This window comes from Peromyscus leucopus, chromosome 16_21 (genome assembly GCF_004664715.2).
Source record: "Peromyscus leucopus breed LL Stock chromosome 16_21, UCI_PerLeu_2.1, whole genome shotgun sequence".
Classification (NCBI taxonomy): Eukaryota; Metazoa; Chordata; class Mammalia; order Rodentia; family Cricetidae; genus Peromyscus; species Peromyscus leucopus.
Window position 1 is genome coordinate 4,530,020 of NC_051084.1, and position 66,869 is coordinate 4,596,888.

At 50.0% G+C, this 66,869-nt stretch overlaps 1 protein-coding gene across 1 annotated transcript; it reads left to right on the plus strand.

Moving 5' to 3' along the window:
• The first annotated feature begins 10,389 nt into the window (after positions 1 to 10,389).
• Positions 10,390 to 18,648, plus strand: Ncr2 (natural cytotoxicity triggering receptor 2). The gene is made up of 4 exons (XM_037199836.1): positions 10,390 to 10,722; positions 16,135 to 16,246; positions 16,344 to 16,442; positions 17,801 to 18,648. The coding sequence occupies exons 1-4, from the start codon at positions 10,494 to 10,496 to the stop codon at positions 17,931 to 17,933; spliced, it is 573 nt and encodes a 190-aa protein (XP_037055731.1). The 5' UTR covers positions 10,390 to 10,493; the 3' UTR covers positions 17,934 to 18,648.
• The last annotated feature ends 48,221 nt before the right edge of the window (positions 18,649 to 66,869 follow it).

Consider the following 66,869-nt stretch of genomic DNA (forward strand, 5'->3'; position numbering starts at 1 on the left):
TGCCTCCATTATCATTATTCTGTTTTCATCTCGCTGAGAAGAATGAATCCGCATTTATTTTAATAATTTCCATCTTGAATATATCTTATTAACATTGCTAAGCTGTGTTTCTTCTGGGGGAGATTCCCTTTTCTGGGAGAGATTCTCCTATTTCTACTGAAATGTTTATTCTATTGAATTGCCTAAAAGACTTGTTTTTACATGAAGCCTAATAACCTTTAGTCTTCCAAATAGGAAAGAAACGTTTAATCGTAAATGTGATGCTTTTAAAATGGATGCATTCTATTTTTGGTGATGTTCAACTTTTAATCCGTCTAAAGCCTGAGCTGTCACGTCTACCTGTATGCTTGTCGGCCCTATAATTAGGAAGTTGTAGGGCACGGTGATAGCTGTTTAGTAGACCACCAGCTTGGCCTCCTGTCCAGGAGTGACAGCACCCACAATGGGCCATCCCACACCAATTATTAATCAAGAAAACGCCCCACAGACTTGTCCACGGGCCACTCCAGTGGAGACAACTCCTCAGTTGCGATGCCTACTCCCAGATATGCCGAGGTGTATGTCTCCATCATGATTTTACATTTAATATCAACATCTCATATCATTATTGAGCACCGAACTTTTACGTACAGTGTCTCACAAATCCTCACGATGACTTTGCAAAGGAGGTGCTGTCTCCGCACGCGGTTTTGCAGATTGTCGGAGTGAGGCTCGGCAGGCCTGATTGCTCACGGGTGGGCTCCTCGTGGCTCTCACCATATCGGCCTGTGTGAACTGGCTGGAAACGACTTGAGCCAAACTGGGGTGGCGCCTTGGGTTTGGCGTCCTGTTTTTGTCTTGGTTTGCTTCCCTGTTGCTATGGCAAAAGACGCTAACAAAAGCGATTTAAGGAAAGAAGGGTTTCTTTGGGCTTATAGTTCTAGAAGGGTACAATCCTCTTAGCGGGGAGACACGCTGGCAGGAGAGGAGGCTGGCTGGTCACACTGCATCTGCACTCAGGAAGCAGGGAAGGAACACGAAGTGCGAGCCAACTATAAGACCTCTAAGCCTGACCCTCATGACCCAATTTCTCTGAAGAAACTCCAACTCATAAAGGTTCCACGTTCCCAAATGTGGGTCCCCGCACCATTGGCCTTTGTGCACCGGCTGTCCCAGGATGCCGAGGGAGGAGCTGGGGAGCACGGTCTCAGGCGGCAGTGTGAGTCCAGCGGGTATGAAGGACCCGGGAGACTGTTTCTGAGGACAGGTCTGAAATGGGAGTCACTGGAGAGGAGGGGGAGGTAGGAGACAAGGTCACAGAGGAAGGGCTGCCCTGGAGGTGGGGGGGGGAGGGCTCTCCAAGTGATTAGCAGACTGTCGGTCACGTGATTTCTGAAAAGCTGGGTGGGGGGGTGAGGAGAGAGACCTTGACTGACTTTATCGTGATGTGGCCTTTGTCTCTATGGAGTTGGGTAGGCCCAAGCCTGATTTAGGTGGGGAGCGGCCCCACTCTTACCGTGCTCTCTGAGTGATGTCCAGGGTAGGGGCAACACTCTACCGTCCTCATCGGGCTTGGGAACCCACACCCAAACAGCACCGCAGGCTGGGGACCAAGTGTGCAAGCTTGCTGGAAAGGGAATGTGTCACATAAAAACCACAATGCATGCTTGCCCTGGGGTCCTCAAGATGGCTGGCTGGAGGGTCCTAGAAACAACATTAACGGGGTGCCGGTATTTGAAAACGTGGGACACGGCTGAAACCTGCTAGGCCGGCTCAGGCTGACGTCAGGGGCCCTCGGCCTCCAGGCTGAGCCTGGCTGGGCTCTTTCTGCTCCCCTGCCGAAGCCTGTCAGTTGCCTCGTCTGCAGGCCCAGTGACCCCTCAACAGTCCCTTTTCCAGATTCCCTACAGGGTACCCGCAGCTCCGGTCCCAACCTCATGGCCTGGGTCGAGTGTGTTCAAATCTCCCCTGCAGCCATCGCTTCCTCAGCTTTCGCCCTCACCATCTTTCAGAGAAGTCTGTCACCTCTTCAGAGCGCAGGAAGGCCACACTCTACATCCTGCCCCGTGGCTGCCACACCCACACATCCTCCAGGCCTTAAAGGTCCACTTTTGGACCAGTTTTTTTTCTCCCTCTACCTCCTTGACCATTTAAAGCATTGACATAATATAACATATTGGTTTTCCGAGACAGGGTTTCTCTGTGTAGCTTTGCGCCTTTCCTGCCTTTCCTGGAAATCACTTGGTAGCCCAGGCTGGCCTCGAACTCACAGAGATCTGCCTGGCTCTGCCTCCCAAGTGCTGGAATTAAAGGCGTGCACCACCACCGCCCAGCAATATATTCTAATACTATATTTATTACACAAGTAATTCCTAGGTATATGCACATCAATACTTCAAACAAACATTTCAGAAGTTGTTTCGTTTAGACAGATGGATATGGTCAGGTGGCTCTCGATACTACTGTAACCCTAGCTCTGACAATCTGACGCCCTCTTCTGGCCTCTATAGGCACCTACAGTCACATGCACATACCCACACACAGCCACACACATACATACATATAAATGAGTAGTAAAAATAAATCTTAAAAAGATATCCCTAACCAATCCAGAAATAATTGACATTAATTCTAAATCCAAGTGCTCTAATTGCCCCTGGCTCTAAAAGCCTAGTCCTGATTTCCCACAGGGCTCCCAGAACACCCCACCCGATGTCCTTGTTATGACCTCCTTCTGTCCATCCCCTTGCCCTTTCTCGGTCACCTCTGCTGCAAGGAGGGGGCACCACAGTGAACTTAGAGGCGAGTGCCTCTCACCCTGTCCAGTTACCAGCTCAGGCTCCCAAACAGATAGACTGGCAGTGCCCCTTGTGGCTTAACCAGGACTTACACACAGCCTCGCCACCCATTTTTTTTTTTTTTGGGGGGGGGTAAATTCTTTTTTTTTTTTTTGTGATATATATTTTTTATTTTACAATACCATTCAATTCTACATATCAGCCATGGGTTCCCCTATTCTCCCCCCTCCCACGCCCTCCCCTTACCCCCAGCCCACCCTCCATTCCCACCTCCTCCAGGACAAGTCCTCCCCCGAGGACTGTGATCAACTTGGTAGACTCAGTCCAGGGAGGTCCAGTCCCTTCCTCCCAGACTAAGCCAAGTGTCCCTGCATAAGTTCCTGGTTTCAAACAGCCAATTCATGCATTGAGCACAGGACTTGGTCCCACTGCCTAGATGCCTCCCAAACTGATCAAGCCAATCAACTGTCTCACCTATTCAGAGGGCCTGATCCAGCTGGGAGCCCCTCAGCCTTTGGTTCATAGTTCATGTGTTTCTATTCATTTGGCTATTTTTTTTCAATAATTGAGTAAAACTGAAATTTATTATAAGCCACAGTCGTCCTAGGGACCTCCATGCTATATATATATATATATAGCCTTTATGGTTCTATGGGTTGTGGTCTGATTGTTCATTTTATATCTAGAATCCACCAATGAGTGAGTACATACCATAACTGTCTTTCTGGGTTTGGGTTACCTCACTCAGGATGATTTTTTCTAGTTCCATCCATTTGCCTGCAAATTTCATGCTTTCATTGTTTTTCTCTGCTGAGTAGTACTCCATTGTGTATATGTACCACATTTTTTTCATCCATTCTTCCGTTGATGGGCATCTAGGCTGTTTCCAGGTTCTGGCTATTACAAATAGTGCTGCTATGAACATAGATGAGCATGTATCTTTATGGTATGTATCAGCATTCTTTGGGTATATGCCCAAGAGTGGTATGGCTGGGTCTTGAGGTAGTTCGATTCCTAATTTTCTGAGAAACCGCCATACTGATTTCCACAGTGGTTGTACAAGTTTACATTCCCACCAACAGTGGAGGAGTGTTCCCTTTGCTCCACATCCTCTCCAACATTGGTTGTCATTGGTGTTTTTGATCTTAGCCATTCTAACAGGTGTAAGGTGGTATCTCAGAGTCGTTTTGATTTGCATTTCTCTGATGATTAAGGATGTTGAGCATTTCTTTAAATGTCTTTCAGCCATTTGTAGTTCTTGTTTTGTGAATTCTCTGTTTAGCTCTTTAGCCCATTTTTTAATTGGACTGTTCAGTGCTTTGATGTCTAGTTTCTTGAGTTCTTTATATATTGTGGAGATCAATCCTCTGTCAGATGTGGGATTGGTGAAGATCTTTTCCCAATCTGTTGGCTGTCTTTTTGTCTTATTGACTGTGTCTTTTGCCCTGCAAAAGCTTCTCAGTTTTGAGAGGTCCCATTTATTAATGGTTGTGCTCAGGGTCTGTGCTGTCGGTGTTTTATTTAGGAAATGGTCTCCAGTGCCAATGCGTTCAAGAGTGCTTCCTATTTTCTTTTCTATTAAGTTTAGTGTAACTGGATTTATGTTTAGGTCTTTGATCCACTTGGACTTGAGTTTTGTGCATGGTGACAGATATGGATCTATTTGTAATCTTTTACATATTGACATCCAGTTATGCCAGCACCATTTGTTGAAGATACTTTCTTTGTTCCATTGTATAGTTTTGGCTCCTTTGTCAAAAACCAGGTGTTCATATGTGCATGGATTAATGTCAGGGTCTTCAATTCGATTCCATTGGTCCGTATGTCTGTTTTTATACCAGTACCAAGCTGTTTTTATTACTATGGCTCTATAGTAGAGTTTGAGGTCCGGGATGGTGATGCCTCCAAGGGTTGCTTTATCATATAGGATTCTTTTAGCTATCCTGGGTCTTTTGTTTTTCCATATAAAGTTGAGTATTTTTCTTTCCAAGTCTGTGAAGAATTGTGTTGGGATTTTGATGGGGATTGCATTGAATCTGTAGATTGCTTTTGGTAAGATTGCCATTTTTACTATGTTAATCCTACCTACCCATGAGCATGGGAGATCCTTCCATTTTCTAATATCTTCTTCAATTTCTTTCTTTAGAGATTTAAAGTTCTTATCAAAAAGATCTTTCACTTGTTTAGTTAGTGTTATCCAAGGTATTTTATATTATTTGTGGCTATTGTAAAGGGTGATGTTTCTCTGACTTCTTTCTCAGCCCTTTTATCATTTGTGTATAGGAGGGCTACTGATTTTTTTGAGTTGATCTTGTATCCTGCCACTTTACTGAAGGAGTTTATCAGCTGTAGAAGTTCCCTGGTAGAGTTTTTGGGGTCACTTATGTATACTATCATATCATCTGCAAATAGTGAAAGTTTGACTTCTTCCTTGCCAATTTGTATCCCTTTGATCTCCTTTTCTTGTCTTATTGCTCTAGCTAGAACTTCTAGTACTATATTGAATAAATATGGGGAGAGTGGACAGCCTTGTCTTGTTCCTGAATTTAGTGGTATCGCTTTGAGTTTCTCTCCATTTAATTTGATGTTTGCTGTTGGCTTGCTATAAATTGCTTTTATTATGTTTAGAAATGTTCCTTGTATTCCTATTCTTTCTAAGACCTTTATCATGAAGGGGTGTTGGATTTTGTCAAAGGCTTTTTCAGCATCTAGGGAGATGATCATGTGGTTTTTTTCTTTCAGTTTGTTTATATGGTGTATTACATTGACTGATTTCCGTATGTTGAACCATCCTTGCATCCCTGGGATGAATCCTACTTGGTCGTGATGGATGATTGTTTTGATGTATTCTTGGATTCGGTTTGCCAATATTTTGTTGAGTATTTTTGCATCAATGTTCATGAGGGAGATTGGTCTGTAGTTCTCTTTCTTTGTTGCATCTTTGTGTGGTTTGGGTATCAGGGTAATTGTAGCCTCATAAAAAGAGTTTGGTAGTGTTCCTTCTGTTTCTATTGTGTGGAACACTTTGAAGAGGATTGGTATTAGTTCTACTTTGAAAGTCTGGTAGAATTCTGCACTGAAACCATCTGGTCCTGGGCTTTTTTTTAGTTGGGAGACTTTTGATGACTGTTTCTATTTCTTTAGGGGTTATTGGTCTATTTAAATGGTTTATCTGGTCTTGATTTAATTTTGGTATTTGGTATTTATCCAGAAAATTGTCCATTTCTTCCTGGTTTTCCATTTTTGTGGAGTACAGGTTTTTGAAGTATGATCTGATGATTCTCTGGATTTCCTCATTGTCTGTTGTTATGTCTCCCTTTTCATTTCTGATTTTGTGAATTTGGGTGCTCTCTCTTTGCCTTTTGGTTAATTTGGCTAGTGGTTTGTCTATCTTGTTGATTTTTTCAAAGAACCAACTCTTTGTTTCATTGATTTTTTGTATTGTTCTCTTGTTTTCTATTTCGTTGATTTCAGCCCTCAATTTGATTATTTCCTGGCGTCTATTTCTCCTGGGTGAGTTTGTTTCTTTTTGTTCTAGAGCTTTCAGTTGTGCTGTTAATTCCTTGGTATGGGATTGCTCCATCTTCTTTATGTGTGCATTTAGAGCTATGAATTTTCCTCTTAGCACTGCTTTCATAGTGTCCATAAGTTGGGTATGTTGTACTTTCATTTTCATTGAATTCTAGGAACTCTTTAATTTCTGTCTTTATTTCTTCCTTGACCCATTGATGTTTCAGGTGGGCATTATTCAGTTTCCATGAGTTTGTGGGTTTTCTATAATTTTTGTTGTTATTGAGTTCTAATTTTAAGGCATGGTGGTCTGATAAGATACAGGAGGTTATTCCAATTTTTTTTTATCTGTTGAGATTTGTTTTGTGTCCAAGCATGTGGTCAATTTTTGAGAAGGTTCCATGGGGTGCTGAGAAGAAGGTATATTCTTTTGTGTTAGGATGGAATATTCTGTAGATATCTATTAGGTCCATTTGAGTCATAACATCTGTTAGGTCCTTTATTCCTTTGTTAAGTTTCAGTCTGGTAGATCTGTCTTTTGGTGAGAGTGGTGTGTTAAAATCTCCCACTACTGATGTGTGGGGTTTGATGTGCGTTTTAAGCTTTAGCAGTGTTTCTTTTATGAATGTGGGTGCTTTTGTATTTGGGGCATAAATGTTTAAAATCGAGACTTCATCTTGGTGGATTTTTCCCGTGATGAATATGTAATGTCCATCCTGGTCTCTTTTGATTGATTTTAGTTTGAAGTCTATTTTATTAGATATTAGGATAGCTACACCAGCTTGTTTCTTAGGTCCATTTGCTTGGAAAACCTTTTCCCAGCCCTTTACTCGGAGGTAGTGTCTGTCTTTGGAGTTAAGGTGTGTTTCTTGTATGCAGCATATGGATGGGTCCTGTTTTCTTATCCATTCTGTTAGCCTGTGTCTTTTTATAGGTGAGTTGAGACCATTGATATTGATGGATATTAATGACCAGTGATTGTTAATTCCTGTTATTTTTTTGGTTATGTTGTGTTGTCCTTCTGTGGTGTATGTTGGTGTAGGATTATCTATTGCTTGATTTTTCATGGATGTGTTTAGCTTCTTTGGGTTGAATTTTCCCTTCTAGTGCTTTCTGTAGGGCTGGGTTTGTGGACAGGTATTGATTAAATCTGGTTTTATCCTGGAATATTTTGTTTACTCCGCCTATGGTGATTGAGAGTTTTGCTGGGTATAATAGTCTGGGTTGGCATCCGTGGTCTCTTAGTGTCTGCATGAGGTTTGTCCATGATCTTCTAGCTTTCATAGTCTCTATTGAGTAGTCTGGTGTTATTCTGATGGTTTGCCTTTATATGTTACTTGGTCCTTTTCCTTTGCAGCTCTTAATATTTTTTCTTTATTCTGTGTGTTTAGTGTTTTGATTATTATGTGGCGAGGGGACTTTTTTTTTGGATCCAGCCTATTTGGTGTTCTGTAAGCTTCTTGTATCTTCATAGGTATTTCTTTCTTTAGGTTAGGAAAGTTTTCTTCTATGATTTTGTTGAATATATTTTCTGTGCCTTTGAGTTGGTATTCTTCTCCTTCTTCTATCCCTATTATTCTTAGGTTTGGTCTTTTCATGGTGTCCCAAATTTCCTGGACGTTTTGTGTTATGACTTTTTTGTCTTTATTGTTTTCTTTGACTGACGAATCTATTTTCTCTATCATGTCTTCAGCGTCAGAGATTCTCTGTTCCATTTCTTGCAATCGGTTGGTTATGCTTGTTTCTGTAGTTCCTGTTCGTTTTGTCAGGGTTTCTATTTCCAGCATTCCCTCAGCATGTGTTTTCTTTATTGTCTCAAATTCATTTTTCAGATCTTGGAATGTTTCTTTCATCTGTTTAATTGCTTTTTCTTGGCTTGATTTGATTTCTTCCCATTTTTTGTTCGTTTTTTCTTCCATTTCTTTAAGGGAGTTTTTTATTTCCTCTTTAATGGAGTTTTTCATTTCCTCTTTAAGGGAAGTTTTTATTTCCTCTTTAAGGGAGTTTTTTATTTCCTCTTTAAGGAAAGTTTTTATTTCCTCTTTAAGGTAGTTTTTCAATTCCTCTTTAAGGAAAGTTTTTATTTCCTCATTGAGGGAATGTTTTATTTCTTCTTTAAGGGCCTCTATCATCTTCTTAATGTCATTTTTAGGGTTGATTTCTTCTGTTTCTTCTGTCATGGTATGTTTAGGTCTTGCAGGTGTAGAATCACTAGGTTCTGATGTTGCCATATAGGTCTTTATGTTGTTGCCTGTATTTTTGCACTGGCGTCTACTCATCTCTTCCTCTGTGAGGTGCAGGTGGTGTCTGTGTCTGAGAGTGCCTCTCTTGTTCTAATTTTTAGTCTTGGTTTAGTAGTGGTTCTTGGTTAAATTGGTGCTATTGGGCTATTTCTTCAGGGGCAGCTGATTTCGATCGGTGAATTATATACTTATGATTCTGGTGATCTGGTTTGGTGTCTGGGTAGCGCCTTCTTCTGTGTTCCCAGGTCACGTTTTGTTCATTTGTCAACTCCTCAGCTGATCTTGATTCCTCAGACTTTAAACTGTAGGCATCTGAATCCTCTCCCAGATGGGTTTCAGCTGAGCAGGGTAGTCTCACCAACACCTCCAAATTGTTGGGTTTCACAGGATCAGCAGCTGGGCCCTGGGTTGTTCTCAGACGGAGTGTTCAGATTCGTTCTGGTTCTGACCCACCGAGATAGCTTCTTCCCCAGATGTTGGGGTTAGGGGCGTCCCTGTTCCAAGCTGCGTCTGCTTGTCTCCGTCCCTGGGCCTGTTTACCTCTGCAGTCCGCCACTGGGCCTGTATGTCCCTGTCAACTGCCGCTGGGCCTGTCTGCCTCTGGAGGCCGCCACCGGGCCTGAATGTCTCTGCAGGCTGCAGCCGGGACTGAATGTCCCTGTCGGCCGCTGCAGCCGGGACTGAATGTCCCTGTCGGCCGCTGCCGCCGGGCCCGTTTACCTCAGCGGGCCGCTGCTGGGCCCGTCTACCTCCACAAGCCGCCGCCACAGGCCTACCTGCATCTGCTTGTCTCTGCCGCTGGGCCTGTCTACCCCTGTGGGCCGCCGCTGGGCCTGAATGTTTCTGCCGGCTGCCGCCAGGCCTGAATGTCCCTGTCGGCCGCTGCCGCCGGGTCCGTTTACCTCAGCAGGCCGCCGCTGGGCCCGTCTACCTCTGTGGGCTGCCGCTGGGCCTGAATCTCGCCACCCATTTTAAAGCTTTGGTTTTTGTCATGGTTGTTTTTTGTTTTGTGTTGTGTTTTGATGTTGTTCTGATACAGATTCTCATGTAGTCCATGCTGGTCTCAAACTAGTTGTGTATCCAAGGCTGCTCTTTCTGCCTCCACCTCCCCAGTGCTGAGATTATAAACCTGCACCGACCGCCTTGCCAGATTAAACCCACAGCCTCACGCATGCTAGGCAGGCACTTCACGCCCCGCACCTCCCCCACTTCTGTGAATCGTATCCTTTTTTAAAATGAAATTGTTAATGAAAAAGACTCAGTCTTTCTTCCACTTAGATTTATGTCTCTAGTGTGCGCATGTGCCTTAGTCAAGCATGTGAGGATGAGCCCAACCCGGGTTCCTGGGTCCCCTAGCCCTACCCTCTGCCCCATCCTACCACTGTCTCATCTGAGAACCACCCCCCACCTCAGGGCTCTCCCCATATGCCCTCACCTTTTCCAGGAGCCCTGCCTACACATCTCTGCTGAGATTGAATCTCGATGCCCCCTCTCCTCTCACTCCCCAACACTCACCAGCTTCCCAGGATGGAAGCATGATGTTAACCCACCAGACAGCCTGGCCATGGCATCTCTGGCCACCCCTGGGATCACTGACCCACCAGACAGTCTGGCCTTGGAGCCTCTGATCACCCCAAGAACCAATGAGCCTTGGGGTCTGTGATTAGACCTCAAAGTGCCTGCATGCTCAAATTTCAAATCTTATTTCCTTGGTTCAAGAGGCAGGCAGGCTGGGGCCTGCAAAAAAAGGGGGGGCAGCATGCAGAAGTGAGAGAGGACATGAGAAAGGCCAGGTGCTTGACCACAGTTTCCTCTGACTAGACGCTCCTCCCCTAGGGGAATCCAGCGCAGAGGGTAGCTGGGCACAAGGGAGAGCAAGCCTGTTCTACAGAGGCCTGGGACCTGGGCTACAGCACAGGAGGAGTCCTCCTGGACAGATCCACACCCACAGCTGGAGGCTCCCATGGCCCTTGGCCCATTGAATCTGCCCTCCACGATCCCTCCCTTCCCCACCCCAGGCCTGGACCTTTCTCATTTATTCTTATTGCTGAGGTGCTGGAAGAGGCACCCAGAAGCAAGCCTCTCCACCTTCAATTCTGTCCCCCGTGCCCCTCCCAGAAGCGGTAGGAAAGGCCTTATGGCCAGGAGGTCCTCACTGCCACCTCTGCTGCTGTTTCTGCTGCTGTTCCAAGGTAAGGAGGGGGAAAGGGACCTGGTATGGGGGGCGGGTACTGCTGCCAGAGGCCTGGTGCAAGGCAAATTCTATGCATACCCTTGACCTTGTTCTCCAGGTTCATGGACACACTCAAAGGTGCTGGTAGTTCACATGGTGGTAAGGCAGACATTCTCTGTGAACTACCAGTGCCCACCCACAAGCAGGGCCCATGGTAGGAAAAGCTGGTGCCAGGAGAGATCAGCTTTTACACGCATCCAGTTAATCAGCAGCTCCAGCCCCCAGATGCTGGCACCCCGATTCTCAATCTGGGATGACCCCTGTGCTGGCTTCTTCATTGTAACCAGGGATGGTGTCCAAGAGGACTCCATATAACATGATTCCTGCAGCTCTAGAATCCTGACCTCCAAATGTGACCTGGTGGTGTCTCCAGGAGGGCCTCTATCCCTACCCTCCAGGGAAGGGCCTTCGCTTCCTTTTGGATGCTTTCTAGCCGTGGCATCCTGGGAAGGCTGCTGGGAACAAGACTCGGGGACTCACATAGTTGTGCACACTCAGCCGCCTCAACTGTCCATGACTCACCAGCCTGCAGCCAGTGGCTTTTCACAGATGCTCAGACAGACCAGCTCACTGCGCTGAGCAGTCCGAGCCCCGTGGAGCCCAGGCCTCCTCAGTGCATCCCACAGAGTGGATCTTCCATAAATGTGTGTTCACAGGTTGCCGAGAAACTCTCGCCTGGAACATTCCATGGCAGTGTTGGCTTATTGGTAGGAGGGTGGGGTCCGTCCACTCCTCCTGGTCCAGATGATGGTCAGCAAGCTCGAGTCCCCAAAGTCAGGAGGGTCTTCTAATTGGAAAAAAATCAAAGGAAAAGTAATATTTTATCACATTTATCGGTGTGTGTGTGTGCGCGCGCACACATGCATGTTTAGAAGTACATGTCATGGCACATTTGTAGAGGTCAGAGAACAGCTTGCAAAAGTCGGTTCTCCCCTTCCAACATGCAGCACTCGGGTCATCAGGCTTGGCAACACCGCATATACCAGCTAAAACATCTTGTTGGCCTGGGGCAAGGAGGTAGATTTTGTTTTGTTTTGTTTTGTTTTGTTTTGTTTTGTTTTGTTTTGTTTTGTTTTGTTGTTTTGAGACAGGGTCTCACTCAGTGTGGCCCTAGTTGTCCTGGGACTCCCTTTGTAGGCCATGCTGGTCTTGACTTCACAGAGATCTGCCTGCCTCTGCCTCTCACACTCTGGGATTAAAAGTATGTGCCGCCACAGCTGGAATGAAATAATTCTTTGTGATGTGAAAATTGTAGGAAATTCACATTTCAATGTCTACTGGCTAAATTTTAGTGGCTCACAACTATGCTTACTCATCCTCACATTGTGGTTCAGTTCACACACACACACACACACACACACACACACACACACACACACACTCATAGGGGGGAGAAATAGCAGAGACCAGGTGTGATAACACATGCCTGTAATGCTAGCACTCAGAAAGTGGAGGCAGAAGGATAAGGGTTCAAGGCCAGCCTGGGCTACATGAAACCCTGTCTCAAAACAAACAAACAAAAAAAAAATGAATTCGCAAATGCATAATATATCCGTATTTGAATGTCTTAGTCTTACATGTCAATTTACCTAATATAAGAACTATTAATAACATCACAGCTCTTAGGAGATAATATACCAAGAAAACGTATTGATTTTTTAAAGTAGTGCTCACGGTAGAAAACTGGTCTCGGGACAAGTGGGCTGGCCCAGTGCTGAAGCCGTTTGCCACCAAGCCTGACAAACTAAGTTTAACCCCTGGGATCCGTGAGGTGTAAGGAGAGAACTGACTCCCGCAAGTTGTCCTCTGACCTCCACAAATACTTTGTGGGGTAAGCGCATGCAACACACACACACACACACACACACACACACACACACACAATTAAAGATAAACACAATATAATATAATTTAAATTTTTAAAGGAAATTGGTTTCATATAAGTATGCTGATAGAAACAGGAACTTTTTTTTTTGTTGTTTTTTTGTTTTTCGAGACAGAGTTTCTCTGTGTAGATTTGTGCCTTTCCTGGGACTCACTTGGTAGCCCAGGCTGGCCTCGAACTCACAGAGATCTGCCTGGCTCTGCCTCCTGAGTGCTGGGATTAAAGGCGTGCACCACCACCGCCCGGCCTGAAACAGGAACTTTTAAACAATTTCAAAAGCTTAACACTTTAAATTTTTACTGAAAAACAGAAATGTTTGGTACACCTTCAAAATGAACCTTTGATTATCAGTAGCAACTTTTAAATTTTTTATCTTTTAGCCAGCTATGGTGCTGTGGATCTATAATCTCAGTGCTCAGGAATGGAAGACAGCAGGATTTTGAATTCTACACCTGAATAGGCTCCATAGTGAAGGCAGGGCTAGCCTGAGCTCTACAAGATCTTATTTCATAAAAACGGTGGCTGGAAATGCACCGCAGCGCCGGGTGTCTCTGGAAATGCACCGCAGCGCTGGGTGTCTCTGGAAATGCACCCCAGCACCGGGTGTCTCTGGAAATGCACCCCAGCACCGGGTGTCTCTGGAAATGCACCCCAGAGCCGGGTGTCTGCCTAGCACGCACAAGGCCCTGTGTCTCTCACCACTTAAAACAGAAAGTGTGAGCTTTTAAATTGTGCGTTTTTTCTCAGCTCGGCAGCCTCTCCCACTCTCTAGAGTGTCTTTCTTTCCTAATAAACTGCCTACTTCTCTCCCCTTAAGAAAATGAAATTAAGCCAGGTGGCGGTGGCGCACACCTTTAATCCCAGCACTCAAGAGGCAGAGCCAGGCGGATCTCTGAGTTCGAGGCCAGCCTGGTCTACAGAGTGAGATCCAGGACAGCCACCAAAACTACACAGAGAAACCCTGGCTTGAAAAGAAAGAAAGAAGACAATGAAGTTAGGGACCGAAGGGATGGCTCAGCAGTTAAGAGCACTGGCTGCACTGCAGAGGACCTGGTCTGCTCCCAGCACCCACACCCCAGCCTGAAACACTCTGTAACTTCAGTGCCAGAGCATCTGCCCCATCTTCAGCTTTTGTGGGCATGGCATACATGGGTACATTATACCCATGCACACAGAATAGAAAAAAGTACATCTTTAAAAAAGAAAAATTATAAAGTTGTAGCTAAACTTAAATTATTTTTCATAGAAAAAATATATTCTGGGTCCATGGATTTACAATTATCATAGTTTGTCCTACCAAATTATGAATGAGTGTGGCAGTGACTTCTGCACAAACACAGCATCCAGACTGGCACACACTCGGCTGAGATCGTCAGTAATCAAGACCACATCATGACAGTGAAACTGTTCTGAGCTTTTCACATTCATAACTTGGATTTGATTCAGCATGGAAAGCATGCCTCACCCTTCTGGGGTGGTTTCAAAGAAAATGGCTCCCAAGGAGAGTGGCACTATTAGAGTGTATGGCTTTGTTGGAGAAGGTGTGTCACGGTGGGGGCAGGCTTTGAGGCTTCCTGTGCTCAGAATGGCACCCAGTGTGACTATCAGCTGACATCCTGCTGTCCTCTGGTCAAGATGCAGCCAGCACCACGTCTGCCTGCACGCTGCTGTGCCCCCGCACCCCCCCCCCATCATGATCTGAACCTCGGAAACTGTAAGCCAGCCCCCTCAATTAAATGTTTTCCTTACAAGAGTTGCCAAGGTCATGGTGTCTCTTCACAGCAGTAGTAAACCCTGACTAAGACACCTTTCTTGCATCAAAACATTAATGGAGCCCAGCCTGGCACTCGAATCAGAGGAAGGTGGATCTCTGTGAGTTTGAGGCCAGTCTGGTCTACAGAGTGAGTTCCAGGACAGCCAGGGCTACACAGAGAAACCCTGTCTTGGAAAAAAAACTATGACAAAGGTGCACTCCGCGCAGAGGTGGCTGGTGCCGCTCACACCTTCTCAGACCGTGGGGAACTGGCTCCCCGTTTGCAGATCCATTGGCTGCTGAGCAGAGCAGACTTTTCCACTCTGACTTTGGCAAGAGCAGATATTGATGGCTCATTTCTCTGTGAACACACAAGTGAGCGGCTTAAACATTCATTTATTTTCTTATTTATGTGCAGGGGTGTGTGGGTGTTCACATGGGTGCACACGTATGCCCATGTTTGTGGAAGCCAGATCGCAGTCTCAGGCATCATTCCTCAAAAGCCATCCCCATTGGTTTTGTTGAGACGAGGTCTGACACTGAGACCTGAGGTTTGCTGCTTAAGCTGAGCTGCCTGGCCTGTGCTGTGAACATCGGGGATCCTCCTGCCTCTGCCTCCCCAGCCCAGGAATTAGTGCGTGCCACCACACCTAGTTTTTACATGGGTGCAGGGGATCTGATTCAGGTCCGTGTGTGTGTGTGTGTGTGTGTGTGTGTACCTAGTTTTTACATGGGTGCAGGGGATCTGATTCAGGTGTGTGTGTGTGTCTGTCTGTCTGTCTGTAGGTACACGGGCACATGTGTATATATGCATGTGTGTGAAATACAGAAGATAACTGGGCTGGAACTTGCCAAGCAGGCTAAGCTAGCTGGTCAATGAGTCCCAGAGGTCCATCTGCCTCTGTCTCTCCAGCACCAGGATTACAAGCACCTGCCAGCTGTTTCTTACATGGTGTGGTGGTTCTTACATGAAAACGGCCCCATAGACTTCATAGGGAGTGGCCTTGCTGGAGTAGGTGTGGCCTTGCTGGAGTAGGTGTGGCCTCGCTGGAGTAGGTGTGGCCTTGCTGGAGGAAGTGAGTCGCTAGAGGGGGCTTTGAGGTTTCAAATGCTCAGGTCAGGTCCGTGACTCTCTCTTCCTGCTGTTTCCTGATCAAGATGTAGAACTCTCAGCTACATCTGATCCATAAGCAGGAGTCAGAGAGAGAGAGAGCTAACTGGAAATGGTGTGGACTACCTCGCCCTCCCCCCCGCCGCCCCCCCAGTGACACACCTCCTCAACAAGGCCACACCTCCTAGTCCCTCCCAAACAGTTCCACCAGCTGGGGACCAGACATTCAAACTTGTGAGCCTGTGGGGGCCAGTCTCATTCAAACCACCACACTGCCTTAGTTTCCCGCCAGGAGCTGATTTCCCCACAGTCCAGGAGTATGAGGATGGGGCAGACACCAGAGGTGAACATCTAGCAGCCTGGGGTAGAAAAGAATTCTGGTAAAAGACAAGAAGTCTTAACTTTGGTTAATGTTCCTGGCCCTGAGCCACATCAACTGGCCCACAAAAAAATGTCCTGTGTGACCTCATGGACGCAGCAACTTCACAGGCCCAGTCCCAAGTTCCAACCCTATTTTCCCCCTCTGAACCAATGGGTCCTGCACTCAGTCTGTCTCCTTTCCTACTGTGGGAGCAGACGGCTATTCCATCCACTAACCCGTGTCCCTTCTCTTCCCTGACAGCCTCTGCCTCCTCACAGGCAGCCTGGCTTCCCCACAACCTCATCTTGTCACAGACACAAAGCTTTGTGTCCCAGAATGGAGGAGCTGCTGGCTACCTTACCATGGCTACAGAGTAAGTGCCCAACAGGACCTGATCCACGCACACCTGTCGTGGGGGCTGGCAGAGAAGACCACCACCAGCCCCTCTTGCATCCCTCTTGTCTCTCCAGGCTGCCAAACTGCACCCTGGACTCTGATCCTGTCCTGGTCCCTGTGTTCTATGGACTCCTGATGGCCAAGACCCTGGTGCTGTTAGCCTTGCTCCTCAGGTGTGTGATGGGGGTTGTGGGGGGACAAATGGAGCAGATAACAGGTTCTGTCGTGTGTGTGTGTGTGTGTGTGTGTGTGTGTGTGTGTGTGTGTGTCAGAGCAGGACTCTGTAGAGAACAGAGGTGAGGAAAAATGTTGACAGGCTTTCAAGCCTGAGACCATCCATCTTACGTCCTCCTCCTTAGTCTTTGAGGGCAGACTTGTAGGCGGGCATTTCCTCCACGCTTCTGTCCCCTGCTCCCACCCTTCACCACAACCAGAAAGCCCCTGCACTGCCCACCTCCTCAGGAACGCCACAGCTGTCATCCTCAGTTCTACTACTCAGTGAGGGGGTAGTAGCCACAGTAGGAAATGAGTCACCAGCTTGGGGACAGGGGACACCTAGAGAAATGTACATAGGGCTGGGGAAAAGGCATCGGGCCACTCCAGAAAGCTGTGAAGAGAGTCGTGGCAGGCCAGGAGCAGCCTGACTGAGGACACACCTGTGTGGAGAAAAAAGGGCACACCTGTGGGGAGAAAGGGCACACCTGTGGGGAGACAGGGCACACCTGTGGAGAGACAGGGCACACCTGTAGGGAGACAGGACACACCTGTGTGGAGACAGGGCACACCTGTGGGGAGAAAGGGCACACCTGTGGGGAGACAGGGCACACCTGTGTGGAGACAGGGCACACCTGTGTGGAGACAGGGCACACCTGTGTGGAGACAGGGCACACCTGTGGGGAGAAAGGGCACACCTGTGGGGAGACAGGGCACACCTGTGGGGAGACAGGGCACACCTGTGGGGAGAAAGGGCACACCTGTGGGGAGAAAGGACACACCTGTGGGGAGAAAGGACACACCTGTGGGGAGACAGGGCACACCTGTGGGGAGACAGGGCACACCTGTGGGGGGACAGGGCACACCTGTGGGGAGAAAGGGCACACCTGTGTGGGGACAGGGCACACCTGTGGAGAGAAAAGACACACCTGTGGGGAGACAGGGCACACCTGTGGGGAGACAGGACACACCTGTGGAAAGAAAGGACACACCTGTGTGGGGACAGGGCACACCTGTGGGGAGACAGGGCACACCTGTGGGGAGATAGGACACACCTGTGTGGAGACAGGGCACACCTGTGGGGAGACAGAGCACACCTGTGTGGAGACAGGGCACACCTGTGGGGAGACAGGGCACACCTGTGGGGAGACAGGGCACACCTGTAGGGAGACAGGGCACACCTGTGTGGAGACAGGGCACACCTGTGTGGAGACAGGACACACCTGTGTGGAGACAGGACACACCTGTGGGGAGACAGGGCACACCTGTGGGCACCAAGAACAGGTATGACTGACCATTTATGTCTTCTTCATCTCAGGGTCTTAAGAAATGTGTGTGGGCTACACAGGAGCTTCCTGGAGGCATCTAACCCAAGCCAGGCCACAAGTCCCAAGATGGGTGGCCTGTCTCCCTCAAGCCGGGGCTCCCAGGAGCTCCTCCCAAACCTCTGAATAACATAATTCTTCAAGAAAGGTTCAGAACTTGATCCAAAGTTCAGGACTACTCTGCTCAATACAGACCTGAGCCCTCCCTAATATTATGTTATCAAGCTGAGGGGTACAGCCCGTGCCCCCCCCAGTCAAGTTCAGCCACCCATCCTCAATAATCAAAAAAAGAAAGAAAGAAAAATGAGTAGTGAAAAGAAGAAACAGATTTACTCCATGTGGCCATGCTGGGAAGAGGAACAAAGACCCCAAGTCCATCTTTAAGGTCCAAAAAAGGATTAAAGTCTAAGTCGAGGCCAAAGATGCACGTCTGAGCAGTCCTGCCCACTGCCGACCCCCACGGACTGAGCTGCGGTCTCACCCTGTAAGGCTGACTGACAAGTTGTCAGGGTTTGTGAGCCCCTCCCCAGCTACAAACCAGCCTTGTCCATCTCCCAGTGCGAAATCTGCACAGCGGAGCTCCTCCGTGTCAGCTGGGCGACTTCCATCCGTGTGCTGTTACACACAAGCTCGATCCAAACCATGGCCCGCCTGTCAATCAGCCCAGAGTCATGCTCAGCCACACCCCGTCCTCCACTGTGCACCCCCTCCCCTCCCACGCCCGCTAACCTTGTCACACCAGCATGGCTGCAGGCGCCGCAGCTGCCCAGCTCCCAGGGGCCCCGCCACTGGTTTTGTCGTCCTTTCTCTCCTGTTTCCATTCATGGTTCATTCCTGGAGGTGTCGGGGGGGGGGGGGGGAGCTGTCCTTTGTTTGTGGGCCCTGAGTGCAGAGTCCGGAAGAGGGCATCAGATCCCCTGCGGCTGCCAAGCGGGTGCTGAGAACCAAACTCCAGTCCTCTGCAAGAGCAGCTCATGCTCTTAACCACCGAGCCATCTCTCTGGCCCCTTTGTGTTTATGAAGTGGGGTCTCAGGTAGCCCAGGCTAGCTTCCAACTTGCTGTGTAACTGAGGCTTATCTTGAATTCCTGCTCCTCCTGCCCCAGCTGGGGCTTAGGGCATGATCCATGCCAAGCTCTCAGCAGTGCCTTAGGAAACAGGCCTTCCAACCCCACTCCAGCGTTTCTACACCAGTGTTTACGACATCCGTGGTCCACCTTTCATTTCTCCACGTGTTCCATCTTACAGAACGCCTGTGTGGTTTGGGTGTAGCATATCTTCTTTGGCAATAACAAAATGTTAACTCTTTTTGTTTTGTTTCATGTTGCTCAGGCTGGACCTGAACACCCTACAAAGGGAATACTGACCTTGACCTGATCTTCCTGCCTCCACTTCTGGCTGATCGGTGACAGCTTGTGCCGTGAACCTGGGTCTAAAGTGCTGAGCCTTGAACTGATTCTTAAGCTCTGTGGATATTCATTTTCCTCTGGCTGCCTGTGTGTCTTTTGTTTTCTCCTCTGGTCTGCCTCTGTCTGCCTTCAGAGCTTTCTGGAAATTCCTGCAGCGTTTCAACAGTTCCCAAAGGGAAAGCGAAAGGTGTATGTTGAGGGCTCTGACTGTCCGGGCAGAAGATGGATCCACTCTTTCACCTCGACAGCTCAGTTTCCACAGAAAAGGCTCTGTGAGGGAGGGGTAACCCAGATTCAGGATTCTAGGGTGACTAGAAAGGGGTCTCTTGCCCTCACTGCCTCAGTGGTGTGGGGGCACTGAGGGAGCTGCCTCTGAGGGGATCCTTCTCAGAGACTTACCTCAAACTTTCCGAAGGAAAGTAAGTGAGAAAAGAGACAGGGTGGGCCCTGGCCTGCCGTTATCCTCAGGAAGGTGGAATCCACAAGTCCAGCTGATTCATGGAGCAGCCCGAGGCTTGTCCTCTGCCTCAGCCCCATGTCTGTGCTGCCTTTCAAGGCACCTGGGGCCTTCGCTCTCTCTCAGCCTTCGGGAGGTCTAATGTCAACATGATCAGCTTCGTAGTCCTCCTACCCCACGAGCTTCTGCCGGTCTGCGGAGTCATCCGATTGTCAGCCAACTTCAAACCATGAGCTGAGCACCCCTCAGCCTTGGGAGAGAGGTCTTCACTTCATCCCCAGGTTCTGTGCCTCATTCTCCCCCCACCCCTGGGCCTCTGCACCTTTTCAGCAGAAGTGAGGAGGGATGCCACAGTTACCTCAGAACAGTTACCTCAGAACACCCACCGGGAGCCCTCACCAAAGGCCAGAGGAGAGAATCCCATGCTGGCACTCGATTCGGAGGGGCGCCTGTTTTCCTTCTGCCCCAAAGGGTGGGACTGAGGTCCCCAGAGCAGCCGACTGACTCCTTTTGCCGTGGTCTCTCTGCTCACCGACACTGTCACCCAGAGTCACATCTCAGGGAGACCTTAGGAATTCCTGAGGCTAGCCCCATTTCTATTTGTCATAGTTACGGTTATCACTGCTGGATGATGAAACACCATGACCAAAAACAACCTGGGGAGGGGAGGGTTTATTCGGCTTACACTCCCACATTGCTGTTCTTCACAGAAAGAAGTCAGGGCAGGAACTCAAACAGGACTGGAAACTGGAGGCAGGAGCTGATGCAGAGGCCATGGAGGGGAGCTGCTTACAGGCTTGCTTCCCCTGGCTAGCTCAGCCTGCTTTCTTATAGAACCCAGGACCACCAGCCCGGGCATGGCATCACCCAGTGAGCTGGGCCCTTTCACAGCCATCTCTAATTTAAAAAATACCCTGCGGGTTTCAATGCAGTCCAATCTTATGGAGGGGTTTTTCTCCTCTCTGATAACTATAGCTTGTGTCAAGTTGAGGTAAAATTATGCAGCGCATTACTCTTCCCCTAATCTACGAACTTTGCCCTCTCAAACATGTGGCCCTCAGTAAGAGCCACTACCCCCCCCCCCCCCCCCAGCTCCTCTGGATGCTGCCTCCTGCTCTCACAGAGACCGGCCTCTCCGTAAGGACGCTGCTGCTCTGCTGCCCTCTTGTGGCGCTTCGCTGTTGTTGATTCATTTTGTTTTGCTTTGTTGTATGTGTCTTGTATGTGCATGTGTGTTTGTGTGTGTGCAGGTACCCCTGGGAGTACGTGTGTGTGTGTGTGTGTGTGTGTGTGTGTGTGTGTGTGTGTGTGTGCGTGTGCGCGCGTGTGTGAAGCCCAGGAGACAACCTTGCCTATCGGTCCCCAGCTGCCGTCCCCTTGGTTTTTCAGACAGGGTCTCTTGCCGTCCTGGAGCTTACTGACTAGGCTAGGCTGGCTGTCCAGAAAGGCCCAGTGGTCCTCCTGTCTCCATCTCCCCAGGGCTGGGATGGCAAACAGGCCCCCACACACAGCTGTGTTCTATGTGGGTTCCGGGGATCAAATTCAGGTCCCATGCTTGCAAGGCCAGCATTTTACCCACTGAGTCTCCTTCACCTCGGGCCACCTGGGCGTGACCGCACACATCACGGCCTCCCCTGTCTGCCCTATGCACCTAAGGCGACTTCTACGTCGGTCCCCGGCACAAGTGGCACCAGCGTCATGGCCACCCCTGTGCTACCCCGGCCCTCCCCATTCATCCTCGGTCTTGAACCTGGCTCGATGCTCTTGATGATCCTGATGTAGTCCTTGGTGACCTTGGGCCCACGTAGGCTCATGCACCATCCTCCGAAGTCCCTGGCCTCTCTGTCCCTTATCCCCTTGCCCTGTCATCTCCCTGGCTATCCCTATTCAGAAGGTCGACCTGAGTGACCGCACACTCCAACCCCGGCCAACCACTACCAGCCTTTCTGATTTGGTCTTTTAACTCCAAATGTCTCCTGAGGCCCACCGGCCCGCCAGCTCACTCACTTTTTCCTTTCTCTTGAACTGTGTGCTCCAACCCCAGAGACACTCTGCAGGGTCTCTCAATTCCTGGACCCCCTTCCCCTTCCGCTGAAGTTTCCGGTAAAGACTGGAAACATGGCTCTATGGTAGACTGCTTGCCTAACTTTCATGAGGACCTGGGTTCGATCCCCAAGAAGGAAGAAAAATCAGCCCAGAAAAAATGTAATGTTACAAATTTATTATTCAGGTGACAGGAGATAAAAACAAATGACCCTTGTGTCTACTTCCTGGGGCAAGGGTTCATTTAGTGGGAATTCTGGGAAAGACAGCTGGGCTTAGAGCAGGTGAGAGCCTGTAAGAGGGCACTTCTTGGCATGCTGTACACCTCTCGTGCCCTCTTCTGAGACACAGTCGGCCTCTTTAGGGATGCCGCTCCCAGGCTGCTCCTTGACCTGCTACAGCAGGTCAGAGAAAGCCCCTCTCCGGACCACTGTCCCCAGATGCCCTCTATTTGATGTCCTCAGCTTCCAGCCAGCATCTAGGGAGTCGCTTCTTCTCATCCTCGATATCACATCAGCAACCCAAGTCATCTGAGGCTGGACAGTGACAGGTGACCACATCCAAGTGGTACAAACCCATAGTGGCTCAGAGGCTGGAACTGGCCTGTTCCCTGCATGTGGCTCTCGAGCATGCATGTGGCATGAATGCAAGCTCAGACCAAGGAGCAAGCCTTGAGAAATGTATATGCGTGTATATATACATATACAAATATAGGTTTGTATGTATCAGCATCGACTTGGGTACACTTGTTTTCTATGTAGCAAGGAGTTCTTTCTTTAGAGACTTGTCTAATGAATTATTTAAGGACAAAATGTCAGAATATCTGCGATTTATTTTAAAATACTTCTGCATTAAAAAAAAATGCAAGGAGTTAAAAATACAGAAGTGAGCAGAGCACCTGGTCCCTGAGCTCAGTCGACAATGTCCCAGCATCCTGCTCCTCTATGCTAATTAGACAGGTGACCTGCCCTAGCGGAGATTACAGAAAAGTGCCCTCAGTGTCTGCTACAGATTAGAAGAGACCAGAACTCTCAAGGTAGACCAGGCTGACCTCTCAAATTCACAGATGGCTGTCTGCCTCTGCTTCCCCAGTGCTAGGATTAAAGGCACATGCAATCACGCCCAGGCCAGCCTTACTTCTGCCTCCTGGGTAGCCCTGGTGCACAGCATGCCTGAAGAGCTCCCTTCCAAAGCCTAGCGGTGCAGCCATGTCTCGGTGCAGCCCTGAACTTAGCATTGCTCAACAGACCTCTGAAATGACTACATCTCCCTCAAAATTTCCTAGGGGGATTTAAATCTCTTCTTTGGGCAAATTATGCATGAATATTAATAAGGGAAAGATACATCTGATTTTCTCACCTTCTATTTTTTTCAGCAAGTATTTCTGGTGCTTTAGCAAGGGAAGCCAAGGGAGCTAGTGGTCCAGCCAGGCTTCCAGGGCGAGACTCCCCCACTGAACCAACCCCATCCATCACCGCCTTCTGTCTCCTGCCCTTCCCCCCTCACCACCTTCTGCCTCATGCCCCTCCCCCAGCTCCATCTCTGCTCTTGGATTTCTTTCAGCCACCTGTGCCCAGTCCATGCCTGAACGTGAGCCTGGATAGAGCTAGATTTCAGCTTCCTCTCTACCCTCTCCTTCCTTCCCCTCCCCACCTTCCGTCCCCTACCTGTCAGGTCTTACGAAGGCCGTAGTATGTGGTGGAATGTGTAAAACCAGGCAGTGTTCACACACCGGTCTTCCCTGACGGCCTGTCTGTCTGGTGGATAAAACCAGGGCCCAGCAATGGAGGGGAAGTTGAGTGGACCACAGCTCCCCTCCACCAGCTTCCGTGGGGCTGAGAGGGGAAGCCAGGCAAGAGGTGACAGAGAACTTAGGAGTTTCCTGAGGCTGCTGAGGAGAAGCAGAGCTGAGACATCGGAGGGCCCAAGGGTGCTCCAAACACATGGAGGGAGAGTCCCGACCTCACCTTGCCTTCACTCTTTCTTCAGAGAACATTCCCAAGTCTCCCACTCTCTCCAGCAAGGCCTTGAGCCTGTCTCAATCCCTCCTCCTGAGATGTGCCCAGGGGTTCCCAGGAGCCAAGCCCAACTCCCAGGCACCACATCACTCCCTCAGCCCTCACTCCTCACGGAGAGGGGCCGCCTGGTGGGAAGGAGCGCTCTCCTATTGCTTCGTCTGGCCTGTGTGGGCGCTGGGCAACAGGTGCAGGCGGGTGAGGGGGACAGGCCGGACGGGGAGGACAGGCCTCATGGGGAGGACAGGCAGGACAGGGAGGACAGGCTGAACGGGCAGGACAGGCGGACGGGGAGGACAGGCAGGACGGGGAGGACAAGCCGGACGGGGAGGACAGACCGGACAGGAGGACAGGCCGGATGGGGAGGACAGGCAGACGGGGAGGACAGGCCGGACAGGGAGGACAGCAGAAGGACAGTGAGGGAAGGCTGTAGAGCAGACAGTGAGCAGGTTGCTCTGCTTTGGGCAGCCCAGCAGGCCTCTAACCTGAGGCCTGAGGAGACACAGCTAAGCTAGGGACAAAGAGTGAGTCCTGTGCACAGGGAAGATGGACAAGCACCCATCATGTACTGCTGCCGTGTGCGTGGGACTGGTGAACTAGGCGGTCACCAGTCCCACGCACACGGCAGCAGTACATGACTCCCCCAGCCACTTCAGACGTGGGTCTGGCTCTGTGCTCTGCTGAGCTCCAAGGGGTGAGCTTGGGCACACCAGCAGGAAATTCAGTGCTCCTTACACTCAGTACGCTGAGAATTACCCCTAGGTGTCCCGGAGACAAGGAGAGAAACACCACTCACTTGACCCTGGGGAAGGACTGCCCTTACATCCAGGCAGCTCCCTCCAGAGTGCCAATGGAGGACTCCGCCTGAAAAGCAGTCTTTTTGTGTGTAAGGGGAGTGTGATGGCTATTCTTGGTTGTCAACTTGGCTACATCTGGAATTAGCTAAGATTCAAAATGGAGGGCACACCTGTGAGGGATGTTTGCTTAATTTGAAGTAGGTAGATCCACTTCTAATCTGGACCTTGAGGTGGGATGTGGTGATGTGTTGTGTTCCCCAGTATACTGTGTACCCCAATAAAATTTACCTGAGGATCAGGGGGGAAAGCCAACCACTATACAGAAGTCAGGCAATGGTAGCACACGTGTTAAATTCCAACACTAGTTAACCATGGAGGTCTGGAGGTCTGTACAGACAGACAGAAAGTGACAGAGCTGGGCAGGGAGAGGAAGTGATGTAGCTGGACAGAGAGAGCAAATCAAATGGCAGAACAGCAAGGCATATAGGCATGGATAGACAGGAAGTAGCTCATCTTTGGAAGCTGCAGAGTTGGTGGAGTAAGGTTAGCTGTGGCCTTCCCTGTTTCCCTGATCTCTCAGGTTTTCCCCCCAAATCTGGTTCTGTGTTTTTTATTTAATAAGACCATTCATAAATTCATCTACAGTGGGAAGGAATGCCTCTATTGTGGGCCACACCTTCTGCTAGAAGCCTATCTAAGGATGGGGAAGAAGGAAGCTTTTGGTCTTCCCCTGCTTGCTCTCACCTTGCTAGAAAGTCCATTCCTTCACTGGCATTACAGCCTACTTCTGCATTCCAGCATCTACTGAAGACCAGCCAGGACATCCAGCATGTTCACTGTTGGATTAGCTGAGCCACAGCATGTAAATTATCCTACCAATTCCCCTTTCTATAGAGAGATTCCATCTATAAATTCCGTTACTTTAGAGAACCCTGACTAATACAGGGAGGGTGCATGTTTGTGTACATACAGGTACACGTGTGCATGCACATATGGGAGTGTGTGAGGAAGCCAGAAGCTAAGCCCAAGTGTTCTTCCTCAGGAGCTGTCCATCTTGTTCCTCTTTTTATTTTTGCATGTGTATGTGTGGGTATGTGTGCATATATGTTTGAATGTATATGTGTGCATATATGCATGCATGTGTACATGTGAATGTGGAAACCCAGAATCAACACTGGAAGCCTTCCTCAATCACTCTTCACTTTATTCATTGAGGCATGGTCTTTGATGGAGCATAGACCTCATCAATTGCACTGTCTAGCTAGGCAGCTTGCCCTGGTGAGCCCCGGTCTCTGCCTCCTCAGAATGGTGTTGTAAGTATACTCCACCGTGCCTGACTTCTCACATGGGTGCTGGGCATTGGATTCAGGTCCTCATGTTTGCATACCAATCCCTTTCCCTGAGCCATCTCCTCAGTCCCCTGAAAAACAGTTCGTGCATATGTCAAAAGATGCCATAGAAGATATTTTTTAAATAATATTAATTATGATACACAAAGATAACTGTCCAAAATGCAAAAGAACTGTGGAGTTGATAAGACAGGACATCTGAATGGAAGAAACAGAACAATGGAAGCTGCCATCGAGAGAAACGCACACGGAGTTAATACATGAAAGACAAGACTAACTTCATCAATGAATGGGAGATGCAAATTAAAAACAACAGCGAGAGGATCATTTTGTACCCATCAAATTAATAACAATTTAAAAGGTAGGCTATTCCCAGTGGTGATGGTGGGTGTGAGAAAATTCAGTCTTAAACACTGTCGGTGAGAATAAATTCATGCATCCTTAGGAAATCAATTTAGCCAGATTTATCAAACTATTACATGTGCATCCACTACCTGCTGACAATCCCACGTCTGGTGACTGAAGGAGGGTAAATGATGCGTGCACCCAGAGATAGACATCGGAAGTTGTTTGCTGCTGCAGCCCAAAGCCATAGCGAGGGTTCGTCTGCACTAAGATGGCTGGTTTGGAGTTCCCTAGGACGCTATAAGTCTTCTGTGAGGTGTTTCCAGAGAGGCTTGAGTGAGATGGGAAGCCTCACCCACCACACACTGAGTGTGGGGGTCTCATTCTGTAACTCAGGTCCAGGGCTTCCTCTCTCTGTGCAGGTTTCTCTCTCTCTCTCTCTCTCTCTCTCTCTCTCTCTCTCTCTCTCTCTCTCTCTCTCTCTCTCTCTCCCTTCCCAGCTGTCTCAAGGTAACCAGGTCCCCCTTCCTCCACATTCTTCCTCCATGTTGTATTGTTGAGTAGACAGGCCCAAAGCAACAGGACCAGATGCAATCTCTGGAACCAAGAGTCAAAATTCCTGTCTCCTCCTTCCACATTAGTCACCTCAGGTAACTTCTCACAGTACTGGAAAGCTAGCAAAAGTTACAAAAGGAGAAAACAAGCAAGGCCATCACAGGTGCACACCTATAAGCCAAGGACGTGGCAGGCTGAGGCAGGAGGATGACAAATTTGAGGCCAACCTGAGTGGCATGGTGTGCCATCTCCAAATACCAAAACAGACAAAGAGAAAGGCAGAAATGCCTTTAATGCCACTTAAGCAATGGAAAACTTGCATGTCAGAGGAGGCAGCGGCCACTCCCCTGGGCAGTGCAGAAGGGGATTGGGCTGTCCTGACAAGGCTCCTGTCACAGGCCACTTCCAGTCGCCTTTCGGGAGCTGTAGCTTCTGTGTGTTGTCTTCACTGGTTCCTTGATATTTTAATTTCCTGTGTGTTCTAATATAAGTCAGCCCTCAAGCTTAACCTGATCCATTAAAGCCCCCTCTGTGTCTTCCAAACTTGTCCCTCACCACGACTATGCTTAGATCTCACAAAAGCCTGGGCACCGAGGAGAGGGAGAGTGGGTGTGGCCGCAAAGGGCATCAGTAGAGGCAATCGTGGTGGCACACGCCTTTAATCCCAGCACTGAGGAGGCAGAGGCAGGTGGACCTCTGTGAGTTCAAAGCCAGCCTGGGCTACAGATCAAGTTCCAGGACAGCCAGAGGTATACAGTGAAATCCTGCTCACAAAACAAAAACAAAATAAAGGCTGCAGTAGCATCATCTCTGTGATGGTAAAACATCTGTGAAGAGAGCCTGCGACCTCTGTGCATGGTGTTTGAACTTCCTGTGAACTTACAGTTATTTAAAGTTCAAAGGACAGGGCTGGCATTATGGCTCAGCGGGTAACGGCGCTTGCCACCAAGCTTTGGCAACCTGAGTTCAATCCCCAGGACCCACATGGTGGAAGGAGAGGACTGACTCCCACAAACTGTCCTCTGACCTGCACATGAATGTTGTGGCATGTGTGCATAAATAAACAGATGTAATAAATGATTTTCAAAAATAAAGTTCATAAGGACAAGTGGGTGCAATCTAGCTTTGGAGTGTTAGAAAGTCAGCTGCGATGAACGGTTATTTATGGGGTTTTTATGTGGGCACAAATCCTTATTTTTCTGGCAGACACCTGAACAACCTTGAGGGATCGTTTTGTCTGTATTGCCCACTATTAAAACATGACTATGGTGCTCAGAACCAGATGGCTCAGCCTCTTAACTCCTCTGAGAGGCCGTGGTTGGGTGGGTCGGTAAATACTTGTTGGAGCTGGGGCATCCCCAAGGCAGAGACAGGCGGATCTCTGAGAAATCGAGGACAGTCTGGTCTGTATATGGATTTCCAGGCCAGCCAGGGCTACACAGTGAGAACTGTCTTTAAAAGAAAAACAAAGCTTATTGGAGATAACGACCCCGGTGTTAGGTAGACGTAATTCTAGGGTGTTCTGTACCCAGATCTTCACAGGATAATCCCATCTCTTGCCTGGCAATGGCAATGTTATTCGTGCCCACTAGGAGACAGCAGAGGACGGAGAATGGTTCCCAGCTCTGCGCTGGAGAGGACACCAAGCAGGCATCTCTGGACCTTGCAATTAAAGGAACAGGAAGCAGGGAAGCTCATCCACTCCCTGCCGTCGAGGTTGCAGAAGCGCCCCCGCCCATTCTTTCACCAAGCATCTTGCTTGTCAGGACTTCAGGGATGAAGTTACCCCAGAAGCCCAAATCTCCGTGAGTTACTCTGATGCCAAACACCTGGCACCTGGCAAAAACCCATAAACCTGTCCTTGCGCCCCCTGTCGCCCAGGAACAGCTCTGCATATGATAGGGACTTGTGGCGCAATCTCCCTCCTAGCCGCTAGGGGGCGGTGTGGTACCACCTCGTGGTTTTCAGCATCCAGTCCTCTGTCTGAAAGCCGCGCCACAGTCTGGATGTCACCTTACACCGAGTGTGCACAAGCACACACACACACACACACACACACACACACACACACACACACACACACACACACACACACACACCCCACTGTCTCCACAGTCCGGAACAGTCCCAGGGTAGGACAGGCAGGAGTTATGGGATGTAAACACCAGACACCCTCAGAATATGGGTCCTGGGGGACCAGATTCTGAGGCGGGGCTATTTAGAGACCCTACCTAATGTCCAGTTCCAGACAATTTTTCAAAATTGTATTGTGGCGAGGGCAGGATCTGTCCTGGCCTAAGTGTTCAATGGTCTACAGTTGAACCGAGACGATTTGAACTTAGTTAAATCGCCTTGGTCTTGGTGGACCATTTTTAAAGAATATAAATCAAATTATGCCATTCCTTTCCACCTGACTCATGGTCCAAGGCCCCCCAGCATGACCTTCCACTAACCTTGGTCCCACTCCCTTCCTCCGTTCAAATCAGACACCCCCGACATGTGACACTGTATTTGGGGTCCATCTGCCATCCATGCTGTCCCTCCAGAAGTCTGCGTGGCCCAACCCTGATTTCACAGAGGCCCCTCCTCCCTGCAGTCCTCCTGGCCAAGCTTTCTCTCTTTCACAGCAGGAACTTGCTCTACCTGGTGCCACATACATGTTCTTGTGTTACCTGGTGATTGTCTTTCTACCCCGGGAAAGGGTAAGCGCCCTCAACGCCCACGACTCTATCTTTTCATTGCCGGACATTTGGAAGAAGTTCACTGTCTGTTGAACGAATGCGTGACCTAGCAAACGCGGACACCCAGGGATCCTGCCGGTGTCAGCAGCCCTTTGTGCACTGAATTCCGTATGTGTGTGGTGCACCTGGCTGTACCCGCTGGGCAGGGTCTCAGCGTCGCGGTTTATTGTCAGGAGAGTGGAGCGGAGAAGAAACTCACGCAGGCCCAGGCACAGATGGAAGGGAAAGATGTCATCCGGCCCCGTACGCCTTCTTCCCTTCCTGTGGTCGCCAGTGGACGTCATGCCAGCCAGGAGCACAGTTCCTGGTCACCACGGAGGTGCTGCCCAGACCGGGTGACCCCTCCACCCACTCATTTTTCTAGACTTAGGTCTCCCAGATGTAGGAAGATGGCGGCTATATCCCCCCCCCACCTTCCTGTGGCACGTGGTCTGACTTCCTGGAAGCAAGAGTAGCCTGGAAATGTCCTGTCTGCTCCAGCCCTGGGCAGCCTGGGTTTCGGAGATCACCCACTGGGATCACCCAGCTGGGCGCAGGTCGGCACCGGAAAAAGCAACACAATCTCTGGTAGCCCCGGAGCAGAGAAGGGGTGGGGGGCGACAGTAGCCAAGTTACCAGGGAAGATGAGAAGGCTAGACTCCTGAGGCAGGAGGATGGCAGAGGGCAGCCGTCTGCGGACGGTTCATTGAGATCCTGTCAGGGACACACACACCGCCCCCATCCCCACCCCACCCCCTGAACCCAGGCTTGTGCCGAGGAGTAACACGTGCGCAGTAACACGTGCACTCCTGGGGGGCGGGGGGGGGGCACTGGGTGCAGGAGTTTCACGGTGCCACAGGCCTTTAATCCCAACACTTGGAGGACGGGGCAGACGGATCTCTGTGAGTTCCAGGCTAGCCTGGTCTACATAGTAAGTTCTAAGACTGCCAGGGCTACACAGTAGGACCCTGGAGGGAGGAGGTGGGGTTGGAAAGAGACACCGAGACACACACACACACACACACACACACACACACACACACACACACGAAGAGGTAGAGGCACAGAGACGGAGAAAGAGTGTTTCTGTTAAGGTTGGGGGACGGCTGAGGATGCGGTCTTGTCTGGTTCTGAGCGCGGGAAGCACAGTGTGGAAGAGCTTTAAACCCCCTTCTTGCAGAGTCTACACCGAACTTCTCTCCTCTCTCTCTCTCTCTCTCTCTCTCTCTCTCTCTCTCTCTCTCTCTCTCTCTCTCTCTCTCTCCCCCTCCCTCCCTCCCTCTGTCTCTATCCCTCTCTCCCCTCCCCCTCCCCCTCCCGGTCTCCAGGGACTGTCTCTCACATCCACTCTCCTTTCCTCCTTGATTTATGCTGCAGAGTGGAACGACCTTCCCTGACCTCATTTTCATCAGTGCGAGCACACCCGGAGCCCGCTCTGCACATTCCGGAGGAGGAAGCTCGCGACACACTCACACACTCACACTCGCCGTCGTGGTGCACACCCGAGACTCGGACTGCTGGACCCTGCCCGGGCCTCCAGTTCACTCCAGCTCCAGCATCACTATGGACCCTGCCTGGGCTGTGGCCGCTCAAAGAATAGAAACTCATTAGCATCTTGCTTTGAATATCATTTGCATTTTATTCATCTGCTGTCAAAACGCTCAGAACTCTTCCCCAGCCCTCGCTTCTTTCCTACAGCTAGAGTCCTGGGCCCCCATCTCAAGCCCTTTCCCTAGGGGCCCCACTCTTGCGGTCTGCTCCTCCACGCCATGCGTCCTCGCGTGGCCACCGCCCCCATCCAAAGGGCTGACCTGCAGAGCTCCCGGCAGGTCCCAGGCTCTTTCTGCCCTAAATAATGCTGTTATAAAGCCTTACAGCATTCACTGAGCAAAGCGCTACCGTTAGAGCCCTTTGAGGGAGGAGGAAACTGAGTCACAATGGTCCTACGGGTATTAGAATTAGAAATCAGGAACAACGAACTTAAATCCCAGAAAACAGGCCGTGCAAATCAAACGGTTTGCCACTTGGCTGCCCGGCCTCGTGCAAGGTCAAATCTAAGGCAACCGCGGTAGAAGGTCTGTTTGCCTACACGGAACAAAGTCATCCTCGGGCCAGCCGCGACCCCTCCCCCAAGCGCGGTCGCTGTGGGGGGAAGGGGGACCAGAACCCACTCCCAGCTCCCCTCGTTGCCCGGCTGGCCCCAGTCCTGACCCCTTTCCCAAGCGCAGGATCGGCCGGGTCCCGTCGCCTTGCCCACGGGGTCGTCTGTCCGCACTGGCTAGTTAAGAAAAATAAACACCGTTCCAAACCAGGGCCATTCCTTTCAAGCTGAGCCCCGCCGCCTGCCAGAGAAATGCAAACAGCGGGGGGAACGGCCCGAGCCCGCCCCGGCCCCCGCGCGCGAGCTGCGGGTGGGAGGGCCGGCCCGGGTAACCTGAGCCTCCGCGCCGGCTCCCCGCGAGCTGCCCTCCGCCTGCCCCTTCGCCCCTGACCCCGCCGGCGACGCACCCGCCCTCCGCCCCCCCCCCCCCCCCGCACACACGCATGCATGGGACCCGGGCCAGCACATCTAGGCGTCCGCCCGGAGCTGCCCTCTTCCCCCAGCGCGTTCAGCATGGGGGAACCCCCATCACCACGGGTCACCCCGGAGCCTCCCTCAGCCTGGCAGCCACATGGCTCCCATCAGCAACACTCTCCTGCGGTGGCCGCTCACCACCCAGTGCTCACCAGGTCTCAGTGCTAAGGTCATTAAACCCCAAAGAGGGAAGGGCACGTTGGAGAGGTGACAGGAAGCCTACTAGATCAAGGTTGGGGACCACTTCTACACGTGTTCCCGCACCATCCTGCAATGGAGAGACACTGGGGCGGGGGCAGGAAAAGGCTCGGCCTGGCACAGCCTGGCCACCGTGGGCCCGACCAGGTCAAAGGGTTAGCATATAACCGGGAGGGAGTATGCAACCAGGACCAGCCAGGCTCGCAGCCAGGCTCGCTTGGAGGGTGGTTTGCTCAAGATTTTCAAAAACAGACGGCTCGGGCCACCAGGGGGAGGATGTTCCCGGGCCGCTCCGAAGCCTGCTGGGAGGAAGGAAGCGTCGAGGACGCGACAGCGCCACCCCCACTGTACTGCTGTTGGAAGGGTTCTGGAGAGGCCAGGGGCTGCAAGTGCGTGATCGCTGCGGCAAATGGATGAAAACCTGGGATCTTGGCAAGATGAAGTCACCTACTCCAGGAGTCGCTGCGCTGAGTGACCTAGTGGCCTCGCCAATCTCAGAGGAGCCCTGGGGATTCCCCAACGCTTTCACTCCCCTAAGGGCTACACCGTCGGAGTTGGGCGGATCCTCTAGGCCTAGAGGATTGGGGAGGGTCGGCGGTGCGCCCGCATCCTTCGAATTCCTTCTCAGCGAAGGTGGGCCGAGCTGACCTCGGTGAGAAAAGTTGGGTGTAAAGCTCCTGCCAACTTCGGGTCACTTCCACACCCCAGATTCTGCACCTGATGTCTGACCACCCACCCTGAGTACGGTGGATCTCCCTGCAGGAGCTTTCTCCTCCCCCAGTCCCCGGGATGTCACTCGCGCGCGCACAGCCATGCACACGCAGTCCCGCACGTTCTGAGCTCGCTCCCTGGTGGTCTGTGCACCTGCGTTACTAAGGGGCGCATCTCGCTGTCTGTGTGACTCGGACTCCTCGGCAGTCCCGAGCCTTGACCTTTCCCGAGTCTCTGGACCTGAATAGCCGTCTGTACTCGTTCACACACCTTCCCCTCACAGACGTGCCCAGCGCTTTAGAGGCTCCCTTCTTTGAACTTTGGTTAAGGGTACAGAGGTGAGCCTGCGAGAATTCTCTTTCCCTACATAGGTTTTTAGGGAGTTTTTCTACTAGTGTAGTAAAGGGGGCAAGTAGGCATTCCTTCCGGAGTCCGGGGTCTCTCCAGCCTCCTGAGTCGATTCCTTTTGGCCCCTGACGCCCTGACGCCGAGCAGTCCCACCAGGTAGAATCTGTTCATTTTAGATCAAAAGCACCACGCGGGCAATAAATCTGTGCCCCTCGAGTCCTCCTGACCGCTGCTCCTCCTGGACCCTGCGGTGTAGACGCCCTTAAAAAGAGCCCCTGGTGGGATCAGATTTGAAACTCCACCTCGGGGTTCCGGGTCCAGCAGCGCTGGACCGGTCAGACCCCTCGATGGCGCTCCTCCAAGTCCGGTTCCCCTTCCGTCACCCAACCCCCTGCCCTCACGCTCAATCCCCGAGCGAGGACGAGGCTGACAGTTAAATTGCAGTGTAGGCCGAGCTGGGGGTTGAAAAGGGACCGCGTGTCTTTAACGGGCCGCTCAGACAAAGCGTCTATCCTCCGAGCAAGAGAAGCTGGGCGCAGCCTCGCACAGACCTGTCAGCGTGTCTCCCGCGCTTGGGAGAGAGTTTGCGAAGTCATAATTATATCTCTTAACCTGTCTTGCTCTCTGTAGAAGAAGGTCCCATTATATTGAAATGAGATTATTAGCCATCAAATACTTTCTTTCTCAGGAGTTTTTTTTTTTTCTTTTTCTTTTTTTTTTTTTTTTAAATTCAAATACCTTAACGACTTGGCAATTGCATTTTCATCAGATTTAGTTGGCGCCACAGCCCGGTGCGGGAGCCAGGGCAGGAAATCAGCTGGATGGGGAGGGACGAGGGGTTCGCAGAGAAAAGCAACCCCTCTTACATCCTTTCCTAGCTCTATTCCACCCGGTGGGGACATCTGGGCCCAGGGAGAGGACAGTGAGATAAGAGAAGTTGGGCAGGCAGGGGACTGTCTTCCAGCTCACCGAGCCCTACCCGCTCCAGTCATTTCTTAGCAAATGATTGGGATTTTCGGTAGGGGCGGACCTAGACGCCGCCGGGACACAGACCAGGCAGCGGAAATTTGATGGCTAGCAGAATTGGAGTGGGGTCTAGGGCACCAGGTGAGCACTAAGACTGGATGGAGCTGGGCTGCCCTGGGCTTGGCTGGAGGCTGGCTCGACGCTGCAGCCAGTTTCCCCGTGGATGGAATTTCAGTGTGTAATAAAGGAGTTTTCCCCGCTACGCCCAAGGTCTGTCTGGTTTTAGCAAAGATTGTGAGCCCCTTGAGGGAAAAAAAGCCCATCTTGTTTCCAGACCCTGGAATCTGTGTCCCTACAGCCGACAGAGAGGACCTCCCCTCCCTGGGCTGGGGGCCTGCAGGAGAGCGCGAGGTGGAAGGTTTTTCCAGACGGTAATTGTAAAACCCCGGTTTTCTCTTATGCTGGGAAGGGGGAACCAGGCTCGTGTTTTCCTTGGCTGCAACCCGGACCAAGGAAAACTTAGGGGGCAAGACAGCCACCAGCCTTCCCTCCCCCACCCCACACTCAGTACTACCGCGCATTCTTTGGTGCTGGCCTTCCAGGCCAGCTCCAAATGGCAAGGCACTATTTTCTCCACGAATACCGGCCCTCGAGAAGGACAGCTTAGCAACAGACATCTGGCTTCTGCGCCAGGTTAAGAATCACCCCGCCTTTGAGCAGCCTCCCTGGTCTCTGAACCTCCTGACATTCTGTGCAGGTTCACTTAATCTCTGACACCATTTTCCTGTAATGAAAATTCATAAGTCAGGCGTGATCATCTGGAAGATTCTAGAGAGGGTGAATCAATCCTCTCTTCCTGTCTCTTCAGGAAGGTGGGGTGGGGTGGGGGGGAGTGCTCACCAAGTGTGGCTTTAAAAGCTTCCAGATACTAAAGCTCTGTGAGTGTGTGTGTGTGTGTGTGTGTGTGTGTGTGTGTGTGTGTGTGTGTACACATTTGTCTGTACATTTGTACAGTGGCTGAGGTGGCCAAAGAACATTGGATGCCCTGGAACTGGACTTACAGACCTTTGTGAACTGCCATGTGGGTGCTGGGAATTGAACCAAGGTCTTCTGGAAGAGCATCCAGAGCTCTTAACTATGGGTCTACACACAGCAAGAAGAAATTCTTATGGTGGTAGACTCTGACCTTCTCTCAGGGCCTGGGCTGACAGGATCTGACATTGCCTGACACCGCCTGAGAGCTCTACTCTGGAAGTTCTACAGATAGAGGAAAAGGGAGTGTGGCTGTTGATTTCAATTATCTAAGAAAGGGAAACAGACTTCTATGGGAAAATTTTAAAATACTGATACTAAACTTGACGGGATGTCTCTGAGGCACATATAACTCCCATTCCTAAGACAAGGCTCCATAGCCACGGTAGTTTCAAAAAGGGGGACGTCTGCATTAGCTAACCAGTTCCCTCGCCTCCAGTAACTGCTCTAAATGCCATGGACGGAAAAGGAGGAACTGAAACAAGTTAATGCTAGAGATGTCCCTGCACCAGAGAGGGAAGGAGGGCGAATCGTGGGGCCAGCAAGATGGCTCATGTGTGAGGGCGCTTGCTGCTGAGTCTGAACACTCAGATGCCACCCCAGGACCCAGACGGTGGCAGGAGAAAACCAGGTCCCACAAGTTATCCTCTGACTTCCACATACTCGCCATGGCACACACACGTGCATAATCACAAACGTGTATGTGTACACATACACAAAGGTACATGCCCTAAATAAATATAAAAGACAAACCACGGCACTAGAGCTGGAGAAAAGACCCCACGGTTAAGATCTGCTGCCCTTGCAAAGGACCAGGTTCATTCCCGGCACCCACACTGGATGGCTCCCAATACCTTTAACTCCAGTTCCAGGGGATCTGATGCCCTCTTCTGGCCTCTGCTGGCACCTGCACAAATATGTTGCACATGTATAGAAGCATGTACATACACACACACACACACACATACACATAAAAATTTAAACCATTTACAAATTAAAATCTGTACAGTGGCACCAGCTGCTTACTGAATGCCTGCTGTGTGCTGGGTGCTCATCGTAAACAGTCTCCGTTTCACAAGAAACTTGAAGAAACTCCTAGTTTGGGTTGAAGAGACGGGCGTCAGTTAAGACTGCTTGCTGTTCTTCCAGAGAACTAGATGAGTTCCAAGAACGCTCGTCTGGGTGGCTCACAATGACCTGAACTCCAGCTCCACAGGATCCAACCCCCTTTTCTGAACCCAATATATGCACATGCCCACACACACACAGACATCCCCCCTCACATACTCCACACACATGTGCATACACACATACTCACACACATACCCCACTCATGCACATACACATAATTAAAAATAAAATGCATCTTTAAAAAATATCTCAAAATGTAGGTCAGCCACTATGGCACATGCCTGGAATCCCAGCATATGAGTATCAAAGGCAGAGGGTTTTGAGCTTAAGGGCCGCCTGGGCTATGTAGGGAAACTGTCTCCAAAATCAAAGATCCCAACCGTGAAATAGAGAGAGGGACACAAACAATCAGATAATAACAAATAAATTAAGTGGGAAATAGGTAAAGGATTTTTAAAGCTTTATTTTATGTATATGAATGTTTTACATGTATGTTTATGTGCCATGTGCATGTCTAGTGCCTGAAGATGCCAGAAGGCAGTGGATCCCCTGGAACTGGACTTACAGACAGTTGGGAACCACCATGTGGATGCTAGGAATTGAACCAGGGTCCTCTTGTAAGGACACAAAGTGTTCTTAACCACTGAACAATCTCTCTAGTCCCCCATAGGAGGGTATTTAAGATGAGGAAACTAGTTACAGGATTGTGACCATGGTTACACATCTGTGAAGAATCTAAAAGTCACCAAATTGTGTACTTTAAGTAAAGCATGGCATGTGAATTTCAACTTAATAAGGTTGCTTAATTTCAAAAGGGAAAGTATGAGGCTGGAGAGATGGCTCAGTGGTTAAGGCTGCTTTTCCAAAAGACCTGGGTTTGATTCCCAACACCCACATAAAGACTCATAACTCTTTATAACACCATTTCCAGGGGATCCTTCTCCGTCTTCTGATCTCTGCAGGTACTGCATACACATGGTGCACAGACATACATGCAGGCTAAACACACACACACACACACACACACACACTAATAAAAACCAACTTTAAAAGGAAAATGAAGGGCAGGTGGTGCTGGGGTTCTCCTTACACAACCTATGCCCAGTGTTTAGAAATCCCCACAAATGCCGTGTTCAAACTGGAGGATGACTCACTGCAAGTGTGGAGAACTTGAGTTGGGATCCCCAGCACCATGTGAAGCCAGACACAGTAGCATGTCTGTGTAGCTCCTGTGTGCCTACCGTGAGATGGAAGGAGATGGAAGGTGGAGCGAGGAGACTCTCCAGAAGCTCAGGGGCTAGCCTGGACTACACAGTGGGGAACAACAAGAGACTGTCTCAAACAATGTGGAAAGTGAAAACTGACACCCAAGCTCGTCCTCTGACCTCAAGACGCATGAAATGAAGCATGTTAATACCTGCCCACAATGTAGTTTCATTCACAATAGCATCAACACTCACCAAAGGCCTAGGAGTAAGTCATTGAGTTTATCCAATGGAACTGGGCTTTCTCAGTTAGACTGGGAAACTAAGCCAGACTCGAAAGACAAATATGCCATGTTCTCATATGTAGAATATCTGTGTGCATGCATTCGTGTATGTGGAAGAGTGTCAGGAGTTCAAGGTCATCCTCAGCTACATAGCAAGTTCAAGGCCTGTCTGGACTATATTAATCCCTGTCTCAAAACAGATGAGGAGGAAGAGGAGGAGGAGGATGAAAGGAAAGAAAAGGAGGGAGGGGGAGGAGGGAGAGAAAATAAACAGAACTTTTACACTGAAATGGTGGAACAGCAAGAGAATGGAAAGATCTAACTCCATCAGTCCCCGTTCTGTTAGTTTAGTCACCCGAGGCATCCTCTCAGGAAGGGACGCATTGGCCCACAGGTAAAGGGAGTCACACCACGTTACCCGTAAAACGACTCAGATTGCAATGTCAATTCTCTATACACACCCACAATTCAGTACAATTCCCAGCAGCCCCCCGGTAAGTTTGTTTGTGAAAAGTCAACTGGAGTGACCTGGCTCCATGTCCTACTGGAAATGGGCACTACAGAAAAGTTACCCACCGTGCAGAGACTGGGCAGCCGTGACTGAAGGATCATCAGCGGGAACTCGTTCCCGGGTGTGACGACCCGCGCCTGTAATCCCAGCAATTAGGAGCTAAGGCAAGAGGCCCAATAGTCCACAGCCAGCCTCAGCTACGTACCAAATGCAAGGTCAACCTGGGCTACATGAGGCCTTGTCTCAAGGGGGCAGAGCCTGGCGAGGTGGCCCAACAGTTAGGAAGGAGTGCTTGCTACTCTCGCAGAGGACTCAGGTTCAATTCCCAGCACCTACACTGGGCAACTCACAACTGCCTGGAACTCCAGTCCTAGGGGATCCAGCACCCTCTCAGGTACCTTCACCAACTTACTACACTTACAATCAGACCACACACACACACACACACAAAGACAAAAATATATTTCGAAAGACACACTGTACTACAGAATTCCGGAAGTCTCAACTGGGTTTACAATGAGTAGATAAAATATATTCTTGGTTAAAATAGATAAACAGCTTTACATGTTTACAGTAGACAATCATAACTGATTAAACACACTCATTTCAGTAAAGGTGGCAGCAAGGCCTCAGTGTCTTCCACAAGTGATATCCCTGGGGACACTGCCCTGGGGATGTGAACCCCTTCGACGTGGATAAAGGTGCTCAGAGATTGCTCGGGCAAAGGTTTCGGGAGTGGGTCAATAAAGCCTTTGGGCCACACGCTCATAGGCACCAGCTGGCGCAGCGGCGACTGGTCGCGCCAAGCCAGCAGTTGGGGCTTGTCCTCGGCTTTCAACTTGGGGGAGTTGTGGGAGAGCTGAGTAGAAAGGACCATCACCCGGGAAACCGGTGACTTCTTCTCTGCCGGCAAGCTGGGCAGCACCCGAGAGGCCGGAAGTGGGACAGGATCCGGCCTTGGATGGAGGACTGCTTTGGTCCGCAAGCTGCAGCCGCACAGGCAGACCTGAGAGGTGTGCTCCTTGGAGGGGCAGAGCTCGTTCCCTGGTGAATGGGAGTGCTGGGCACCCTGGGTCCCCTGGGCCTGAATCTTCCAGCTCAATCCCTTGTAGAGTCGAGCTTTCCTTTAGAAATGAATGAATGAATGAATGAATGAATGAATGAATGAATAAGTAAATAATAAAGTGAAAATCCAGAATAGTTGGAAGGCCTGGGAGAAAGAGAGAGATCCCCAAAACAGGACATCCCAACCTGACTTCGAACTCAGTCTCTGCCTTTCCCAAGGACATTCTCTTCTTTCTGCAAGGAAATAGAGAGGCGGACGCTAACCACAGGGGATATGGCTAGCTTTCCTCTGCAGAGAGAGGAGGGAAATGGGGAGCCGAGAGGAGGGAGTGGGTGATCAGGGGTAGCACTGGTCCTAGGAGTTTCCCGAGAAGGAAGAGAGGATGCTGGGACAGAGATGTCCTACTCCCTCAGGCTGGAGGGTGAAATACCTCCAACATGTCTTCCAAACACCTCCAGTGGGAGAGCTGGTCAGACTCACTCCTTCATACAGTCCTTGATGGGAACTGTCATGTGACTGAGGGCAAGAGAGGAGAGGTGGCCCGTGGGGTGGACAGGACCTTTCAAGTCCCCTACCTCTAGCACTAGCTTTCTGAGTCCATGAAAATCCAAGCAGGGTATGTTGTGAAGGGGCCCGCCCCCTGCTGTGACGTCATAGGTGATGTCATAGGTGGGTGGGTTCCAAAGCCCTGCTTTACCTTACTGAGGCTTCTCTCTGGAGTCTCCGAGCTCCTGCTTCTCCTACAGTACCAGCGTTTGTCCAGGGAGCACAGAAGGACAGTTGGATAAGGGTTGCATCCACTCCACAGGGCTGATACAGCAATTACCTCAAACAGACGGCTTTAACCCAAAATAATATGTTCCTCTCACAGCTCAAGAAACCAGAAGTCGAAAGTCAAGGTATTAGCAGGGTTGGCTGCCTCTAGAGGCTCTGAGGGAAACCCACTCCATTCCTTTTTTCTAGTTTCTGGTGGTGACCACAGTTACGTGACACACTGGTTGGTGCTTTTGATGGGTTTGTTTTTATTTTATGTATGTGTGCTGATGGGAATGATGCCTCGAGGGTACAGGTGTCCCTGACAGAGGCTGGAAGAGTGCATTGGGTCCTCTGGAGCTGGAGTTATAGGCTGTCTGCAAAAGCAGCCAGTGCTCTTAACCTCTGCGCCGTTTTTCAGTTTCTTTTGCCAGTGTTCCCCTGAAGCTGGCCTGGTCAAAGTCACCTTTCCACAGGGACAAGTCCAGAAACCCATCCCAACCTTCTGAAGCATCCCAAGCTGTTTTTCTTCTAGAAATCCTTGGTTCCCAGCAGCTCCTGAGCATCCCTCTCCTCCACTTCTTCCTGCCTCCTTGGCTGGCTCTCCCAGCCTCTAAAATGCTTCCTCTCCTTCCTGACCTCCGAAGAATGGCGTCCTCCAGGGCTGCATCCTTGGTGTTCCTCCGCTGGCTCTCCACAGGATACCTTCAGTGAGCATGTTCATTTTCTGCAGCTACAGATCCAGTGGCTGAAAACAATAGAGATTTATTTTATTTATAATGATTTATTTACTTATTCCCTCACACATCTGGAGGCCAGAAGTCAGAACAGTCATGTTTCCACATCCCTTGTAGGGCTCTAGGGAGGCTCCCTGGCTTTCTCATCCAGCTGCTGGTGGCTGCCAACTGTCCTTGCTGTCTCCAGTCTGTGGCAGTTTAACTCCTCCTTCTGCCTCTGTCTACATGGCTCTCTCCCCTCTGTGTGTCCACATTTATTATTTATTCATTCATTCATTTCTCCTTCTTTTCCTCCTCCTATATTTTTGTTTTGTTTTGAAACAAGGTCTATGTAGCCCTGACTGTCCTGGAAAATTCTGTGTTGACAAGACCAAACTGGCCTGGAACTCACAGAGATATGCCTTCCTTTGCCTTCCAAGAGCTAGGATTAAAAATATGGTGCACCATACCCAGATTTATTTATACTATTCTTATATGTGTATATGTGTGAGTATGTGTGTATGAGTATGTGCACTTGAATGCAGATGCACACAGAGACCAGAAGAGGGTGCCAGATCCCCTGGGGCTGGAGTTACAGGAGATTGTGAGCTGCTCAACATGAGTAACGTTAATCAAATTCTGGTCCTCTGAAAGAGCAAATAACTCAAGCACTGAGCCATTTCTTCAGCCCCTATTCTTTCTTCTCAGTACGCCAGTTGTGGGACTAGGGTGTTTCTTGATCTGGTATGACTTCATCTTGGTTACACCTGGGAAAGTCCCTATATTTGGATTAACTCGCATTCACAGGTTCTTGGTAAGCTTAAGTTTTGGGGAAGACATCACCACTCAATCCAGGACAATGACATCATTGGGCCTCATGGTTTCAAAACCCATCAAGACAGTCCTGGCTCTCACCTCGTCTGTCCTGCTTTTCCACACCTCAACTGACATGCCCAGAGTGTCTGGGTTCTGTAAGAATCTTGCTCTTATGGTCCTTCCCTTTCTTCAGAAGTGGCATCATGAGCTAGAGAGATGGCTCAGTAATTAAGAGCACTGGCTGCCGTTCTAGAGGACTAGAGTTCAATTCCCAGCAACCACATGGATCCAGTTCCCTCTTCTGGCCTCTGCAGGCACCAGGCACATACATGGTGCACAGACATGTATGCAGGCAAAACACTTATCTGTATAAAAATCATTTTTAATTAACAAAAATTAACCCACCCCAACATCCACCTCATCAGTGGACTGCTGGAGCTTGTGAAGGGGCTGGACAGACAGATCTACAGCTGTGGGATCTCCAAGACACAAGGCAACAACAGGATGTCCAAGAGGAGTCCCTGGGAAGGCCCAGGATTGGGGGTGTAGCAGATGCCTTGAACCAGACCAATGACTCACAGCAAGGAACACTTACAAGATGTAGGGACTAAAGGGTGAACAACTGTGTGGCTCACTTTGTCACACTACAGCTTCCATGCCGAGACTCTGTGTGTGTGTGTGGGGGGGGGTTCGTTTGGTTTTTGGTTTTCCTTTGAATTTTGTTTTGTGGGGGAGGTTGCAAGGGCAGAGGGCGGATATGAAGGGACGGAAGACGGGTGGGCTCAGGATGCATGATATGAAACCCACAAAGAATTAACTAAAAAAATTAAGTGGGCTGGGTGTGGTGGTGCATGTGAGAGGCAGCTCTCGGTGAGTTCGAGGCCAGTCTGATCTGCAGAATGAGTTCTAGGACAAGCAGAGCTACACAAAACTATCTCAAAAAACCAAAAATAAAAAATAAAAAAGTGGCCTCACTCTGCAAACAGATGCTCAGGCTCCAGAGGAATCCAGACTCCTCTTTCTCATAATTCACAGAAGCTCACGCTGGCTCTATTTCCAAACTACGCATCAAACACAACCATTTCTCACCTCCTCCTTCCCTGCCTTCCAAGTCACTATCAACACCACCAGCTTCATGGTCCTCTGACATCACAATCTTCCGTTCTCCCATTGTAGTGCCCCCACCAACTACCCAGATGTATAACCACATGATTGTCTCCAGCCGCAGGTGGAAACTCACTAAGGATCCTATCATTGACTCTCAGTTTCTGGGGAATTTTAAATCTTATTATCATCACAATTTTTTTGTTGTTGTTTTTTCGAGACAGGATTTCTCTGTGAAACAGTCCTGGCTGTCCTGAAACTCACTTTGTAGACCTGGTCTCAAACTCACAGAGATCCACCTGCCTCTGCCTCCTGAGTGCTGGGATTAAAGGCATGTGCCTCCACCACCTGGCTTCATCACAATTTCTTAACATCACTAAGAGGCAACTACCCTCCCCAGGATCTGGAGTAAGACTGAATAGGAGCTAGTGTCTACATGTTCCCCTGAGGACAGAAAAACAGCATGGAATTGATTTTGAAGGGACTTTCTTCTTGAGCCCAAAGGAGGGGCTCTCTAAATCAGTCTCTTGAGATATCCAAAGACAACCTATCCTAGGTGGAATTCTTTCCTCCTCCATCCTATACTCATTCAGAACTTTTTTAAGTTGTGTGTACATGTGGGGGGGGGGTATACACACACACACACACACACACACACACACACACACACTTAGCCACTGAGATCTCTCCAGCCCTGTCTGTCAGAACTTTTCCAATTTTCCAGCCAAAACCTGAATCCTGGAGCTTGTGTATGCGGACTCAGTGATAAGGGTTGGTACACATTCTTGGAATCTATCCATTCAAAAAGGATGATGCTTTCATTCACCAGAGTGAGGCGTTAGAGATAAAGCAGTGGAGAAGCTAACACCCCAACTTTAGAGAAATGGATAATTGAAAATAGGCCAGTAATGTTTTTCTTCAAGTATGGGTGTTTTGCCTCGTGTATATCTGTTCATCACATGTGTGCCTGGTGTCTGAGGGAGGCAGAGAAGGCATCAGATGCCCTGGGAGTGGAGTCATGGACAATTGTGAGCCACCTTGTGGGTGCTGGGAATTGAACCTGGGTCCACTGGAAAAGCAACAGATGGTCTTAACCACTGAGCCATCTTCCCAGCTCTGCCTGTGAGGTTTATGTATGACCCATGATTGGATGGATAATGAAGCTGAGCTAGAGGGCAGTAGTGAGAGCAGAATGCGGACGGACAGACATGGTGCTGGGTGGTTAAGCGGTGGCCTGAGGAGGTCCTGCAGGAAGTACAGCCCAGGTGAGGGAGATCTGAAGAGCCCGGGTGAGGCTACGGCTTTCTCTTAAGTGTGCAGAGACTTGACTAAGAAAATGCCTTGATCCAGCCACTCTAGAGGGTGTGAGAGTGGAAGCAGACCATTTCAAAGATGCTACTGTGCCCATCGTGGTGGCTTGTACACCACCCTGGGAAGCTTAGCCTTCATTCTGACAGGGGCGACTAAGGTCTTTGGACAAGAACTTAACATGATTGAGTTTCTGAGTCAAAATTATTGCTGGAACAATGTGAAAGACAGACTGAGGATATCACAGTGTGGGACTGTACCATAAATGTGGGGACCATTGCTCAAATACAGTTGTGAATTTCAATATGGCAGCAGGAGAGTGTTCCATCAGATGTGGGACCTTCCAAGCTGGCACCTGGGGCACACACACACACAGACACACACACACACACAGAGAGAGACAGACACACACACTCACACACTCACACACACACAGACACACACACACAGAGACACACACAGACACACACGTGCATACACACACACACACAGAGACACAGACAGACAGACAGACAGACACACACACACACACACACACGCATGCACGCACGCGCGCGCGCACACACAGACAGACACACACACACTCACACACACACACTCACACACACAGACACACACACACACAGAGACACACACAGACACACACGTGCATGCACACACACACAGAGAGACACAGACACACACACACAGACACACACACACACACACATACACACACGGGGGGTGGGGGGGGAGCTCCCCCGACCCTAGAGCTTCCCCCACCCTCCTCTCCTGAGTGTTGTTCAAGAATAAAAAGGAGAGAAACAATTCCACCTTGACGAGGACACACCTAACTCCTCAAAGCATAGGAAGAAACAGAAAGCAGATGACATGGTGGGAAATGACCTGGCCAAGAGGAATAACGTCAAACCCTGCTGTCCACAGAAGGCACTAAGAGAGGAGAGCCTACAGAAGGTGCAGAGCAGGACACACTAGACATCTGAGAAAGCGGCAGAAGAGGGTAAATACGGGATGAGCCCTGCGTGAGAGCAGGGAACCTCTTCTCTCCCTCTCCCATCATACCTGTCCAACCTGGCGGGAAACCTGAAGACTGTTTAGAGTTATGAAATAAGTGAATTTGGAGCCAGGGAGATTACTCAGCAGCTAAGAGTGCTTGCTGCCAAGCCTGAAGATCTGAGTTCAAACCCCAGGGCCTCCGCATTGTAAAAAGACAAACTGAGCCCACGTTGCTCCACCCACACTGGTACACACAAAAATAATATTTAAAATAAATGCAATTTTTTAGAAGTTTAGTAAAATGAATGAACTAGGGAAGCTCAGAGATGGGAGCAGCATGTGGTTCCGGAAATCCATGCAGAATCTGCTGGAGAAGAGCATCTTCTCCGTCAGGTCTCATCCCCAGGGAGGGCCAGGAGCAGCTGGTATATTAGTTACTTTGTTCATTACTGTGACTAAATAGGATACAAGAAGCAACTTAGAGAAAAGTTTGTTCTTGCAGTTAGAGGGGATATGGACCATCAAGCATGGTCAGAGTAGAAGGTGGGCTGGTCACGTGTCTGAAGTCCGGAAGCAGAGACTACTAGAGAGATGGGAGCAGCCTATACAACCTCAAAGCCCACCTCCAGTGAGCGCGTTCCAGCAAGGCCTCACCTCCTAAAGGTTCCACAGCCACTTCAAAACAGCACCACTGATGAGGTGAAGGCTGGGAATCAGGAGTTCAAGGCCAGCCTCAGCTATATGGCAAGCCTGAGGACAACCTGGAATATAGGAGTCCCTGTGAAGACAAGAAAGATGAAGAGCAAGATGAGGAAGAGAAGGAAGGGGAGGAAGAGGAGGAGGACAAAGAGTTGAAAGAAAGAGATAAATTTTAATAAATTATATTTCTAACAATAAAATCTTATAAGACACCTACTCCTCTAGAATTAAGTCATTGGAGTCAGTTCCCTTATCGGAAATCTTTGAAGGTTTCTAAGACTGTCTTCACAGTCTGTAGAAAGGAGGTAGCAGGCCCAGTGAGGTGGCTTCGGCAGGTAAAGGTACTGGCTGGCAAGCCTAATGATCAAGGTTCAATCCCTGGACCCATATAGTGGAAGGAGAGAATCAACTCCCACAAATTTATCCTCTAATGCCTACCCATCACACACACACACACACACACACACACACACACACACACACACACACACACACAGAGTCATTCAGTCAGTCAGTCAACAAATGTTTTTTTAAAATAAATTAAGGACCTGGAGAGATGACCCAGCAGTTAAGAGCACTGGCTGTGGACCTGAGTTCAGTTCCCAGCCCCCACATGGTGGATCACAACCATCTGTAACTCCAGCTCCAAGGGATCCGACACCTTCTGGGCTATGTGGGTAACTATACACATAAAAGAAAATTAAATAAAAGTGAATTAAAGTTACATTAAATTTTTTTTAAATATACCAGTGTGAAGACCAAGTGTCCTTTTGGTCTAAGAGCCTCCTAATAGTAAGGAAAATTAAAAATTCTTGCTTAGTATGGTGGGGCAAATATGTAATCATAGCACTTGAGAAGCAGGAGAATCAGTACTTCAAGGCCATCCTTGGCTACATAGCAAACTGGAGGCTAGCCTGGTCTGCATGAAACCATGCATCAAAAAAAATTTGTTGAAATCATGGTCTTGCAAACCTTTAGAAGGCCACTGCACTAGTAATTGCACCAGAGAGCAAACCTTTAACAGTAAAAGAAATCTAAATTATTGCCTTTCCCAGCAGTCCAGAGCAGGAGCCATGGAAGACAAGTGGGGCCCTTCCTAGACTAAAGATCCTGGGCCTGGTGAAGAAACCTCCATTGCCAAGATGAATGGTCTTATCAACACTTACCTGGTAGTGTCCCAGAATAGCGATGTCCAGGGAATGCCTGTGTCCATCTGAACAACATATTTTGCATGATGAGTAGACATGGCTATGTGTGTGTTAAAGTCACAGTTCACAGTCCTCAGAGAAATTTTGGCTAATTTGATGGAAAGGACTCGCCTACTGGAGTCCTGGACATGGAGCTGAAGTCAATCATAATCATTGATCAACAGGCCAGGCCAGGCCTACAGGAAAGCAATGTGGATGTCTGGCTCACTAATGTGAGCCCATGTGACTCCCCATTTCCTAGCTGTATGCCTCCTGGGCTCAGCCTGGACCAGTTGCATTACGTGGCTGTCTGTCAACAGGAAGACTGCAATTATGTGCAATCTAGTGGCAGGCCTAATAACCGCCATAATTTCCAAGTGGTGATGAACGTAATGATATTTTGAGATATCTGCAACAACGAGGTGAGATATGGAAATACACATGATTTGCACTGTCGACAATGTCTGCAGCTGCTTGTCCACATTCCTCACTGAAAGAAATGCTAGCTTCCCAGTCAAGGCCCCAGAAAACAAGGCTGTACTCTGCCCATCAGTTCCATAGGGTCACGAGCTTAGGGTGTGTGGACTCAGTTTGGGGCACTTGCTCCAAACACTTATGCCTGTGGAACCATCCAGGAGAGGATGTGGTGGGACATTTCCAGGTGAGGCATGCCCAAGCACCTGTTAGCCCAGGCTAGGATAAAGACAAGTCAAACACCTGTTAGCCCAGGCTAGGATACAGAAAGATCAGAGGTGATTCTACCCCAGTCTGGTTTAGCAAAGCAGTGGGTTTACTGAGCTCACTCCCAGGATGAGGGTAAAGACAAATGCATTGCTCATGAAAGCCAGGTCCCTGGAGCCCCCTGGACAACTCAAGGCTGGTCTAGCTGGAGTCCTTTCTCCATAGCACCTGCTGAGGCTCAGATAAACCTGGTGAGGAGCCTTGAGAATCTTTGAATTTTCAGAGAGTTGTTGAGACCTCGGAGATTTTACCTCTGTACATTTCTTTATGTCCTGAGTCTTATCAGGTGCCTCCAAAATGGAATGTTTCACTTCTAGGAAACTGTCTCAGCGAGGTTTGAGAAGGACAGAAAACACTGTACCTATGACACCCTTGTGCGTTAGCCCTGCCTGATTTCACCCTGGCTGGCTTCCCACACATCAAGGCCCAGCACTTCAGTTCTCTCAAGACTCTGCTGAGGAGACAACCATATGGCTTTACCATTTAACCACATGGCTTTACCATTTAGCCACATGGCTAGGAAAAGGGAGATTAAGAGTTAGCCGCTTACCTTCCTGCCCATGGTGAAGGAACAGCCGTAAGTACCCAACAAGCTGTCCCCTCCACAGTGAGTGGAGGGTATAACCAGGGTCTCTCTTCAGAGTCAAAGTAAAACCATTTCTAGACTGTGCACTCAGCTCCAAGTCTATGACCTTTAGGGGGTGGTATCTTTCCAAACGCACTAGAATCCTCACATTACAAGACTATGAACTATGTCCCATCTCACCCACACCCCTAATACACGGGACCATTTTGATTTCCCTCAGGAAACACAGGCTGTCCCTAGCAACTTATAAAAGTTTATAGTTTCAGAGGGCTACAGCTCATGACCCTCATGGTGGGGAGCATGGCAGCAGGCGGGTGGGCGGGCAGGCAGGCGGGTGGGCATGGTGCTGGAGAGGTAGCTGAGAGCTCACATCTTCATCCACAAGCACAGGACAGAGAGAGCTAACTGGGAAAGGCTTGAGCTTTTGAAAATTCAAAGCACATCCCCCTCCAACAAGGCCACACCTCCTAACAGTTCCACCAATTGGGAAGCAAGCATTCAAATGTGTGAGCCTGTGGGGGAGGGGCATCCTCATTGCAGCCACTACAGACTGTCTCACAAACTAACGTGGAAAGTGACAGAGAGACCTGATATATGTCTTTCGGGAACTTAGACTCAGGACAAACTCAGGATTTGAAGCAGAAAAGAGTTTCAGGAGTAGACAGCATGAAGCAGAACTAAGATTTTGTTAAAGAGAGAAAGACTCAAAAGAATAAAAGCACACTAAGAGCGTTGTGTGGACTTCCCAAGGGAGAGTCCTAATTATCTCAACATTAGCCATCTATGCCGTGGTGGTGGCTCAAGTTACAACTCAGAAGGTTGCTAAGCAACGCTTTTCCCCTAGTCTCCCTCTTTTTGATAAGTGAGATTATAAAGTGGCTAGAGAACCGCCTTGGAAGGAATTATAATCTGATAAGGTGAAACCGGAAGCCCCTGGGGTGGCGCAGAGGCCTCAGGATGCTCTTCCCCTGTATTGTTTCCCTGGTTAGGAGCTGGGGAGGGAGAAAGGCCGTTAGGAAATGCTAACTGTTCTGGACTCCTTGCTCCTGCAGCTTCAAGAGACTGGAGTGAGGCATTCTCTCCTTTCTCTCCCATAACTTTGCCTGTCTTCCTATCCTCATTCGATTGAAACACTTTTTATTTAAGAAAAAAAATAGATTTATTTCATATGCATGGGTGTCTTGCCAGGATGTATGTCTGTGTACCATTGCTGGTGCCCTCAGAGGTCGAAGAGGCTGTCAGAGCCCCTGGAACTGGAGTTACAGACAGTTGTGAGCCAGTGTGTGGGCGCTTGTAATCAAACTCAGCTCCTCTGCAAGAGCAGCCAGTGCTCTTAACCACTGAGTCATCTCAGCAGCTCCCTTAATTTTTTTATTCCATTTTTGTTTATTTATTGTGGACAGGGGTGGTAATGCATGTCACAGTGCACGTGTAAAGAGGTCAGAGGACAACATACAGAGTTGGTTCTCTCCTTCCACCGTGTGAGTCTGAGGCTGGAACTCAGGGCATCAGACTTGGCAGCAAGCACCTTTACCCACTGAGCCACCTTGCTGGCCCAGGAGGACTTTTCTCTGTTTTATGGAGTAAGGTTTAGGTACCTCGTTCTAGAGTCACAGACGGAAGCCAACGCAGAGCCGTAAAGTTGCTGGAAGTTTGGTTTTGACAGTCTACACCACCAGAATGAGGTTTGGAGAACAGCACCGCAGGGCACCACCACCCTTCTCCGCTTCCTTGGATTCATTGCTTTGCCCTGGCTCTTAGAACTGTCTTCCCCCTTGGAATACCTCTCCATCAGACCACGTCTGGTCATTAACCCAACATTCAGGAAACTTGAGGGTAGAGACGGAGCTAGGAAAGGCGGAGAAGAGGACTTATTTTCAGTTTTCTGGGGTCCCATTCCTGTTTCTGAGACCCAAAGATGAGGCCAGAGAGAAGGCTCGGCAGTTAAGAGCACTAGCTGCTCTCACAGAGGACCCAGGTTCAGCTCCCAGACCCGGCATAGTAGCTCATCATCACCTTTAATTCCAGTTCCAGGGAATGTGACTTCTTCTTCTGACCTCTGCAGACACAAGACGCACACGTGGTACACAGACACACAGGCAGGCAAAACACTCATGTACACCAAGTAAAAATAGGTAATCAATTAAAATTTCTCTCAAGGAGCCGGGCGGTGGTGGCGCACGCCTTTAATCCCAGCACTCGGGAGGCAGAGCCAGGCGGATCTCTGTGAGTTCGAGGCCAGCCTGGGCTACCAAGTGAGCTCCAGGAAAGGCGCAAAGCTACGCAGAGAAACCCTGTCTCGAAAAACCAAAAAAAAAAAAAAAAAAAAAAAAATTTCTCTCAAGGAGCCACAGACGTACATCCCGAGGAATGGCTGGACGTGCTACTGCGAGGTCAAGCTGTGGACCCTGTTTAGGCAGACTCACGGAACCTGGAATCCTATGAAAGACAAGACAGGTCACTCCAGGGATGAGAGGCACAGGGAAGGAGAGTGGGGAGGGGACCCTGTGTCAGCCTGCAAAGCGCCCCACAGCTAACTGCCTGCTGCCGCCGCTACTCAGGGTCCCAGAAGTCCAGGTCAGAACCAAGGAGCGTGAGTGACTGCAGAGTTGTCAAGATGACAAGGGTCTCAGAGAAGGCAGGGATGGGGACGGGTCCCAGGAAAGGCCGGGGCAGGGGAGCACTCCAAACGGAGAAGTCTCTCATCCACGGGGTTGCAGGTTACTTAACAGGGGGTGGCAGATTTGACCCCATCTCACCGCTAGTGTCCTAAGCTGTGGTTCTGCATCTTAACCTCATCTTAACCCCACCTTCCCAGCCCAGTGTCCCCCTGCAGTCACAGGGCAGAGTGTCTCATTTCGCTAGAATGTCATCCATTTATCAAAGGATTCACCCTTTGATGGCATTGCAGACCATCTCCACCTGTTCCTCCAGAGCTGCGGGACTTAATGTCTGTTTTTATTTGTTTCACTTATTATGTTATGTGGGTGCTTTGCTTGCATGTATGCATGTGTGCCACACTCGTGGCTAGTGCTTTCAGAGGTTAGAGGAGGCACTGGATCTCCTGGAACTGCAGTTTTAGACAGTTGTGAGATGCAGTGTAGGTGCTGGGAATCAAGCCTGGGTTCTCTGCCAGAGAGAGCAGCAAGTGCTCTTTACCACTGAGCATCTCTCCAGCCCTTGTTTATTTGTTGTTCTGTTTTGTCTTGGAAAGACTTTGATGTAGCCCAAGCTGGCCCTGGTCCATATTATGTGACTGAGGATGACCTTGAACCTCTGATCCTCTGCCCCCATCTCCCAGGTAAGTACTCGATCACAGATGTGTCAACAAACCCAGTATGTGATGCTGGAGATCGAACCCAGGGCCTTGTGCTTGTGAGGCAAGCACTCTGCTAACTGAGATACACCCCAGATCCTATATGCCTATTCTGTTTCATCATCATGTGGATCTGTCACAGGCCTGTGCATACACCAGGGACGGCTTGACCTCTGAGCTACGTCTTTGGCCAAGATTCACCTTTTGACTTTGAGCAAGGCATGCTTTTCTCTGAGCCTGTTTCCTTCTCTCTGAAATGAGGGGATGGATGAGAACTCAGAAAAGGCCAGAGCATGTCCCAAATGAATGAATGATAAATAAAAGATAACAGGGGCTTGAGGAGATGGTTCTGTGATTAAGAGAGCTTGCTGCTCTTCCGAGGGTCCACTGTTCAGTTCCCAGCTCGCACTTTGGGTGACTCCCAACCACTTACAACTCCCGCTCTAGGAGATCTAGCACCCTCTTCTGGCCTCTTCTGGTACCTGCACTTATATATACCCATCCATATACAAAGTCACACACATACAGAAAATTGAAACTTTTTTAGATGTGCTGATCTATTGTGAGTTGAGAGCAAAATATTGATTATCAGAGGCTGAAGAGAGTTGGGAGGGAGAGACTAGCTGATAGTTCCAATGTCACAATTAAATCAAAAAATAAGCTGGGCAGCGGTGGCACACTTTAATGCCAGCACTTGGGAGGCAGAGGCCAGCCTGGTTTACAAAGCCAGTTCCAGGACAGCCAGGGTAACACAAGAAAACCCTGTCTCAGAAAAAGAAAAACAAGTTCTGGTGTCCAACTAAAGTGGCCGAAGCTGACAATAGTGTCCTGTATAATAAAATTTCAAAACGGCTGGAAGAGGAGCTTTTCTGGTGCAGTCCCCGCTGCACAGACCTGAGACCTGGGTTGGTCCCCAGAGCCACTCAGCGGGCCAGGCAGGTGTGGTGTGCAGGCTTCTCTTCCCAGCGCTGGGGAAGCAGAGACAGGTGGGTCCCGAGACCTCTGGACAGCTGCTTGGCTGAGCTGGAGATTTCCAGACCCGCAAGGGACAATGTCTCAAAAAAGACAATGGAAGGCATCTGAAGAAATGACAAGCAAGGTTGGCCGCTGGCCTCCAGCACGTGAACACGTTTGCCAGCACACTCATGTACACACACTCATACGCACACACATGCTAGAAAATACAATTTTTAATTATCTCATCACAAAGAAATAATATTTAAGGTGATAAACATTGCCCTTATAAGTAATTTCCCTGACTTGATCACTACACAATGCGCGTGTGGAAGTATCCCAATGTGCCCCATCAGCCTGTCTCATTACGACACTGCAGTCAGACAGAGTCAGAGGCTCCTCGGTGTGATCCCTCTGAGCCCCAGAACTTCCAGGACACTGTTGCTCTCATATTCTCACCAAGACCGATCCAGGTTCAAGGGGGAGAAGACAATGGTGTCCACCTGAGAATGGAAAGGGAAACACAGGATCTGTGGCCACAAAATGGGGAGGGAGCTTACAGGGCCGCCGGAGCGTCTAAGCTTGATGGAATACGTAGCATGTACAAGACTCTAGGCTGAGGCCCTACACGGGCACAGTCAACAGCATCTAGCCAGGCGGTGGTGGTGCACGCCTTTAATCCCAGCACTCGGGAGGCAGAGCCAGGCAGATCTCTGTGAGTTCAAGGCCAGCCTGGGCTACCAAGTGAGTCCCAGGAAAGGCGCAAAGCTACACAGTAGAAGCCCTGTCTCGAAAAACCAAAATAATAATAATAATAATAATAATAATAATAATAATAATAACAATAATAATAATAATAAAAACCAGCATCTAGATTCGAGTTGTCTGAGCAGAGTTCTCTTTGGGGGCAGGGGATTTTTATTACTTTAATTTTAGTCTGGAAGTGTGTGGGCGTCACATGCATTTGGAAAGCTGAGAACAATTTGTGGGAGTTAGTTTTCTCTCTCTCCATTGCAGGTTCGGGGGACTGAACTCAGGTCATTGGGCCTGGTTGGCAGCAAGCGCCTCTACCACTTAGCCTTCCCATCACTTTGACCATGGTTCTTGATGTATGTGATTCGACTCCTGCGATCATTTCTCTCCTAATTCAGGCCAGGACTTGGAAGGGGAGAAGCACATGCTTTTATAAGTGACACACAGGTGGCATCAGGGCTGACCCCTAAATCAGGCAGGCATGGTCAGTTCAGTCAGAAATTATGTAGCCAGGCCTATTGATCCACGCCTTGAATCCCAGGAGGCAGAGGCAGGAAGGTTTGTGAGTTTGAGGCCAGCCTGGTCTACAGAGCAAGTTCCAAGGCACTGGGCTACACAGATGCACAGAGAAACCCTGTCTCAAAAAACCCCCCTCCAAGGTATAAATTATGCTAATTTTGAGAGAAGGAACTGGCTCAAGTGAACTGGATCACACAGCCCAGAGTGTGGGGCAGGTAAACACTCTGGGAGGAATCTGACAAGTCAGAGATCCCGCAGAACGCCTGCGATGGAGCAAGGTGGACCAGAAGCAGATCTATAAAGCAAGAAGGATCTTCCTCTTGTAGTTCAAATCTCCTCTCTGTCTCTCTGTCTCTGCCTCTCTCTGTGTCTCTGTCTCTCTGTGTCTCTGTCTCTCTGTCTGTCTCTGTCTCTCTCTCTCTGTCTCTCTCTGTCTCTCTCTCTCTCTCTCTCTCTCTCTCTCTCTCTGATAGGATCTCACTATGTAGCCCTAGCTGTCCTGGATCTTGCTATGTAGACCATCCTGGCCTCGAACTCCCAGAGTGATGGGATGAAGGTATGTAATCCTCCCAACTCAAATCATTCATTCCCAATGCCTATTGGTCCCATCAACCCATTAAACTCCAGTCAGGATACTACATGTCTCCCCTCTCCCTTCTGTCTGATCATTCTACCAGCGCCTTCTCCTCACCAGTGTGTGTGTGTGTGTGTGTGTGTGTGTGTGTGTGTGTGTGTGTGTGTGTGTTGTCTTTGTCTGTCTGTATCTGTCTGTGTGTCTGTGTATGAATGCATATAGAAGTGCACGCATGTAGAAGTCAAAGGATAACCTCAGGTATCATTTCTCAGAGTCCCTCACTGGTGTGAACTCACTGATGAGGGCTGGCCTGGCTGACCAGTGAGCCCCGGGGATCTGCCTGACTCTGCCTCCCCAGTGCTGGAATTATGAGTATGTGAGCATTTAAAGGATGCCTTTCATATGAGTTCTGGGAATTCACTCAGGTCCTCATGCTTTCGTGGCAAGCAGCTTAGCAATGAAGCTGTCACCCAGTCCTCCTCTAGTGAATTCTGTCAAGAATGCACACTGCGGGGCTGGAGAGATAACTGGGTGACTAAGAGCATCTTAACTGCAGAGGACCTGGTTTGGATCCTTGCACCCACACCAGGTGCCTGTAACTTCAGTTCCATAGCATTTGATGCCCTCTTCTGGCTTCTGTGGGTACCTGCACTCAAGTACCCAACACACACATGTAAAAGTAATAGACACTGAGATGTGAGCATGACCTGCAGCACCATCTGTCACTCTATGATCACCAGAGTTGCCTGAGCTCACTGGCTGGCTATGCAGACATCTCTTTCTCTGTCACCAAACCTTGTGTGTCCACCCCAAAGCTGTACACTCGGTTGAAAAGAATGATCTTCCCTGCTAGAAGAGGACCATTCTTCAGCACACACACACACACACACACACACACACACACACACACATCATAAACACAACTTTTAAAACTTAAAGAAAAAAGTAACTGTCACAATATAATACAAGATAACATAATACCCAGCAGAGAGAAAACACTTAATAAGTAGCAGCTGGCATCTTCTAATGTGGCCTACATCAGGCTCCCCAGAGGCAAAGCCGGGGTCCAATATGTTCATTTTCCTGAAGGCTCTAAGCAGTGTTGGCTGAAATGATCTGGGCTTAAGGATGCTTGTAGACGTTCCCAAAGACTCTGTTCGGAGGGTGGGGGGGGAGCCCAGAGTGATACAACAAGGAGACACTGAGACTTCAGTCTCAGCTGGTGAGGGGTGGCAGCCACCAGGGTGATGGCTGACCTCTGCACATGCCTCTCCTTCCTCCAAACCCTAGGAGACCTCACCTCAGCCCTCCCTGCCTCTGCCTGGCTCTTCCCCTTCTTGTCCCCAAGGCACTCCTTTCCGAGAGATGGGGCAACTCCTGACACACAGCCTCCAGAGCCACACTCAAATGCAAGCACGAGGGACACAAAGAACACAAGACGAAACAAGCCCAGGAAGCACCATGTGCTTCTTGCTGCCAACCACGGGGCTTGGAACTTCTCTCTCCAGTTCCTGCTTCCCCGTCTCTGGCCTCGTGTTTCTGAACGTGTCCAAATGCAGTTTATCCCAGCAAACCAAGTTATACAGAAAAACACTTACACTCTTAAACTGACAATGTGATTTAACTCTGTAAAGGGCACTTCAAGTCTAAGAATTACACACGCTTCAAAACGTCTTCAAATATCTACTTAAAGAAAAAAGGATTTGAAGAGCTCCAGCACTCACCAACGCTTTCCTGCTCTAGGTTGACCTTCAAATGTTAAGTCCTGTCCACAAGACAGCGTGGCCCATGGAGAGAGCTTTGGAACTGAGAACACAGCCACATGTCCTTTGTGTCTAACCGCCATGCCCTCCAGCACCATCACCTCCTTCAGCTGCTGCTGACCTTGAAGGACCAGAGGCCTCGGGTGTGCAGAGATGGAGCAGTGGGTGAAGTGTTCCAAGGGCGAGCGTGAGGACCTGCTTTCCTTTATCAGCACCCACATAAAAGCTGGGCACAGGGTTAGAGAGATGCCTTATCAGTTAAGGGCTCAAACTGCTCTCTCAGAGGACTGGATTTGGTTCCCAGCACCCACATCGAGTGACTCAAAGCTGTCTGCAACACCAGCTGCAGGGGGATCTGAGGCCGCTGGCCTCTCTGGGCACCTGCACATACATGCACATACACACACACACATAAATTTTGTTTTCTTTTATTTGCTTTTTTGTTACAGGGCTTCTCTGTGTAGTCCTGAAACTCACTCTGTAGACCAGGCTGGCCTCAAACTCACAAAGATCCACCTGCCTGTCTCCCTAGTGCTGGGATTAAAGGCATGAGCCACCACACCTGGCAACACATAATTTTTTTTTAGCTTGGCATAGTGATGTGCCCTGAGGTGACAGAGACAGAGCTCCCTGACCAGCCAGCCTAGCCAGATTGGTGAACTCCAGGCCAATAAAAGATCCTGTCTCAAAAAAACAAGGAAGATAGCTCCTGAGGCAAAACACCTATGATTGTCTGCTGTCCTCTGTAGGAATGCACACAGAGACACACGTGCATGCATGCATGCACACGGTGTGGGGGAGGGGCGAGAGCGGCTGGCACCTCTGCAGAATGGCATTCCTCAGGGACCGCTGTCTGGGCAGCTTCAAGGCCCAGCTTCTCCAGTCCACAATTGGACTTAGTCCCTGAAGAACTCTTAGCAAATGCCCGATTGACTTCTGAGGAGACCGCCACCAGGAAACGGTGTCAGTGGCTCCGGGGGGCACAGGAGTCCAGGCAGCATCCGACCAGGGCCTGTCATGGTGCTCTCCAATCCAGAGGTACACCCGATTCAAGGCAGAGCAAAGCGCTGGTCTCCATTTCAGAAGAGGTCCTGTGGGCTGACTAGAATGGACAGCCAGCAGTCTGGGTTAAGAGTCCTGTCAGCCACTTAGTAGGAGTCTGAATCCATTTAGGCTGCTACAACAGAAAGCTTTGGGCTGGTAATTTATAAACAGCTTATTGCTTGCAATTCTGTAATCTAGAAAGTCCAATGGCAAGGTGGCAGCAGAGTCAGATGACAGCAGAATTAGAGTCTTATGGGAGCTCATTTCCTGCTCCGGAGATGGTGTGTTCTTGCTTCTAGATCCTCACAGGACTGAAGGAGACAGATGGGTTCCATGGAACGCTCTAGAAGCACAAAGCCCGCCCCTGGGGTTCTATGCTCATGACGTAATCCTCTCCTAAAAGCCAATCACTTTGAGATGGTGGGGGTGAAAGGATCACTCACTGACTTTTAGACCACAGTATCTGGTGAACTGAGGTCCAAGAGCTTGAGGACAGATGTTTACATCATAGGAACCCAATGCAGTGTTGTCAAAAGATACAACATAAGGGTCCAGGGAGATGGCTTAGATGCAAGGCCCAAAATCGATCCCAGGGAGGCAGATAAAAAGCCAGATGTGAGCCTGGCATGGTGACACTAACCTTTAATCCCAGTGCTCAGGAGGCAGAGGCAAGAAGAGCTTTATGAGTTTGAGACCAGCCTGGTCTACATAGTAAGTTCCAGGACACCAGGGCTACATAGTGAGACTTTGTCTCAAAACAAATAAACAACAAAAACCCAGATGTGGGTGTACACAACTGTAATGGCAGCACTCCCGTGGGAAGATGGGAAATTGAGGCAGGGAGATCATCTGGAAGCTCACAGGCCAGTCTGCCTGGAGTATTCAGCAGAGCAGCAGAAACAGAGAGACCCTGCCTCAGCAAGGTAAGAAGTGGAAAATGACTCCTGAAAAGTGTCCTGTGACCTCCACAAGTTCACCATGGCATGTGTATGCCTGCACACACACACACACACACACACACACATACACACACACACACACACACACACATACACACACACACACACACACACATGGCGGGGTAGGGGTGTTAAATAATGAATGAATGAACGAATAAATGCATGAGTGGTAGATTTTTAAACAGACGGTATTGTGCACAGCATGTATACAATGGTCCTAGATCATCCTCATCTTGCATTGTCCCCCCTCCCTTTTTTTTGAGACACAATGTATCCCTGGCTGTCCTGGAACTTGCTATGTAGACCAGGCTAGCCTCAAACTCACAGAGATCCACCTGCCTCTATCCACCAAGTACCAGAGTTAAAGACGTGTGTCACCACGCACCCAGCTTCTGTCTAGCATTCAAGCCCTGCTTTTCCCACTCCAGCTGAGTCTGGAGTAAGTTACCTGCCTTCTCTTGGCCTTAGAATCCTGTCTGTAAAATGGTGTGGTGATAACTCTCGTGTCTCACTGCACATTTCCGCAAGGATACAACACAAGGAATCCACAGAAGAGCCGCTCGGCAATGTCGCAGTTATGGTCGTCCCATGATTCCAGAACGAACTCCCTTGGACCAGTGTCTAAGGCCACACGGCCCCGTCAGCACGTGATCCACCCCCATTGCTGAGATAGGTTGCCCGGTTCACTCCAGCTGACACACACCTTGAGAAATTCACACTGGGAATAATGCTGTTTGTAGATTGTTTTTCTAGCATGCACGAAGGGCTGGGTTCCATCCCCAGAGCTGCACAAAACCAGGTGTGCTGCCACACGCCTGCGCCGCCACTTAGGAGGCAGAGCCAGAACACGACAGGAGAGGGAGTTCAAGGTCATCCCCGGCTACGTGAGAGTCCATCTCGAAATAAAAATTAGGAGAGAAATTCATGCTGGACTCCCACTGGCCTCTCGGAATCTCAGCAGGTCCCTGGTCTGTGTCTTTACTCCACTCGTTTCCAGTGTGGAGAGCGAGAATGCTGGCCAGGACCCCATACACCTACACAGTTCTCCAGTTCCTAGAAAGGTGGGGGGGTCCCACAAGGCCGGGCAGTAATGAGATGGAAGATTTGGACTAATCCTGACCCAAATGAGGCCCTAATTCCTGCTGTAAACATCTGTCAGCTGCCAGTTAACAGTTCCTGCAGCCGGAGCTGGGGGCTGGGGAGTGGCCTCACCCTGCAGAAGCCATCCGGCCTGTACCTAGGGTGTTGTTTTTCTGCCTCGTCCTCGCTTTTTCTGTTTTTGGAATGTGGATATAAACTTTATAGAGGGGCCTGGGCTCTGTTCACACCGGGTGCTAATAACCCACAGCTGAAAGCCGAGGGTGCGGAGGAAAGTGGGCCCCCGAAGGCTGCAGTCACAGGGATGGGGGCACTGAGCGAGGGGACCAGGAGGATATTTAATATTGAATTTGCTTCTTTTTTTTTAATGTGGAAAGTTTTAGACACAAACCGGCCCCTGTGTTTAAGTCATTAAAACATCTTTAAGCATTTCTGGTTTGAGTTTGTTCTACAGCCGCCCCGGTTCCTGGAACATATTTTATTTTTCTTTTAAGTCGGTAAAAGCAGAGGGGGCGGGGTGGGGCAGCAAGGGGCTGCATTTCCAACAGATTTTGTTGCTGCTTGAGTGTGCACAGGAGAGCACAAGGCCCCTGGTGCCTGGTGGTCGAGTCCCAGGAACTCGGATCTGGCCTCTGAGGACCCGTGCACTTGCTGACACCATGTACTTTCTGTCAGGGGGCCAACGGGGCACTCAGTACTCACTATGGCGAGGAAGGAGGATGCACAGCCTGGGAGCGGGCTGGCCTGTGCAGAGTCCCAGTAAAAGGGCCTCAACCCTGCTCTGTCCACACTCACTGCAAAGCCCTGACAGCTAATGTCAACTGCTCCCACCTCACATCCAAGCTGAGTGTTTGCCTAGGCATGACCAATGACTAATGCAGCCAACCCAGGACCAGAAAACACAGAGAGGATGCTCGGGCCCGAGGGGGTCCCTGCCGTGCCGGAGCACTTGGTGCCTGCATCCTTGACTTTGTCAAGACCAAGCCCCTAGCCACACAGCAGCAACATCTGGAATCTTGAAGGAGGAAGCTTAGACTCTGGGTTCTTGGGTCCTGATGTTTGAGTCAGGACTGACAAGAGACATAGCCAGAAATGGCTGCCTGATGTCCCTGCAGAAGCTGGGCTTTCAGAGGAGACACCAGGCCTGGAGCATGGCTGAGACTTAAATGGGCCAAGACTAGAAAGTGGGACAGCCACCTTTGGGCTCCTTGCAGGCAGAGGATGGGCACCCCTCCCAGGAAGCAGTGGGGTGTCCAGGAAATGTGGGCTTGAGATGATGTCAAGAGGACCTTATCCACCCGGTCCCAGCTGCAGCCCCAGCTCTTGAGGGAAGCCCTAGACCTACTCAGGCTGTCTGAACAGTGGGGAGGACCCCACATCTTAGGTGGGAGTGTGGGGAAGTAAAGGGAACATGCAGTTTCCCGGTTGTTTATCACAATGTGGGGAAAAGAGGATGGAGATGAGCCTAAGAGATGATTGTCAGGTTGACAGGCTGGAGGGGATGACGGGACTCTCGGGAGCTTTGCTCTCTGTGTTGCGAAGGACAGAGTCGCTTTAAGAAAACATGGTCTGCTGGCTGCGTGCCTTTAATCTAGCACTCAGGAGGCAGAGGCGGATGGAACTCTGAATTCAAAGCCATCTTCGTCTACATAGTATGACCCTGTCTCAAAAAAATAATAATATTAATTAAAAAGGAAACAGTCTGAGAAAGCTCCTTTCCAAGTGACCCCCCCTTTCCCCCAGTCGGGCTGGGGACAGCAGGACAGCCTGGTGGTCTGTCACTCCCATCACAGCCCTCTGCAGCTTCTAGGCTGGACCAGGTGCTGGCAGCCACAGGATGGAGAAGGTGTTGAGGCAAAGCCAGCTGGTAATGAGCTGGGGGCAGAAGAACAAGCGAGCTGCCCTTACAGGACCTAAGCTAGCTTGCGGAAGAACTAACCAGGACAGAAAAACCAGACTCCATGCCTCCCGACCTGCTGGGCACCTTGGCAACCGCGTAGACACACGCTGTACGCATCTCCAGGAGCTTTCTCTAGCCAGGATCCTTGCATTGTGGTCAGCATGCCAGCACACTCTTGAAAGATGTGTTGTTAAGCACGCCTCCCTTGGCGGCGAGGGGAGTGACCTGTGTTTATTGTACTTCAGGGAATTCCATCCCTCACAGGACCCTGGGGTAGTTCCCCAGGGCCATTAGGGGTACAAAGGATGTCACCTCTCCCTGTGGGTAGATAGGATGAACTTGACTGCTCTGCAGAGCACAGAGGGTGCCCTGCACCAGATGGGAGACCCTGGCGCTGCTTCCCAGAAGGACCACACACACCCTGAAGGGCAGCATTACCCTCTGTGTGCCCTGTCCAGCAGAACTGTCTAGGGCCCAGGAGACACAAATAGCTCTGTCTAGTGGACACGGTTCTATGCTGCAAGCCAGCCAGGCCGTGGCAGTAATTTGGCTCTGAAAATTGGTGCCACAGGAACAGCTGAGAGCTGGCAAGGCTGGTGGCCCTATGGGTCAGCGTCTGTCAGTCCATTTAGATATGCAAAGCCTAGGCACCAGCGCAGCCACCATACTCGAATTGGTGTCAACTGTTTGAATGCCATAATTGCTACTGTCTTGGGAGGTGGCATCCAGGTCTGGGTGGCATGGATCCTGCAGCTCTTCCCTCGAGGGTCTTCTAGGCCATGGACTCCCGGCTCCTCCACTCCTTTCTTTCCCTGTGAAAAAGGGAGGAATATAAAGACTCAGAAGGCCCTTCCCCCATGCATCTTAGGAAAGGACCTGGCAGGCTCAGGCCTGCGGGTCTTCACCCACGGCCCCAGTATCTCCCCCATAATTAGACTCACACTCGAAATTACCTTCACAGTCCTTATCTCGGCTGATCTTCACTATAGCCGGTGAAGTCCATATTATTAAACCCTCCTTTACAGATAAAAAAAAATTTAAATGAGTTTGGGGGTGGGGTGCAATTCTATCTAGTATCTGGTGAGAGACAGCCGGAAAGAAAAGCTGCAACCTGGTTCCCTCGAGCCTGCAGCAGGTGGGAACTGGTCATATGCACTAGACACCCTGAGTGTGAGATGCCCGTGACCTTGGAGGTGGTCATTTGGGATTAGCCACGCATGCTATCAAGTCTTAAAGCTTTGGAGAGAGAGAGTGGGCACGCCGGGCACCTAGAGCAGAGTCTTTGCTGCAGGGTGGTCCTGTGACTCAGAGGACATGTAACCCTGACTTCCACCCGCCCGCTGCTCATGTCTCCTCCACCCAGCCCTTCCCCAGATGCAAATGCCAAAGTGTCTCCAGGAACTGCAAACGTCCTTGGGAAGGAAGCGGACAGCTGAGAGCTCCTGGTTCAATGGATCGGGGAAGAGCCGCACTAGACAAGGGCTGCACCCTTGAGTCCGGCAGAAGAGATGCTACAAGCAGAGATGAGGAAGTCGGGGGCTCCAGAGATGGTTCGGCAACCAAGAACGCTGCTGCCCTGCAGAGGACCTGAGATCGGCTCCCAGCATCCACTGGGGCAGCTCACAGCCCCCCACAACTCCAGCTTCAGGGTATCCAACCTCCAGGGGCACCCGCACTCACACTCACATACCCACACAAAGACACACACACACTCCTAATTTAAAAAAGCACTTGGGAGGTAGGGGCAGGTGGTGGATCTCAGTGAGTTCGAGGCCAGCCTGGTCTACAAAGCGAGTTCCAGGATAGCCAAGGCTGTTACACAGAGAAACACTGTCTCAAAAATATATTTTTTAATTAAAAAAATAAGGAAGTTAGCCATGTTTGGTGGTGTACAATTTTAATCTCAGCACTAGAGAGGCAGAGGAAGGTGAATCTCTGTGAATTTGAGGCCGGCCTGGTCTACGTAGCCAGTACAAGGCCAGCCAGTGCTACATAGTGAGAACTTGCCTTAAATTAAATAAATGCCCATCTGCCTTTTTATCAATACCATACACCAGCACACTTAGATCGGTGATAAAAGTTTATACCTGAAAAATTCAACAAAAACTTTACATTTTAAAAGATTTTTCAATTTTTATGATGTGTGTAAGTGTTTTACCCAGATGGATGTAAGAGGAACTGGAGGTACAGATGGCTGTGAGTCACCCCGTGGCACTGGGAACTGAACCTGGGTCCTCTGCAGGAGCAGCAATGCTCATCACTGCTGAGCCGTCTCTCCAGCTCCAGCTTCCCGTTCTAAAACGGCCTCTCTTACGCTCTGCTCTAAGCCATTACTGCGGTTACTGTCTGGTCCAACATGCAGTGTGTGCCCTTCAGTTGCATGTCCCAGGTTGAAGAGTACACCCCACCTGATCCAGAGATCCATCTGAAGAATCCTCACGTACTCACGGTCTCGGGTGGACTCCAGCCAGGTTCCAGAAAGGAGGCTTGTTAGGAGTCCCAGAGCGTGGAGCTGCGTTAGTTAGCTTGTGTCCACTTCTGTATCGCACAGGCTGCAAACAGCAGATTCAAAACTAAACAAAGACCCGTCTGCAAAGACAAAGTAACAGACCGAGGCCCCAAGTCAGTCTCTGCACGGCACAGCTTCTAAAACATAAGAGTTCACTGCCCAGCACTCCTTCCCCAAGTCCCTGCTCCACGCCACCTCTGCAATTACAGTCTTTCTGACATCAATTGCTCTTTTTTCTTTCTCTTTCCTTTTTATTATTTATTTGTTTTGAGACAGGCTCTCACGATGTATCTCTGACTGTCCTGGAACTCCCCCCATGTAAAACAGGCTGGCCTTGAACTCACAGAGATCCACCGGCCTCTGCCTCCCAACTGCTGGGATTAAAGGCGTGCGCCACCACCCCTGGCCAGCCAGTTACTTCTGACTTGCTCTTTTATCCATTAGTGCCCAGGTGAGTGTTTACTATTACAATTACAGAGTTAACTGCATTTTTTTTCTGGCCACCAGTATTATTTAGCTGTCATATATTCCCATTTTACCACAGTGGACTGTAAAAAATGGCCCCTTTTGAGATATCTAACACATTAGAGACCTTTTTGGTCTGGAAATGGAATGCCAGGTACAGGATGTTCCAGAGACCACCCCTGTCCAGATCTCTGGCTGCCCAACACCCAAGGGCCATCAGACTACCCAGCGGTCGGCATGGACTGGTGCTGCAGCCTTCTTCTCAGCTCTACCCACTGCCTCTCCCCAGCTGTCCTTCCCTGTCACAGTGAGTCATTGTTAGAACAGGGAAAGGAAAACTCAGAGTGACCAAGGTGTCACCTCAGGGGTGTCGTGCTTAGCAGAGGTCACAGCCTCTTAACAGGACCTTAGAAGCAATCTGTGAGAGACAAGTCTCCACCTAAGGTCGCCCAGCTAGCTTGTGGGTCATGGTGGAAATAGAACTCAGCATTCTTGACCTCCGAAAACATTTAGCATAACCTAATGAAGATCGCCTCTTGGTAGAATATTTTTCATCACGGGCTGGTCCTCGTGGATGTCCTTTCTGGCCAGGAGGGCTATGTGGAGCCCCCACTGGTCCTAGAGTAGCTAACCCCTACCCTATCCCACCCACCCCAGCCCGACCCCAGCCCAGCCACACCCCTGCTCTGGACTGCTGGTGGAGATTTTTCTCAGTACATAGTGAAGAGCCGATGGATGGCTGTTTTGGTTTGGTTTATTCCTGTTTGGTTTTTTGTTTGTTTGCTTGCTTGTTTTTTAATCAGAGTTTCTCTGTGAAACAGCCTTGGCTGTCCTGGAACTCTCTTTGTAGACCAGGCTGGCCTCGAACTCACCACCTGCCTCTGCCTCCTGTGTGCTGGGATTAAAGGTGTGCCTCATCATGCTCCGCCCTGTGTTTGTTTTGAGGCACCATCTTTGTATAGCCCAAGCTGGCCTGGAACTAACTCCCTGTCCCACCTCAAGCCCATTATGACACTTTTAAAAACACCACTCACTCATCAGACAGGTACTATGGTCGGCCCCTCCTGCGGAGATGACTTGTGCCAGAGATGGCAGTACAGAAATAAGTCAGGGTTACTGCCTTCGAGAGAAAGCAAGCAAGCCTTGACGACAAGGTTGGAGGCTTTAACATGGAAGCAGAGTCCCTGCTGTGAGCTGCAGTGGTCCAGGAGGGCTTCCCAGAGGAGGTGGGACTGATGCAGGGGGACAGCAGACAGCGGGGGTGGGGGGGTGGGGGGGGTGGGGGGGGGTTGTCAGTGCAGATGAATACTTCAGAAGAGGGTGCCAGTCCTCCCCCCACCAAAATCAAGCTCAGAACACCAAGCAACTTAGTATCTTCCTCCTTCTGCAGGGTCTCACTACGTGGCCCAGGTGGTGTCCAACTCCGATGCGCCGCCGCCATCATCCCTAGTGCTGAGATGACGGGTGTGTGCGTTTCCTACCGTGGCTCTCCTGATGCCAACAGGTCTGAAGGCCTCGGCACACGGTTGTGTTCTGCTTCTCTATTAAGTCCCCAGGGTCCCAGCTCCCTTAATCGCTTCCTGTCCCTCCCGCAGTCCAGCATGGCGCGGAGCCCTGAACTCAAGCCTTCTTTCTTCATCCTCTCCATCTCTCCCCTTTGTGTCCCTTCCTCCTTCCGCCCCAGCTTCGTTACTGTCTTTCTCCTTCTCTGGCTAGATAGGGAGGGAATCCTCCAGACCAGCACGCAGGTGATCTGCAGTCCAGAGGCCCCTGACTTTCCCTGGAGAGCCCAGGTTAGCTCCCAGCCAGACCCTCGGCCTGGAGTCTTCACGGTGGAAAGATTTGCTGTGACATGGAGACACTGCCCTCGGCTTGGGGGACCAAGGAGGTAAATCTGGGGACCCTTCGAGGTAGAGAGACCTTCAGCTCTCAGCACCTGTGAGGTCTACTTGTAAGAAGTTCCCTCCCCCACCACCTCCCAGTTCTGCCGCTGAGACGACTCTGCTCCCATTTCAACCAGCACCAGATCCATTTATAGCATCAATTTTATTTGCTCCAGCCCCAGCTCCCTCCCGGCTCCCCAGGGGCACCCGATCCAGAATGCCAGGCCCTGCTTCCTCTTCTCCTGGAACACGCTGACTCCCTCCCTTGGGCGCTGGGGGAGTCGGCAGGATAATAACCTTCGAGAGGAAAACTCTCTCCCCCTGCCTTCTAATCTGCAGCGCTACCAAATTAGAAAAGGCATCAGAAGCCCATCGGGCAGACTGCCTCAGGGATGTCATGCCATTAACCCTGGGCCGCCTCCTGCTGGCGCAGGCAGCCAGAGGGTGTGTCAGACCTGCCAGACCTTCCCAGCCCCCTCCATACCTCAGCCTCTCTTCTCCATCCTTCAGCCTCATTCTCATCTCCCCAGCCATTTCCACACCCTGTCCATCACATGATCCCAGGGCCCTGGGCTCCAAGCAGAGCCTGGATCCGGAGGGCATTTGCCACCCTGCGGCTCCTGTAGAGCCTGATCTGGACAGACATACCCACACATGTGCACACACATACCCACACATGTGCACACACATACCCACACATGTG

What these genes read in the sequence shown, in the direction of transcription:
- Ncr2 (XM_037199836.1), top strand. Translation starts at nt 10,494, where the DNA reads ATGGCCCTTGGCCCATTGAATCTGCCCTCCACGATCCCTCCCTTCCCC. An exon ending in GTTTCTGCTGCTGTTCCAAG is followed by an intron (nt 10,723 to 16,134) that starts GTAAGGAGGGGG and finishes CTTCCCTGACAG; the next exon opens with CCTCTGCCTCCTCACAGGCA. An exon ending in CTGTTAGCCTTGCTCCTCAG is followed by an intron (nt 16,443 to 17,800) that starts GTGTGTGATGGG and finishes TCTTCATCTCAG; the next exon opens with GGTCTTAAGAAATGTGTGTG.